The following is a 63,829-nucleotide window of genomic DNA, read 5'->3' on the forward strand; positions in this document are numbered from 1 at the left end:
ATATATATAGAGAGAGAGAGAGATTAATGGGTATCCTTGTCATAGGAGGGGATTTCCTCCTTGACGCCTCTAAAATCACATAATTGAGCGACATTGTGGATGATCCGCTCCGTTGAACTTGATCTACATATTCTAAAACCCCAACACACCAAGTTTGGGGTGAATCCGTCGTCGTTTTGACCCTCCATCGAGTCATGTGAAAAGTTCTATTCATTCAAAACCGTTAAAAATTGATACGAGTGGATGAAGGGTCAAACAACGATGGGTTCACCCCAAACTTGGTGTGTTGGGGTTTTAGAATATGTAAATCAAGTTCAACGGAGCGGATCATCCATAATGTCGCTCAATTATGTGATTTTAGAGGCGCCAAGGAGGAAATCCCCTCTTATGACAAGGATACCCATTAATCTCATATGAGATTAATGGGTATCCTTGTCATAGGAGGGGATTTCCTCCTTGACGCCTCTAAAATCACATGATTGAGCGACATTATGGATGATCCGTTCCGTTGAACTTGATCTACATATTCTAAAACCCCAACACACCAAGTTTGGGGTGAACCCGTCGTCGTTTGACCCTCCATCGAGCCATGTGAAAAGCTCTATTCATTCAAAACCGTTAAAATTGATAATATATATATATATATATATATATATATATATATATATATATATATATATGTGTGTGTGCGTGCGCGTGCGTGCGTGTCCGTATATATATATATTCTATGTTCATTTTCTTTCCCGTCAAAACTTTCTACATTATTATAATTATTTTGCGATCTTACCCCCTATGTGGTCGTGCACGCCTGAGATCTGGTATAGAAGGGACCATACTGCTGAGGAGCATCTAGCCTTGTTTGATTGCTCGAGATCAGTGGATATCTCTTTAAGAAAGTCGTTCTCACATTTTCGCTGAGTCCTACAAAAGTTTTTCTTTAATTTTTTATTCAATAGAATTGCAATAATTCGTGAATTCTAGTCCTACATCTCTCTCAAGGATCAAGTCACTTTCTCAACATGATATATTATGTTATCATAGCCAAAATCCTAGCTCTGTTTCCCAACGAATAAGCACTCTCCATTGAACTCTGGACCTCTTCTTCGAATGCTTGCTAATTTCTATGCTTCACAGCCTTGATCTACCTTTAAATTGAGAATTTATTGTCACCCTTGTGACATAGTATTCTAATAATAATGTATAATCTCTACTGGTTTATATTATGGAAAGGGGATATTATTCGCCAAAGAGCAAGCAAATCCCTTTTGTATGTGAAAGATACTCTTCACTAGATCCCTGGACGAGGTTTGGTTACACCATTGTATATGCCATAAATATGTAAACCTATATTAACCAGAGGAAATATGTCCCAAACCTAACCTGATTCAAGTTGAACACGTCTTTTAACTATGAAAACCTTAACATCTTTTGGTTGTCAGATTTCCAAGTTGTCTGAGGTGTTGATCCTTTCTTATTTGAGAGTATGAGAGCAGTTAGTATTGTAGAGAAATTAGAGAACTTTATATAGTTCCACATTGGAAGATCATATAACTGTATTTTTTTTCTTTTTTTTTTCCGTATCAATAAAATCTAACTACATATCTGTAGGATCAAGTCACCTTTGTCAGCATAGCATGATATGTTATGTTTCCACATCCAAGATCCTAAACCCAACTCAGGTCCCTCTTTTAGATTGCTGGCTATTTCTATGCTTTATAGCCTTGATCGGACTTTAGATTGAGAATTTATCGAAACATTTCTAATTTAGTCTTCAAATTATTGTGTTTGAGATTTATTATTTTGTATGGTGGGCCGGCAAGTGTGATATATTCACCAAGGAGAAATCAAATCCCTCGTGTATGCGAGAAGTTCTTTTTGCTTGATAACATATGAGTTTCAGATAACTATCATATACGTCATACATATATGAACCAATGACAATTCATCTCAAAATTAACCATAATTGAGTTGGAACTCATCATTAATTTTGTAAAACTTAAGCAAATATGGAGCATGGCATTTTTAATCGGCACATGTTTTATTTGTATGAGATATACTTTAAGTGATTGTTTAGCCACATGTAGCTCGGTTTTTTCTATTTGATCTTAGTTCTTATTCTTTGCCTCTCATGTTTTGTTATTTTCAGGAAGATAAATGGATTTATGGGCTAATCTTAATAGAGATCTCTTACAGCTAATTGCTGAAAAGATAACTCGTCACACAGATGTTCTTCGCTTTGGTGCCACATGTAAACAATGGCGTTCTATTGTTACAAACAGCCTTCACTTTCTTCCTCCAAAACTCCCCATATCCTTATGTCTCCCAATTCAAAAACCCCTTCCATTGCTAATGCAGTGTCCTATTGAGGATAAATTGGGAAGCATCAATTTCCTTTCAGTTTCTGATATGAAAAGTTATGGTAAATTCCTTGTGCCAGAACTAAATAACAAGGTGATTGCTGGATCCTCTAATGGTTGGTTGCTCACAGTTGAGCTGAATAGTCAAGAAATTAAGCTCTTAAATCCTTTAACAAGGAATCAAATTCCCCTTCCATCCCTATCCACGCTTGAAAACCCTGAAGGTGAAGATTTTGGATTCATACTGAAAGCCATAATATCGTCCAATGCAAACAAGAGAAACTTGGGTGATGACTGCATTGTTATGGCAATCATCTCAGAATTGTCGATCCTATCTTTCTGTAGGCCAGGAGATGACAAGTGGACTTATGTGAATCAATATACGTTCAATCTCTATGATGTCATACCATACAAGGGTCAGTTCTATGCTATTAATGAAACTGGGACGACAGTTGCTTATGATGTCTCAAATGATGATGTTAAAATGAAACTCATTGCAAAGGGAGATTACAGTCCTAGGAGGAGATATTTAGTCGAATCAACATCAGGAGAGTTGCTTCATGTTGAAAGAGTTTTAGATGAACAGACTGAAACTTTTACTACGAACTTTATTGTATACAAGCTTGAATCTAGAGAAGGATTACTTGAATGTGAGCTCTGTTGGGTTGAGTCGGAGAGCTTAGGAGATCAAGCATTGTTCTTGGGACTCAATTGCTCGCTTTCATTGCCCGCACAATCTTTTCGAGGATGCAAAAGCAATTGCATTTACTTTACGGATGATATTGAGTATTTAGATTCTTCGTACGACATGGGTGTGTATGATTTAGAAGATAGAAAGATTCAAATGTTCGGGGACATGGACAAGTGTTTCTCTTTTCCACCGATTTGGATTTCTCCAAATCCTTGGTAGGGGCTCAATAATTCATTTTTGTATTACAGAACGTCTTTCCTTCGCTTGATTGATATTGCTTGATGTTTTCTGTCTCTGTTGAATAATATTAGCTGGAAAAAGTGTGAAATAATTCAGTGTGAATCTCCAAGTTTGTTTTTGTTTTTAAGTATATTGTTAATATTTGGAGGGTACTAGCACACGAGAAGTGTCATATTGAACAATTGTTTCGTATACATTCTCTTAAGTACTTTATATCATGACAGAGATTACATGCAAAGGCCACTATTTTAAATTACTGGATATGGATTTTATGCAAATAATAATAACATTAATAAATTATGATGCCATTTGTTGAACATTACCCTTTTTGAGCAGATGTAGAAGAGCAGACTCAGTTGTAAAATGCTGAGAATTATTTGGAGGCATGAGTAACGTTTTATGTTAGGTTAACAGCTTCTCGTTCTTACAGTACTGAGAAACGAGGAGGCGAAAATGCCCGGAAGGATGAAAGCAATTAATTCTCTTTCAAAAAACTCTGAGCAGAAGGGAAACATATATGCTTAGAAATTAGGATTTTTGACGTGAAATCGATAAATTTAAGAAAAATATTTTGGGTTTTATCAATATTGGTCCCTTACATCTTTCATATTCTTCCAAAATATTGAAATTGCTATTTGGTCTGCCATTTCGTAGGTTTCTTTGAAATTAACCCATCACATCATTGAAATTGCTATAAGATACCTCTATTCTCATAAAAATTAATCTTTCTAACTGTTATTCCTACTCTTAGTTAGAAAAGAGTGTAGTAATCAATATTTAGCTTGGATCACATGTGGACAAGGATTGAGCACTTTTCTAGCCAAAGAATCTTTTTGAGTACAAAGGAAAAAAATATTCCGTTTAAAATTAGGATTTTTTTGGTCTTATTGTCACCGTTCTATGTTAAAAAATACCGTATCATCGTCGGAATGAACAAAATGTATTAATTTTCTACTTTTGCCAAATAAAAAGTAATAGGTAAATTGCTTGTTTTTTGAGTTTTAATAGTTATCGTCAAGATAGTACTTTTTAAAATTAATAGGGTCTAGCCAAGTTGGTAAGCTGCATTTGAGTAGTACTCTAATGTCTCATGTTCCATTCTCCTAAAGATCTCCTAAAGAGCCCCCATATGAATTTAATTTTCTAAATTTTTTTAGAAATATATAGCCTTAATTATGGATATTTATAAAAATATCTTTTAAATCTTAATATTTGCAAAACTATACCTCAAATCATCAACTTTGTGAAAATGCCCCAAAAATCAACAAATCAACTTGGTTCTGAAAAATTAACTATTTTGTTATTACATTACAATTATAAATTAGTTTATCAAAGTTAATGATTAATTGATGCGAGGGTAATTATTTACAAAATTGATGATTTGAGGGTATATTTGCAAACACCAAGATGTAGAGGGTGTTTTTGTAAATAACTATACGTAAGGGGCATATATGCAAATAACCAAAAGTAAGGGGGCCGAGCTCTGATTCCTGTTCACTATAAGTTGACCGGAATCTTTCCCAAAACACGAAAGGCGAGCTCCACCCGATTGCACTTCAAAAGAATTAAGCTCATTCATGGCCTCATATGCTTCTGCTGCTTCTCTCACTTGCTCTCTCTCCCCTCCTCTCTTTAAAACCAAGATCTTTTTGTTCAACTCTCTTCCATTGAGAAGACCCAGATCCCAAATTGTTTCTCTGAGTGTTGGGTTTGATGATTTCCTTGACCTTACTCACAACAAGGTATTAATGAAATGAAATTAAATAAAAAAAAAACCTCAATTTTGGGTTTTAATGGAGAAAAAGTGAAGAATTTGACTTTTTTTTTTCCTCTATAGGTTTTAGCCGCAGCTGCAGTATCAGCTACAATTGGTCAGCTCTCAAAATTTTTTACATCTGCTATTAGAGGAGACGGGTTCAATCTCAAGTCATTCGTTCAGTCTGGGGGGATGCCCTCTACTCACTCCTCTGTATGATTTTTTTAGTGGGTCATTAACATTTTCCCTATTTCTTGTGATTCTAGGGTTCTTATGAATTAAAAATTGTATTTTGTTGTTTACTTTTGAGGTTTGCAGAGTGTTACGGCTGCTGCAACTTCCCTTGGTCTAGAAAGGTATATCGTTGTCTACTTTTGAGGTTTGCAGAGTGTTACGGCTGCTGCAACTTCCCTTGGTCTAGAAAGGTATATCGTTGTCCCTTTTCGTTGCGTTATTTGTTAGCTAATGTGAATCAGATTAATGTGGCGAGGGTTGTTTTTGGTATGCAGGGGTTTCTCAGATCCAATTTTTGGCATGTCTGTTGTTTTTGCTGTTCTTGTTATGTATGATGCACAGGTATGTTCGCCGAGATCAGATATTGGAGAACGTCTCTTTTGGTAACGTTGTCACAAACTTGTTCTGTTTTTCAATCTCTATTTTGCTCCTGTGTGATGTTCCTGTGTTGATAGAAAAATACGTAGAGAAGAGGCGATATCTCATGGGTAGTCATTGATTCTTGTAGATGCTTATTGCCATTTTTCTGGGTTTTACATGCTTTCTTTGAACTAGTTTTTGCGAGAATCATCGTGTCTGTCATGACTAAGGCATTGTTGTGGCTTGAAATTGGTGCGATTAAGACATGCAGTTCTACCTCACAACTTAAGGAAGCCCATTATTGCACCTTGTATGGTACTTTAGAATTTATTTTTAACCGGCAAGTTCCATAGTAAAAGGGAGTGCAATTATGTGTTTGTGTAGGTCAATTTGCATACTAAACTCAACCAAAATTTATGCAATTCTTGATTTTGAAGCTCATAGCGGCTTCTTATGGTATTTTGTATTAGAGAACAGCTATTATGCTTTCCTTATTTTTCTTCTCTAGTATCAGATGCTTTTGTATATTGTATTTCAGCATTTGATTTGGGTCAATGATAACCCTAAATTCAGATCTGCACAAATGAGGAATCCCGAGTGATCTCCTAAACAAGGAATACCATCTTACCCTGTTTTCTGATGGCAAAGAGACTAACGTAGGCATTGGAGAGGCGATGCTATGCAATAACACCTGACGACCTCCCTTTTTGTCTGTGTTTGTGCAGATCTGACGAAGCCCCATTTATTGCCTAGTCTTTCCAAATCAAAGTAATCTTATTTGTGTATGTCTGATGAAACCCGATTAGTTAGTGTGTCATCAATTATTTATATGGGGGCAGGATTCCATGTTTCCAAAATGATGGCAGCCTTGACATCCCTGTAGATTGTCTTAGCTGTACTTGCGTGTAGGTACTCCCTTGTAAATTATTCATCGCAGACTAGTTTAGTACTCATTTACAGGAAATAATTTATTAGATCAATAACCTTATTTATTTACTAAGGAAAACCATTTTTCATAATGTCCTTTATTACAATGCCTTAATGCCACTGATTAAAGTGTTCCGCAAAAGTAACGTACTTGCTTAGTGTGGAAGCTACTTTGCCTTTTAGCTATGAATATGTACACGGAATTGTTCCATTAGAGAGAGTTACTTTTGAGAAAAAATATTTTATCGGTTCATTCTCATTAGAAGCAAGTAGTTTGTATTTTTAATTTCTAGTTTGTTTTTAAATATCATAATGTTATTAGTATTATAATAGTTCAATCATTAACTAAGGTTGATTATTTCTTAATCTCTAACACTCTATTTATCAGAATTTATAAATGTTAGATTTGTTTTTAGGTTGTTATTAAACATAATTATATCTAGGAGTGTTAGGACATGCTATAACATTTGTAATATATGATGAAACCGACAATTAGTACAACTTGGTGCAAGTGTTAAGTAATTGCAATTAACATTCTGGTAGTTCTTTCAATATATACAATATTTTATATCTGCAAATACTAATTTTCCATTATAAACAAGATTTGTCAGATATGAAATAGATTATAAATTTATAGGCATAATGGGGAATGTAAGTTTGTAACTAGTTAATTTGGTCTATTATAATTTATTTTGTTTTTTTCAATACAACAAACATTACCATATTCTTCTGAACGCATTATAGATTTCATATCTCTTTAATATATGCTAATATTAATATATTTGATCTTATTTAATTAAGATTGTGAATATAATAGACTATTCTAAATAGATGGCAATTTTCATACTAGTATACATAAGAGTAGTATTTATCAATTTATTACTAAACAGCCAGTAGAAACATGTTTGAGGGATGACAAAAGCTTCAACTTGGTAAAGTAAGAATATTTATATATTTATTTTAAAAAATTAAATGACAAATACATTTAAAAAGATTGTTTGTTTGCTAGTTGATATAAAGCATTTACATCAAACTAATAAAAGAATTGATAGACAGCTTCTCATGCTATATTAATATTGAGACTTGATTATGACAGAAAAAAAAAACTTGATTACTGGATTTTTCATGAATTTGGGGTAAATTTGCGGAACAATAGTATTGAATATCGATAAAGTGGTTCAAGGTTCTAATCTTTCTCTTATGATTGCATCCTTGTGTAATCCTAATAGAATGCTAGAAACTCAAGTCACTCTACCAAAACTATTGTTTTCCCAGGATTTGCTCCGAGAGTTCATGAAAAGATCCAGCAACTAACTTATTTTTATTTGTCATGGACAAATCCACAATCAATATAACATTATTAAACAGTTTTACTAACTATTTGTTTGTCAGTCGCATGCTAAATATTTTGTTTTAACCATCAAATAAACAACACATATATAAATTTTAAATGTATTTGTCAGTTTCCTTTAAAAAAGTTGAAATTATTTACTTTTGCCAAGTTTATATAGTTTTCGGCGGTCAAGCATGATGCTTTTCCTGAATGTTTTGTCAGAGAAGAAATCATGTATAGTAATATGTTGTCTTAGTTTCGAAAGTCTATTGCCTCAGATAATTAGATAGGATGAAATATATGCATAGTAACATATTGATTAGTGATGACTTGAAATCCACAGCAATTCAAAAAATGGTATGATTTAGTGCACTGGAAAGTAACAAAACAAATTATATATAGCAAAATTATCTCATTTCGAGATTCACATTCACCTACTATGGTTGTTTATTTATAATCTTTTTCATATTCCACGCCTCTTTTCTAATGTAAAAATATTGTTAACTAAGGATTTATAATCATTGTATACATTGAAATCTATCAGGAGCCAGGAGTTGATTATTGCAATCAAGTATTCTTACTCTAGGAGATATATTAATTATTCATTTGATTGCATATTAAGATTGCATATCATTCTTACATGCAACTATTCTCCAACAACAATCTGAAAATAAAATGTTCCTGAATTCCATGAAATTGATATAAATTGGTAAACATTAAATAATAGTCAACCAAAATTTGTGACTAATATAACATAATGCTGATTATTATTGTCGTAATTAAGGTTGCAATGTTAAAACAACTTAGTAGAAATTAAATGATAAAATAATGGATTTGATGAGTATTGACTAATAAATAGTTTTTTCATAAGCAACCCTGACGAAATATGTTACGGCATACCTGTTCATGACTAAAGATAGCATGGTCTATAGGCTTTGGAGATATGTTAGTGCCACTCAACGCCTCTAATCAGTTGTCTAAAGAACACGGGACTAGTGAGCTTTTCTTCATAAATAAATTAGGTTATCCATTTAATAAATTGTTTAAACTAAGCTTCCATTAAACCGATGCATGAGGAATACTGTACTAGGAACAATTCACGATCTGTTGTAACTGCGGAAGAAGTACGATCTAAGGTAATCCACAGTGACCTCAGGGATTCCGCAATTTGGAGCACGACTCTTATGAGGCTGTTGTTAGCAATTTTTGGTTGGCGAAATTTCCAGATCACAAGTTTTATCCTGCCGGTAAATGTCAACGCGGAAATTCTGGCCACGTCAGCTGGAGTGTCTTTGATGGTCGTCTATCAGTTTAGGATGATTTGCTCTGTCTTGAACCCATTTAACATTGGGAGGGAAGATGTTTTGCCCTTTTTTAGCCGAACAATGCTCTCTCAAACCATGTGTCGTGTTGACAGCGCAGAGAGAGTCGAACCATGTGACCTGTTGCACTGCACACTAACTTGGGCAGTACCCAAGTAGCAGACAAGTTGCAATCTTAAGCCATGCACTGCACACTGCTCGAGCCCTGTGCACTTCTCTGCACTGATAGGGAGCTGCTTTAACTGGTTCAGTTGGTCAAACTATGTTCTCAATCCACACATTGTATTCTCTTGGTAACCCACACTTCTTACCAAATGGAGCTGCCTCTTTTCTGTCATCAGACTTTCTACCTTACACCATTGGGTAATGGTGTTTTGATCAATAGCAATTAAGTACAGTTTTATATTGGTCTCATGAGTTCATCCGGGAGTATGTTATTTGTTATTATATCTTTACCCCTTGAGTGGGATACGCAAGTGGTTGCAGTAACCCCATTTGCCATTGCTATTTGGTCACTGTTTTGCTAGCCATCATGATGCCTGTTTTGACTGAGATCCCTTTTTCACGTTTTGCAGCCTCCATCTGTTATCATTCCAGGTACTCCACATCATGAATCTGTTTCCTTTGACGTTCTACCTATGTATTTAGCTGTATGCTCCAGATGGCCCGTGCAACAACATTATTTATATTAAAAGTTGCAAGCCCCTGTTTGTTCTTCGTTTCTGCCATACGTTGCTCTCCAGTAGTTACCTCTCTGGTGAGTTCCTTCTCTGTGTTTGCCTATTGCCATCAGGCATCAAGCATCTCAACTATTTAGAGACCTAATTTTAAGGATTTGGCCGCACTACAAGTTGAATCAATTGAAAACTTGAGGACACAGAAAAGAGAAAATGAAAGAAGGAAAACTGAAAGAAGTGCAATGAAGAAATAATTCAGTTAAGTAAGCTAAACGGTTCGAATCATAGTTTAGAACTTCGCCATATATACCAATTTACATGTAGAAAACCATGATCAATTTGCCAACAGTTAATTTAGCCTTTTAGATAAATTGCATTCCTTTTCATGACAGATTCTTTGATATAGTTTCATCCATTATAGCCTGATCCTGATTTCTTGGGTTGCTTCATCTATCTGGAAGTTACTCATTTTCTCAGTGACTTTTTCCTATATGCTTCTGTTTCATGTCTCACCGCACTTTGCTTCTCATCCCAGAATTTGGTGTTCACTAACCAAGGCTGAATTATTTTAAGGTTTGATATCGATTTCATGTTTGTTGACAAGCTAAGATGAATTATCTGATGTCTGCATGAAGGATAGTCAGCTGTATATGGCTGGGTAATAACATTTTTTTGTAGAAGAAGGGTTTTGGCTATAAGAGGAATACTATATCAAGTAAAATTTTACATTTGGCAGGTACAAGCCCTTGAGCTTGTTCTTCCACATAAATGGAAAATATGTTGAAGTTTGTTCTTTGAAAAATTATCTTAAACAATTGAAGTTTTTCATTACTTGCCTTTTGCAGTAATTTTGATTATATTTTCTCATATTCCTTATATTTTCTCATTGTCTTCATAGATCTGCTCGATATTAAACATCTTCAATTCTTAGGTCTTATGCTATTGTTTATTTATTAGGGTGTTCGGAGAGAGGTAGGAATCCACGCGAAACTTCTGAACAAGATGCTAGAGGCTCAAGAGAAGGAGACTCTTTGTTTGAAAGAAGAAGCATTTGGTGATCCAAGCCCCAAAAAATCCTCCGTAAATTCTAAAGAAAACACTCCCGTCCTCTCTTATTCCGAGAAAAGGGATTCGTGTTCATCACAGTCAGAATCGTACTTGGTTTATGGTTCGAGGACAACATCCAGCAAGTTGGGAGATATATCAAGCTCTAAAATTGGTAGTAGAACGTTGAAAAAGGTGAGCAATTACTACAAGCCATTGAATGAATCAGTGGGTCATACGGAGGTTCAGGTTCTGGTTGGTGCAGTTCTGGGTTTCATTGTAAGTTTAGCCATTGATACAATTCTGTAATTTTATATGCAGTTTATACGCGATATATGTATAGCTTATCCCAAAAATTTAGGGTAGATGCTTTGTTGTTGTAATCTATTTGTATACATTTATTTATATTCAACATAAATACATTCAGCGTTCACAAAGTAATAGAATAGATTATACTAGTGTTATACCCATGCGATGTTGCGGGGATTTTTATTTTCATGTTATATTATAAAACAAAATCTAAAAAATAACTATTACTATCCAGAAAACTTGCAACAGTTGCTTTTTGCTGTGATTTTCTTTCACTAAATATGTTTTATTTAATTTTGTTAAACATATTATTATATACATAATAAGAACAACTTAAAAAGAACAAAAAGTTATCCAGATAACTTGCATTTAAAAAGTCCTAGAAAAATAGCTCCGTTCAACAATAATGATACAAAATACCCTAGAAATAACATCATTCAACAAATATCCCAACTACAATTAGTAAAGGATACACTTGTAAAAGAGCATAAATAAATCTGTGTCATGATTTCTCTACCAACCATATTTTTTCGTATATAAATAAATTAACAAATTATATTACAAAAAAACAAACAATAGATGCAGTCCCAGTTTTTTTCACTATCATCATACTTGCATCTCACAAATGCAAAATCCCCGACTCTTCCGTCCTTTTCTCAATGCATCATCAACATAAAAGTAATAAAAACCAATTAAATCTTTTTATCTGAAAAGAAAAGCAGCCATCCTTCTTGTTGTGCCTTCATAGGCAAAAGCAGCCATCTTTGAGAACAATCAATAAGCACTCATTTCAACAAATAAATATAATACAATTTTCACATAAGATATATCGCCACTTAGTCTCCCTATGATTACAAAATTAAAGTTAAGGAATATGAAATTATTATACCTAAACGGAAACCAAAGAAAATCTCTGTAGGAGATAAAATAAAAAGAAAAAGATCATAATTAAAAGTTAGAATGAAAAGAAGAAAAGGCTTGTACAATGGTACAAGAGGAAGGCTAAATCCCCCCACCCCACCCCACCCCAACCACCCACCCTGACCTTGGCAGCTCAAGGGAAGTTGCAATTAGATGTGAAAATGGGAATTATAAGAAGGTATTGTAAGAAGGGGATAAAAAATTAGCTTGATTTAGAAAAAAAGTGGAATTTTGAAGGATGGAATGAAAGCAAAATGTGGTAAGTCAATGAAAACATAGGAATGGAATGTGAAGAGGGATAACAAATCAATTAATGAGGTAGGGAGAGAGATTATGGTCATGGTTAATATATGGAGAGCTTTGCTACAGGGATCCAAAATATGAGACCAATAAGGGGGACAAGTGAGGTGTCCCCCTCCTATTGGATAATGAGTTGGTCATCATTAATGATGGCCAACTCATTATCCAATAAGAGGGAGACACCTCACTTGTCACCCCTATTGGTCCCATATTTTGGGTCCTTGAGGAATTTTTCATATATGGAAGGTTAGGATCCAATTGTTTAAAATTATACCACGTAGGAAGGTTAAGAGTCAATTGTTTAAAATTATACCACGTAGGAAGGTTAAGAGTCAATTGTCTAAAATTATGCCACGTGTCATCTAGGGGTTTTGTTCTAGTATATAGATAGTTGCAATTTGTTTACGTAAGGGTCATCTTGATGAGAACATAGTTACTATAGACAGTTTGATTCTAGGGAAAATTGTGTCGAGGCCGCAAAAGTAGGGACTCAATATGATCATGCCCCTTGTATTTTGGCTCATATGATTCAGCTCTAAAAAGTATCATTTAATATTTCAAGGTCCCTCCACGTCAGCAGTACAAAAAATAGATTATAGTTTGGAAAAAACCCGAAATTACCCCTCCACTTATTTTCCCCAGACGCTTGGTCCCTAAAAACATGGAAAGTCATGTCCATTAATGCGATCTAATGAAAAAATATAGGGAAATTTTCCGCCTTTTTTTAAACTCTATCATGAGCAATAACTCATGTTAGTTCTAACTTATTTTATATTAGTTCTAACTTATTTCATGTTAGTTCTAATTCATGTTAAAGCTAACTTTAAGTAGAACTAACATAAATACTTTAGGGTACTTGGTCTAGTGGTAAAACTTGAGAATTTGGAGAGGTGGTCAGGAGTTCTAACCCTTGCAGCTACAAATATATATTTGAAGGTCTTTGATTGGGCATTGGATCTTGGGCTCTTATGTTAGTTCTAACTCACTGCACGTTAGTTCTAAGCTCTTATGTTAGTTCTAACCCACGACATGTTAGTTCTAACTCACCTCACGTTAGTTCTAGTTTTACTTCATGTTAGTTCTAAGTTCTTATGTTAGTTCTAACCCACGACATGTTAGTTCTAACTCACCGCACATTAGTTCTAGTTCTAATTAATGTTAGTTCTAGGCTCTTATGTTAGTTCTAATCCACAACATGTTAGTTCTAAGCTCTTGGGCTCTTATGTTAGTTCTAACCCATGACATGTTAGTTCTAACCCACGGCATGTTAGTTCTAACTCACCGCTTGTTAGTTCTAGTTCTAATTCATGTTAGTTCTACGCTCTTGGGCTCTTATGTTAGTTCTAACCCACGACATGGTAGAACTAACATGATATCCATTACAACTAACACGAAATCCACTAGAACTAACACATATATTAAAACTAACATGATATCCATTAGAACTAACACGAAAATAATTTCTTCTTTTTTAAAGATAATAATATTATACATAGCATAAATTTTGACCGAGGAATTTACGCACCTAGGAATAATTGTTAGAACCAACGTCAATTTAACACCTCCTAAATTTTCCACATTTTCCATCCAAACATCTCCCATAATTTTTACATACAGACCAATAAACTAAAACCAAAAACATCCAAAACCCCCAAACCCCCAACTACTATCAGCCCTTGCTGTTCTTCTTTTTCAGTCTCGCCATTCTACTGCTTGCCTTTGTATTTCTATAAGGGTTTGAGTGGATTTCTCTGTGCTGCCAACCCCAGATGAACCATATTTGTCCTTCAGCTCACCGTGATGAACGACTTCGTAGTCGTTAACGGATTCTGCTTCCCTGAACGATATTTTTCCGACGAAAAACCTAGCACTGTTGAAATCCGACGAGAAAATTTAAAATTCGAGAGTTTCGGTGGCTCCTAAGTGGTGGAAGAGAGAGAGAGAGAGAGAGAGAGAGAGAGAGAGAGAGAGAGAGAGAGAGAGTACTTGAATAGGGAGGGGGCATAGTAACCGAGTTCAGTCCCATCTAAATGGTAAGTTCGTAACTTCCACTAGGCTTTTTTTGAAAACCAATACTTTGGGGTCTCGTCACAAATATTATGTGTATTTGGGGCTTATCCACATGGGGCAGAATACAAGGGGCCTCGTCACATGAAGTTTCCGCTTTTGGGGCCTGGACACATTTTTTCCTTGATTCTAAAGTGATTTCATAAATCATAAATCAAATAGATTATATGCAATTGACAATTAACGCTACATATTACTTTTCAGATTCAAATTCAATAAATTAAAAACAACAACAACAACATTAATTGATCAATAAATTAAAAACAACAACAACAACAATATTAATTGATGCTACGTACGTATCAAGTATGAGAATATGATGCATGTAAATGCATCACGAGATGCAGTATGAGAAATAATTTCATGTCAACGGCATCACGAGATGCATTAGAGAAATAGTTTCATGTCAACTAATAGAAAGTGGGGGTAAGTATCACGACAAGCCCCTTGAACTTTGGGAGGATTTGCACGAACCTTCTTGAACTTTTCTAAATGTTGAGGTTAAGTGATCACACAGTTGATTGTATCCGTGTTTGGATGAGGGTGAAATTGATGAGGGGCCGCTTCATTTCCTGACTTTATATATGATTCTGAGTGGTTGAAAAGTCTGCACAAGTAGAAACACATGAGAGGACGGGGATTGGTTCTCCCGTGGTTCCTCCTACGATCAAGTCAGCTGGTGAGCTTGAGTGGGGAAAGTGAAGAAATGTGAGAGTTCTTGTGTATATGTGTGCAGTAATTTGCAGATTAGAGAGTTTGGATCAGAATCCAATCTCTCCTATGTTAGAATAGTACATCTATTTATACTGATAGTATAAGAGTAGATTGGTCACTTTGGGATAGTTTGATATATAGGCAAGATGCCCGAGTTTTCCGACTACGTGTAGAATAAAATGTTGGCTGTAAGTTGTCTAATAGTCTTGGTTTAAGTATTTCTTTACAGGTTGACTGAATGAAATTAATATGCCTCATCGATCGTTCTTTATTGACTCTAGTATCTTATTTTTCTTGTAGGTGGCTGGAGAGGTAGCAAGGTGATATTCATCGAGAAAGTTAAGAGAAGCTTGCCAAACTAAATGCTCTTCAGATTGAATAGAACGGTAGTCCTCTAACCTCTTATGTAAAAAAGAGTTACCGTACTGGATAGTAACTCTGGGGATGAAAAAAAAGACCTTTATTTAGATGCTATATATTATGAATGCTTTAGTCAAAGATGTTTCATCATGTTATAACTGGTTTTATGTAATTGGGATTTACGAAGTTATGTGACTTTAACTACAATTATTTGTTATTAAGGTATGTAAGTGGATCTATGAAGTTACATTGAGCTTTCTATAATGTTGCATGGTATCTTCAGCTTTATTGATGAGCTTCTGATTATAGTGTGGTTGTAGGCATCGAAAATTGCCTATAGGTCTCCACGAACAGCTCAGTGTTAAGAAATGACGACGAACGTCACCATCTGGTTCACAGAAGCTTGATTTATGTCGGTGAACGCTTGAAGTAAACCGACGAACTACGTGAAACAACGGAACTTCGGAATGATGAAGATATGAACCGATCGGGAACCTCGTATCGTTCACAAACGGTGAAATACCCTTCGTGTCTTATTTATTCCGCAGATGATTTAATCATTGGAACTTGTAGAACTCCTCGTCAGCTTTCTAACGCACTTGGAATCACTCAAATCCGAGTTCGGACGAAGAATTTACGGCGGAAACAATCAAACAGGCATAACGAGCGTCTCAAGCTAAACTGAGACACCCGAGGTGTCTCGGCCAAGGCCGAGCGAGACAGCCAAGGGTGTCTCGGCCCTAGTTGAGACACCAGAGGGTGTCTCCAGCACAGATTCGTCCCGTGCCTATAAATACAAGCCCCGGAGCCTCGTTCTTTCAGATCTGGAATTTTGGAGATTAGCGAAGCCCTGCCGGATTGAAGACTGAAGGTGCACGAATTTTAGAGAGGAGGAGGAGAAATCGGATCGAGTTCTTCAAACGCAAGAGAGAGAGATTCTTCAGATCTGCAGTTCCTCGGGTTCGTTCCTTAAGATTATCCCGTTGCGATAATATTAAGAAGAGCAATTATCTCGCCGTTGCTGAGATAAGCGCTACGGTTTCTTGATTCCTTCGCGAATCAACGAAGCTCTGCCCGATTTTTCAGTAATCAGATTTGATCGACGGTGGTCCACGGATAAACCCCGGCACAGGCAAAGACACCCACGCAAGCAGAAGACCGATAAACGATCTCTGTGTTTATTTGATAAAGTTGTAAATTTTTATTTTTATTTTTATTGTGTAAGGAGATCTTATAAAAAGATCAACTTTTTATTTCATTCGAGTTTATTGTAACGACTAAAGTTATAATAGATTCGATAGCAATGAAAACATTAACTTTCACCACAAACAAACTGGCGACCACAGTGGGAGCCAACAGCTTCGCTGCCGAAGCTGTCGTGCCGCAGCCGACGATCAAGATCCCGGTGGCTGAAGAGGTCGAATACGAGTTCGACCAGCAGAAGTTCGAGGAGTATGTCTCCTCCTCCTCCTCCAGATCTGCCTCTCCTTCCAGGTGCAGGAAGGCCTCCTCCTCCCAGAAGATCTGCCAGTCTCCAGATCTAAAGACCCGAGAAGTCGATCTCCCCGTAGTCGATGCTACAGTTGCACCTTGCAACGATCCGCCGGCATCCAATGAGACCAGATCTGTAGATCTGAACTCCTTCGCGATCAAGGAGCCGACTGCTGAAGGCGCGCCAATTCTATCAAAGAGAGCACGTCAAAGGAAACGCCAACGCCTCGCGCGCCAATTCGCCAAGGCTTTGGATCAGGTGGATGGACTCCATTACCAAGCAGATCTGGAGTTCAGAAAGCGCCAAGTGGCTAATCTGTCGCCACGACCAGCATCGGAATCCTCTTCTCGACCTCCAATTAACGAATGGGTTCATGTCAAACGAACCCGCTCTACTCTTGAGGAGCGAATCCAGAAGCGCCGCGCCTTGCTTGCGTATGCCCAGACCCTTGTGCGAAAAGCACATGAAATGCAAAAGAACGAGACAGTTAAGAGATCGTCGAGATCCAAACAAGTTTGGATGCCAAAAGCCAAATCGGCGCCTAAGGCAAAAGCAGGCGACGTTGCTCTCCGGCCTTCGTCAACTCCAGATCCTGCTCCCGCACTTCCGGTGAAGTCCTATGACAGCATGGGTCTCTCCAAATCTAGAATCCTATTGAAGGGTCGCATTGGCTCTCTACCCGAGGATCGAGGCAAAGCACCTATAAAGGAACACTTGGGACCATTGAAGGAACCCCAAGCAAACATCCGGACTGGGGGTCATACGCGACATCCTAACAAATTAATTTCTATAACGGCCCGCTTGGCGGTGCGTGCAGAAAACCAGGAGCCCGTTAAGGTTTCACCTTTACAAAGGTGCGATTCCAAGCGTGTGACTCCTGTAGACGCCAACAAGGCGATGTTTACTCAGAGGAAAACGCGTCAGACAGAAGAATGCGTTATACCTGAGAATTTATGTAAACAGCCGATAGGTTGCTCTGACCGTAATGTCGATGAGTTGTACTATCGGGCTGGGGGTACGAATAAATCTCGAAAGAGAAGTACCCGGGAAGCGGACTCTCACTGTCCGTGTACCAAAATTATCAGGGCAGTATTATCAGCATGTAGCTGCCCCAAGATCGCTCCACGGAGGGTCTCGATATTCGAAAGCATCTCCGCAGAAGCATTGAAACCCAAATCAAGGCATTTTAGCAAGAGGCGATCAGCCAATCGAGATGACGAACTCCCAGCATTCACCATCAATATGGTCGATAAGGGGAAGTCTCCGATTACTTCTAACCCCGATTTCTCCCCAGGAAAGAGAGTCAATTCGGGGATAGCCCAACTAATGTCTCGGCTTCAATTAGAAGCCGTCGGGCCTGAACAATCCGTAGTCATCGCTAACGTGACTGATAAGAGGAAATCTACCCGACCTTCTGATTCGGACCCCCTCATATCACATCGTTTAACTTGGCTAAGTGCAGGGACTACTAGACGTAGAGATTATTTGAGGATGACCAGAGGACTATCCTCGGACGATGAAGCGTCAGACGCTTGCTCGGCAGTCGCTTCAGAAGCCACCGTATCCAGTCCCGGACAATCTCGTGAGGTGTTTATGATCAACACCGAGGAAGTAGCCAAAATGGTTGAGGATGCTTTAGCTAAGCAGAAAGAAGCATTCAAGATCGAAGTGGAAATGGCTATGCAGGAGATGAGACACGCTTGCTCGGCAGTCGCTTCAGAAGCCACCGTATCCAGTCCCGGACAATCTTGTGAGGTGTTTATGATCAACACCGAGGAAGTAGCCAAAATGGTTAAGGATGTTTTAGCTAAGCAGAAAGAAGCATTCAAGATCGAAGTGGAAATGGCTATGCAGGAGATGAGACAAATGCACGACCAACAAATCCGAGCTTTATCGAATCAGCTAGGTGAGTCCATCCGTCGCAGCACTGCTAACCAAGCAGGTAGTGATTCAGATGTGGATGAACACAACGCTGGGGGTGGTCCCACTAAAAATAACGACGCTGGGGGTGGTCCCACTAAAAAAACGACGCTGGGGGTGGACCCACCTATGATGATAACACTGGGGGTGGCCACATTATTTCTCTTGAAAATTGTCCAAAACAGGATATAGATGAGGACGAAAAGATGAAGGATCTCGAGAGCAAAATTGATGCCCTGATGTCTGCTCAAGAGGTGAAGAAGACCGGGATTCCGTATCCTTACCCAAGAGAATGGGAATCGATCCCGTATCCGGCGAAGTTCAACCTGATCAACTTCACGCCGTTCGACGGGAAGGGTTCCCCCACTCAGCACCTGATCTATTTCAAGTCCCATTTGGGAGTGATCTCTGGCAACGAGCCTCTGATGGTCCGGTCATTTGTTGGCACCCTTCATGGGCCCGCCTTCGATTGGTACCGCCGTCTCAAGCCCAGAAACATTAACAACTGGGAGGACCTGGAGAGCATGTTCCTCGTTCATTTCTTCGATGATGACGCCGAAGTGTCGATCAGAACACTCTTCGATGAGAAACAAAAAGACGGAGAGTCGGTGGATACCTTCATCAAACGCTTCCGCAATCACGCAATGAACTGCAAGGATCCCGTCACGAAGGAATACGTCTTGCAGACTTGTCATAACAACTTATCCATTAACATCTTGGACGTTATGGGAGTAGAGCCGCTTAATACCTGGAAAGAGTTGAAGGTGCGTGGAGAGCAGGCCGAACGCTTCCTCAGAAGGAGGAAGGTCGAAAGAAGCCAACCGATGGCTAACCCTCTGAATCCGAGTCTCATTTCCCATGAGGAAGGGAAGGCACCTACAACGGTTATTGATGTTAATCAGATGTCGCAACAGCATCCCCGAAGACAGCAGAAGACTTCGGATTCGAGGCTCCAAAAAGAGTACTCATTCAAGGACGAGGACGTTCCAGCCATCTTCGAGACCCTTCTTGAAAACAACAAGATCAAGCTACCACCCATCACAAATCAGGAGGAAGCTGACGGTACTGCGGATCCGAAGTACTTCGCGTACCATAGGAGGATTCTTCATCCCACTAAGGTTTGCTTTACTTTAAAAAATATCATCCAAACATTGGTTAAAGCCGACGTCATAACGCTAGGATAAACCAAATGAGAACGGCAACACTCCGATAAGTATAAGAGTATAAACTGCTCCTTCCTCCACTCCGAAGAGTATACGAGTATAAACTGCTTCTCAATCCTCCGACCGGTATAAGAGATTAAACTGCTCCCTGACACTCCAATAGGTATATGAGTCTAAACTGTTTCCTAGCATTGACGGGAAGTTCCTGGAGAATTTTTATACGTAATATTCTTAAGGATAACCCGATCATGCAACCGAATGCAATGATAAACCCTTCGCGAAGAAGCTGGGGATGGGTGATTCATGTAACGGGAAGTTCCCGAAAGAATACTATATGTAATTTTCTTAGGGATAACCCGATCATTATAAACAAAGTGATAAACACTAAACCCCCGCTGTGATTTCCGAACACTCTTTTGCTGAGACGAGATTCGATCACTTTATTTGATCAATCTTTCCTCACAAAATTCTCATTGGTGTTTGAAAACTCACAGTCTTCTACCACAAAGTCCCCCACCGATCAGACTAATTGATGGTGGGACCACCAAAATTCCTTTCGGTTGAATCCACTCAAACTCCTATGTGTTTGTACACTCAACATTCCCATTGTTAAATTCCGGACATAATGCTTGGAATTTTGATCTGTCAATCTTTGACGAATTGTCAAACCCCTTCGTGTTAAGTCCTTATCACTTGACACTAAGAACCCCATCTGAGTGATTTGTATAAGTCAACACCCCCATTATAATTTGTACTCCCACTCCCATTTGGTCAAACCTTCTTACAGTTAGGACCACAACCAAAATCTCCTCTCGATTCCTCTAATTAACGAGAGATCCACAAATCGAGCAATCAAACCTTCCTATAGTTAGGATCGTCTCAAACATCCCACTCGGTCAAACCTTCCTACAGTTAGGGCCAAAACCAAAATCCCATCTTGATTCCTCCAATGAACGAGAGGTCCACTTTCAAATCGAGTGACCAAACCTTCCTACAGTTAGGGTCATCTCAAACTCCTGTTTGGTCAAACTTTCCTACAGTTAGGACCAAAACCACAATTCACTCTCGATAAACGAGAAATTCATCTTTAGTTCGGTAATCAAACCTTCTGACAGTTAGGGTTATCTGAATCTTTTCGATTCTCGGAGTGGAGATATTGAAGAAGACACCAGAATTCTAGTCTGGGGAATTTTATCCCGAATCCTAAGAAGGGATAAGTCAACGCCTAATACGCGTTGCCGGTTAGTGCTTAACCGTAAAAAGGACAAAATCCCACATATTCAATATTGTGGCAGGTTGTTATTAATAACACCAAAATCCGTGCTTCACACGCACAGGGAATTTTATCCTGAGTCCTAAGTAGGGATAAGTCAACGCCTAACACGCGTTACCGGTTTAGTCTTTCTCCGATTGAAGAAGACACCAGAATTCTAGTCTGGGGAATTTTATCCTGAAGCCTAAGTAGGGATACGTCAGCGTCTAACATACGTTGCCGGGTAGCCTATTCCTGTAACAATGGCGAAGTCTACGTATTCGAAGTCGTAGCATCAAGTCTAAGGGAGTTCATTCCTTTAGCACAACGTCACATGCGGAATGGGCTTAAAACAATCCGCATGTAAGCCCGATTCAAACGGTAATCGGTAAGAGCACATCAAATCCATTGAGGGCTGAGGATTTGCCAAAAATCCTAAGTCAACATCTGATACACGTCGTTGTTTAGTCTTTTCACAGGAGAAAGACGAAGTCTATGTATTCATAATCGTAGCACTAAAAGGGTTAACTCTTTTAGCTTAACGTCACATGTGGAATGGACTTAAACAATCTGCATGTTAGCCCGACTCAAACGGTAGTCGGTAAAGGCCCATCAAACCCGTTGATGGCTGAGGATTTGCCAAAAATTCTATAAATGCGAGTCATTGACGCACCAGCTTCATTAGTTGGTCTCGTGTCTTGAGCATCCAACAACTTCATGATAAGATCTATACATGCAGATGAATCAGCTTTAACAGTTGGTCCTGTAGCTCCGACATTTGGGATCACCGTGCTCCAATACCTTAAGAGCTTAAACTGTGTATGCTCCAGCAAACGTACGAGTATAAACTGTGTCAACGTTAAGCGATCCGAAACCCTAGGTCAACGCCGGGCAACGCGTAACCCTAGGTCAACGCCAATCAACGCGTTGCGATCAAAAAGTCAACGTACGACGTTCAAAACCCTAAGGTCAACGTCTGTCAACGCGTAACCCTAGGTTAACGCCAGTCAACGCGTTGCGAGCAAAAAGTCAACGCGAGTCAATATATCATGACGGGGATAGTCAGTTCAAAGTCAACTCGATGACACGAGCCAAACTCAACTCATCAGTTGTAGATTTGAGACTTCGACGACGGCCAGACGATAAACGCAGCGCCGGAAGGATTTCAGCTATTCATCAAAGCATCGAGTAGACTAAAAATCGAAGGAGTCAAGAATAAAATCTAACTACAGGTCCTTTATGCCGACTGAAGGCTGGACCAATCACATCCAAACTATTTCAGCCTCTTCTACAAAAGAAACGAGTCTGGAACGCTTTGGAGGGGGTATCTGTAGGCATCGAAAATTGCCTATAGGTCTCCACGAACAGCTCAGTGTTAAGAAATGACGATGAACGTCACCATCTGGTTCACAGAAGCTTGATTGATGTCGGTGAACGCTTAAAGTAAACCGACGAACTACGTGAAACAACGGAACTTCGGAATGATGAAGATATGAACCGATCGGGAACCTCGTATCGTTCACAAACGGTGAAATACTCTTCGTGTCTCATTTATTCCGCGGATGATTTAATCATTGGAACTTGTAGAACTCCTCGTCATCTTTCCAACGCACTTGGAATCACTCAAATCCGAGTTCGGACGAAGAATTTACGGCGGAAACAATCAAACAGGCATAACGAGCGTCTCAGGCTAAACTGAGACACCCGAGGTGTCTCGGCCCAAGCCGAGACACCCAAGGGTGTCTCGGCCCTAGTTGAGACACCAGAGGGTGTCTCCAGCACAGACTCGTCCCGTACCTATAAATACAAGCCCCGGAGCCTCTTTCTTTCAGATCTGTAATTTTGGAGATTAGGCGAAACCCTGCCGGATTGAAGACTGAAGGTGCACGAATTTCAGAGAGGAGGAGGAGAGATCGGATCGAGTTCTTCAAACGCAAGAGAGAGAGAGATTCTTCAGATCTGCAGTTCCCCGGGTTCGTTCCTTAAGATTATCCCGTTGCGATAATCTTAAGAAGAGCAATTATCTCGCCGTTGCCGAGATAAGCGCTACGGTTTCTTGATTCCTTCGCGAATCAACGAAGCTCTGCCCGATTTTTCGGTAATCAGATCTGATCGACGGTGGTCCACGGATAAACCCCGGCACAGGCAAAGATCCCACGCAAGCAGAAGACCGATAAACGATCTCTGCGTTTGTTTGATAAAGTTGTAAATTTTTTTTTATTTTCATTGTGTAAGGAGATCTTATAAAAAGATCAACTTTTTATTTCATTCGAGTTTATTGTAACGACTAAAGTTGTAATAGATTCGATAGCAATGAAAACATCAACTTTCACCGCAAACAGTGGTTACTACCTATCGTTTGTTTCTGCCATCCCAAACATTTCTCGGAGCAGCTATCAGTTGCTTCTGCTTTAATTAGTTTGAACGATGTTTAGAATTCTCGAATTGAGTGGAGTTAATTTGAACTTTGATCAATTTTTTATTCAAAGAGAATCAACGTTTTATAATTAATGTTGGGATGGATGCTTATGTTCTGTATAACGGTAGTTGGTGCAATTTTTAGGTTTTGTTCTAAGTTTAGCCATTAATACAATTTGTAATTTATATGCAGTATATTATCCACTGTTCAATATAAATGCAAATTTCCTAAGTTGGGCCATCCATACGATTATAAATGTAGTTCATAACGCTCAAACAAATTACAAATTTCTTTTGTGCAATGAATATCACCTTTCTGTTTAGGAATTGGTTGAATTGACCTGCATATTTGAAATCAACAGAAGAATTTCTAGTGTAATTGCTCCTTATTTTTTCCACTTCATTTACAAAGTTTTTCCATCTGTGAATAAATAACATCATAGATAATTGTTGAGTGTGATAATAGTGAGACTGATAAATGGTTAATTCTTCCAACACACTTCAAAAATGATAAAATCTCAGAGAAGGAAGAAGATATACCTTTTATTCAACCTCTGAATTCTTTGCCTCCCACAGATTTTGAAGCTGTTCCAAATGTTACTTTTGTCAGGAGATGTTCAAGATTTGTGGACATGGAACCCATGTCTGCATTGGATAGGGCTACTTCAAGAGCTGCAATGAAAAATATTATAAAAAACACTCCAGGTGCTTCTTCTAGTGGATCAGGTGACAATTCCTCTTCTTTGGGTTCTAATTTTGTTCCAATTTTATTTGATGCTTGCTCTAATAAGCAGTTACAAAATTATGCTTCTAAATGTGCTATCATTCTTGAGCCTCAAAGGAGTTTTGATCCCCTCAAAAAAGTAAGGCAGGTAGAACAAGAGAGAGCTACTTTTGAGTAGGCTCCAGTTTTTTATTTTGAGGAGATTTTTCTGTTTCCTATGTTAGTTACATGGAATGTTAGAGGTTTGGGTTTGAGCTCAAAAAGATTTGGAGTTAAAGATTTTTGTCAATTGAATAAATTTGAAATAATATGTTTGCAAGAGACAAAATTGAGCTGCTGTTCTGACAATATTTTTAAAAGTCTGGGAGGTAACATGTATGATTGGGCTTTTATACCCTCTATTGGGGCTTCTGGTGGAATTATGATTGGTTGGAATAACAATATTTGAAAGAAGATGCAGGAAGTTTCTAGTAAATATGTCATGTCTGTTTTGTTAAAAAATAAGAAAAATGGTTTTATATGGACCATTTCATCTGTATATGGTCTTCATTGTAATAAGGAGAGAGTTCTTTTTTGGCAAGAACTCAGAGATGTTAAGAATTCTTTTTCAGGACCTTGGGTTGTGGTGGGTGATTTTAATGTTACTATTAATTCTGCAGAAAGAAAAGGGAAAACTAATCACAGAAAATATATGGAAAAATTTAAAGAAGTGATTAATGAATTGGAATTAATAGATAGTCCTCTTCATGGAAGAAAATTTACATGGACAAATAAAGAAGATCATCTTCTATGGCTAGACTTGACAGAGTTTTCTTTAACTCTGAATGGGAAGATAATTTTCCTTTTTCCAGACAACAAGGTCTTAGTAGCCAATTATCAGACCATGCTCCCATTAGTTTTGAATGTGGGGAAAATCAGCAGCAAGCTAAAATTTTTAGATTTGAAAAAATTTGGTTACAGTCTGATGATTTTATAAATAGTATGCTTATATGGTGGAATTGTGCTCCTAAGAGTGAATCTGCTGCTAAAAACATTGTTGGTAAACTGAGATTTATGAGAAAGTGTATTAAGCAATGGGTGCATTCAAATTTTTATATATAGTGTCAAACAAAAAAAGAAAGATCTTTTGGACAGTCTGTTAGAACGGGAAGTTATAGAGGAGAATAGAGATTTAGAGGATGATGAGGTGATTAAAAAAATGATATTATTATTCAGTTAAATGAGATTCTTTTTCAAGAGGAGCAAATGTGGAAGCAAAGATCAAAAGCTCATTGGCTTAAAGAAGGAGATAATAATACTGCATATTTTTATAAAATTGCCAATGGTAGAAAAAGGAGTAATTTGATTTCCTCCATCACTCATAATGATGTTGAAGTGAGTTCTGAGATTGGTATAGCCTATATTTTTTCAGATCATTACAATCATATTTTTGGTCAAAATGTGCCTCATAGATGTCAGCTAGATTAGAATGGTTTATTCCCTTCTATTGACTGGGGTCCTAGTGATATTGAAATTCCTTTTTCTGAAGAGGAAATTCATAAAGCCATTTTTGATATGAATGGTGATAAATCCCCTGGTCCTGGTGGTTTTCCTACCTTGTTTTTTCAAGTTTTTTGGGAGACTGTGAAATTGGATATTATGAGACTTTTTGAGGAATTTTATGAAGGCAAATTGGAGATCAATAGAATTAACTATGCTCATATTGTTCTTATTCCAAAGAAAAATGAGGCTATTACTGTTAATGATTACAGACCTATCAGCCTTCTTAATGTGATTTACAAAATTATTACCAAAGTTTTGACAAACAGATTAAATTCCAAGATTGAGTGGCTTATTGATTCAGTTCAATCTGGTTTCATTAAGAACAGATTTTTACTGGATGGAGTAGCTGCAGCTCAAGAAATTATTGATGACTGTTTTCAGAATAATAAAAAAGGAGGAATTCTTTTAAAACTAGACTTGTCAAAAGCATCTGATATGTTAGACTGGGACTTTATTTTGGAGGTGTTAAAGGCTAAAAACTTTGGGGAGAAATGGATTAATTGGGTGAATATGTGCTTAAAAGGAGGTATGTCTGCCATTAATATCAATGGTAAACCTGAAAGTTGGATTATGTCTAAAAGAGGTGTTCGTCAAGGAGACCCTTTATCACCACTTCTGTTTGTGTTGGCGGCTGATTCTTTTACCATAATGCTATCATTAGCAGTTAATTCTCATCTCATTGAAGGCTTAGGTCCTGTTAATATGATTCATAAAATTGTCTGTTTACAATATGCAGATGATACCTTGATTTTTTGTAAAAATAAAAGAGAACAATTAACAATTTTGAAACTGATTTTATATTGTTTTGAGTTGGCATCTTGTTTAAAGATTAATTTCAATAAGAGTATTCTTATTACTCTTGAGTTTAATGAATCTTTACAACAGAATTTGGATGTTATGTTGAATTGTAAAAGTGGAAATTTCCCTATTACCTATCTTGGAGTGCCTTTAAGGCCTGGTAAGTTGAAAAAAAAATGACTGGTTCCCTTTGATTGAGAAGATTGAAAGGAGACTATCTTTGTGGAAAGGCAGATCTTTATCAAGAGGTGGTAGACTAGTCTTAGTTAACTCAGTTCTATCCTCTATGCCAATTTTTTGGTTATCTTTCTTTCTTTTTCCTTCATGGATTATTGATAAAATTGATAAAATGAGGAGAAGATTTTTGTGGATTGGGTCCTTGGATAACAAAAAATGCTCTAATTTGGTAAAATAGGAGGAGGTATGTAGGCCTAAACATTGTGGTGGTTTAGGCATCATAAATTTGAGGATCATGAATAAAGCTTTATTAGGAAAATGGCTTTGGAAATGGTTTGATGGAAAGCCTGGTCTTTGGAAACAAATTAGCTTTTGTAAATATTTTGAAAAGAAAAGCTGGACGGAATACATACATTCTGGGAGAGCTCTTTTATCATACTTTTGGAGGAACTTTTTTGTTAATATTGAAAGTTTTTTATGCAGCTCTCAGGAGAGCTCTTTTATCATACTTTTGGAGGAACTTTTTTGTTAATATTGAAAGTTTTTTATGCAGCTCTCAAGTGGAGGTTGGAAAAGGAAATCATACTTTTTTGTTAATATTGAAAGTTTTTTATGCAGCTCTCAAGTGGAGGTTGGAAAAGGAAATCATACTTTTTTTTGGCTGGACAAATGGTTAGGCTCATCTACTCTTGCATCTTTATTTCCATTCTTATTTGCTATAACATTGTATCCTTTTGCTGCTGTTAATAGCATGAGAAAGAAAGAGAATAATATGTGGAGATGGAATTTTCAGTTTAAGAAACGTTAGTTGGGGTTCTTGTTTCCCAATACTGTTCTATGATGAGTTTAATAAATTCCATCTGTTTAGAGCAAAGGGAGGATAAAAAGAAAATGATTGTGGGGCTGCGAGAATGACCTTGTAATTCACCAACACTCTTCAACCAACGCTGAGGTCACCTCCTTGTAACTAACAGTAGTTCTTCCATTAATCATAGTTAGGACAAAAGTACCATAGGATTACCTTTGTGGTAGTCCATCCTTTTTCTAAAAAAAAAACATCATAGATATTCTCTCAGTGTAGTGAAGTGCAAATAGTAGAAACAAGACTCGAGATATATTGTTTTCTTAATCTATTTCGTCAGAGGAAAAAATATAAGAGTTCTATTAACTTGGCTTGGTTTTGGACTGAAGTTAGCCTCTATTGCATCAGAGAAGCCAAACAGACCAATATATCTCGAGTTAATCTAAATTATATAGGAACGTTAAATAAACTCACGTAATCTAAATTAATCTAAACTTATATGTGCATCATTGGCTTCATCTGAAAGAAGAGGAAAATAAACTCGCGTAATCTTATATTCTTCTTGATTGGGTAGATGCCTATTTGGTTGAATGAGGACGTTTAGTACAACCAGCGACGTATAGGGCTGCGAGAATGACCTTAAATAAACAAATTCTACCACAAAAACTAATTTAATGAGCCCTTATTTTGTCAGCATGGCATCAAATTGTGACGTGTTCCCGATACAATAATTTGAGAAGCTCGATAGAAATACTAGCTAGATATTTCAATATAAGCTTTACTTACGCATATATTTCTATCTTTGTTGTACTCAACATTGAAATAGGTTCATATAACTCAAAGTCCTCTACCAAATCGAAATTGGTCTAGTGAGCTAAACTAATCTTGTCCATGTATAAGGACATCAAACAATAAACATCAAAATTCCTATCCGTCTTAGTTCATACCATTTATGCTAAAAGAGTTGAAATCACAGAAAATTGACGTATCTCCTTATTGAATCTTATATGTCACAATTTATTATGATAATGATCTTTGAAGTACAACCTGATTTATTTAACACAGAATCCGTATAACCCAAAATTTCTATAAGAGTCATGATTTTAAATGCAGTTAATAATTTTCTCCCACTTACCTTTATTAGAGGAGAAAAATGAAATCACATAATCCAAAAGCGGGTACCCGAATTTGTTCTCAATTATAAGATTCCTCCTTGTATATATGGAGCCTTGCTAGTTTTATATCACATTGTCCAGCAATTCTCTTTACACACACACACACGTGTGTGTGCGTGTGTATCACAATATGTTATGAAAATGATGTATTAAATTAAGTACAATCTGACTGACATGCATAGAATCCATATTACTTGAAAATAAAACTCATCTGATTATTTTTTGTCATCACTTTTCCCTGTAATATTCAATATCTCTTCTTAAACCCCTATTTGTGTACGCAGATTGGAAACCTCTTAACCTTGACCTATATTGCCACCCATTTGTATTATGCTAAGTTATGGTACAGTTGTGAGATGCCTCCTTGTATGTAGTGATCCAACTTAACAATTTTCAATTATATTATCTCCCCCCCCTCCTCTGTTCTGGTCTTCTATAAATTCCCCACCTTCTTTCTCCTATTGCATGCTCTCCTAACAATATTATCATAGATATGGCTCCCTTGTTATTCTTAATTATTACCTTCCTTGTGGTGAGAAAATTTAAATTAAACAAATTAAATCAATTATCTGTTTAACTTCAATTCCTTTCTTGTTCCTTTAGTCAGTCTTATGTATTTATTTAACAAAACAAAATGATATTATCTTTGCAGGTTGCAGATGCAACAACTCATGAAGTGTCACTTGCTGAGGTGTACTGGAACAAAGCCTTGCCGAAGACACCCATGCCTGCAGCCATCAGGGATCTCCTACACCCTGGTCTCTGATATCCTAAACTCAAATTTGAATTTTCAGTACAGACTAGTATCATATTTATGTTTTTAGACCATTACAGACCATTTATTTTTAAGCCATTAGATGCATAAACTAGAAATAGTTAATCTACGTGATTTTTTTTTTCTATAAAGTTTTGAATGTGTAGATCATAATGAATGGTATGGATCGTTAATATGATCTATGGTCAAATATGTATTTTTCTTATGATGAAGCCACCGTGAATTGACTTCAAGACCATGGGAGATACATTGAAACCTCTTAAAACTTTACCCTGATTTACTTTTAAACCCAAGTTCTTTTATCTGTGTCTATAAACCCAAACAATTTAGTGTATTTATCTTTAAACCCAACCTCCCAAATACACTACATAACTATGTGGTCGCCCTCTATAAAACAAACCTATTTTACCCCTTTCTCTCCCTCCATTCTCTATCCCTCCCTCTAATTTTTTTGGAGTTTATAAAAAACACCATTAACCTTGTAAAAAACACCCTAAAAATTTAAAATGTATAAAAAATTCCTAAAAATTTAGAATACCAAAAATACACTTTAAATCTAGGAACTATAAATAGCCTCCTAAAATTTAGAGTTTGCAAAAAAGCCCTACAATATCCAAATTTTCAAAAAACACCCTAAAAAATAAAAATTAATAAAAAGCACCAAAAATGTCAAAATTTAGAAAAAACCCCTAAAGTTTTCAAATTTACAAAGAGTATATACCAAAAATCTATGTGAGTATCCCCTTAAAATTTTATACTTTGCAAAAAACCCTAAAAATTTTAGCAATTACGAAAAAATCCCTAAATTTTTAGAAAACCCTAAGAGGATCGAAATATAAAAAAAAGTCATGGTTGAAAGTTTTAATTTTAAGAGTGTTTTCGTAATTTTTGACTTTGAGGGTGTTATTTGTAATTTTTGAAATCTTAGGATATTTTCTATAAATTCTGAATTTTCAATCCCAAAGCTTTACCCATATTTACTTTTAAACCCAAGTTGTTTTACCTCTGTCTATAAACCCAAGCAACTTTGTGCATTTATCTTTAAACCCGACCTCCCAAATACGTCCCCTCTAAATTTTTTAAAGCCTATTTTACCCTTTTGTCTCCCTCCATTCTCTATCCCTTCCCCCTAATTTTTTTGAGTTTATAAAAAAAAACCCTTTATTTTTTAATTAAAAAATATCCTAAAATTTAAAATTTACAAAAACATGGCTAAAAAATTAGAATACCAAAAATACAACGTAAATCTAGGAGCTATAAACAGCCTCCAGGATTCACAAAAATCACCCTAATATTTTAATTTTTTTTTGAAAAATCCCCATAAATTAAAAAAATAATAATAAGCAACCTAAAAATGTCAAAATTTAGGGGGGAAACACCTAAATATTTCAAACCTACGAAGAGTATATACCAAAAATCTATTGTGAGTAGCCCCTTAAAAATTTATAATCTGTAGAAAGCACCCTAAATTTTTTAGCAATTGCAAAAAAACTCCCTAAATTTTTAAAAAAAACCCCTAAGAAGATCGAAATGTAAAAAGCACATGGTTATAGTTTTGATCTTTTTATAATGTTTTTGTAAATCCCCTAAGAAGATCGAAATGTAAAAAGCACATGGTTATAGTTTTGATCTTTTTATAATGTTTTTGTAAATTTTAACTTTTGAGGGTGTTATTTGTGATACATGGTTATAGTTTTGATCTTTTTATAATGTTTTTGTAAATTTTAACTTTTGAGGGTGTTATTTGTGATATTTAAAATTTTAGAGTGTTTTCTATAAATTCTAAAATTTTAGGGGACGTTCATAATTCGTGGATTTATGGTTTGTTTTTTGTATTTTAAATTTATAGAATGTATTTGTTAGGGTGTTTTTTTACTAACTCAAAATTTTTTTGAGGGAAGAGAGAGAAAGGGGCGAAATATTCTTTTCAAAAAAAATTTAGAAGGGGTTAACAAATTATGTAGCGCATTGGGAGATTGGTTTTAAAGATAAATACACATAGTGGTTTGGTTTTATAGATACAAATAAAACAACTTGGGTTTAAAGATGACTCAGGGTAAATCTTTGGATTGAAAGACGAAAATCTCATGCTGTAAACAACATTTTAACTTTATACCCAGGGTTATATATAAGAACATAAAGTTAGTCGCACTTTTCTGTTAAAATAAGAGAGGGGAAATATCTTTTATTGACGGCTATATATCGTTGTCACCTACAGTGCAGAAGAAAACCGGTGATCCCAAGAGTGGACCGTACAGCCCCGTGCTCGAGGAGGACATGCTCTCGGGGACGGAGCTGACTGTGGACTTCGTCCGCAGCCTCCACGGCGGCTTCCTCTCCCGTGAATCCGCCGACTCCATCCCCTTCTCCTCCGCCCATCTCCCCTCAATCCTCGCTCGCTACTCCAACACCAACCCCACATACATCAAGAAAACCCTCGGCGAGTGCGAAGCGCCTCCCGCACCAGGAGAGCGCAAGCACTGCGCCACGTCGCTCGAGTCCATGGTCGAGTATGTCACAGCTATGCTCGGTACCAGCGATGTTCTCACCCTGTCCACTGTTATGTCGAACGAAGACGTGCCTAGGCAAAGGTACAGGATAACGCCGTCCGGAGTTCAGAAGCTGGATGGGGATGGTTTCGTAGCGTGTCATGCTAGGAAGTACCCGTACGCTGTATTTTACTGCCACTCGACGGAGGGGATTAGGGTTTATCGGGTGTCGGCGGTGGGAGAGGACGGGACGGCGGTGGAGGCGGCAGCGGTTTGCCACAATGTGATTGTTGGGCCGGATGCATATGGGACTAAGTTGGAGGCCGGGAAGTCGTTTTGTCACCTTTTGCCACCGGATCACGTTGTCTGGAGCCCAAAGAATTAAGTGTTATCACTGGACTCAGGCTAGCTCTTCAGTAGAGCTGTGATCAATTGTTGCGTGCACTAATGTGTGGCGTTTCCTACTATATTATGTGCTAGAGTGCTTTGTTATGGTTAACAAAACTATATGTAATGTATAATAATATGGTAATGATGCTAGAGTAATTTCTTAATTTGAATCTGAATTAATGATGTTTTAAATGGTGAACTTTAAGGTGGTAATTAAATGTGTTTAACTAAACCTAAAAGATCCGTGCACATATGAATCTTGATTCTACTTATCAACATAACATGAAACGTCTTCACATCATAATTTTCACCAAATTTGGCCTTGAAGCTAATGAAAATATTTAGGATGAATTTCAGGAAAAAAACACCCTTTAGTGTCACTTAATCTCCTTAAGTATTTCCAGATCATAATTGAGTAACTAACATTGTTAGCTAACTATGCACGTGAAATTTTTTTTGTGTTCAAACGACCAATATGTTCCAAGTGGAAAACCCCTTACATGTGTTTTTATTTTTTTTTAAAATATGATTTTCATAAAAGCCCCTTAAATTTGGTGAAATTAACCCCTTCAATTTGCTCAAAGTTTGGTCCAATTTTGACCAAAATGCCCCCGATTAATTTAATTTAATAACTAGCTAGGGTGTTAACTTCAAAAAACTATTTTAGTCTTCTTACCAATTCATCTAATTAACGCCGTTGGTAGTAGTTCGAAAACTCAAAACTGTTTGGGGTTTTCCGTAACAGTCTAAAGTTAAGGGTTCTAGATTCAAGCCGACATTTTTAAAGTTTAGAAGCTATCCGAAAATTGGCTAAACTTCATGATTCTTTTGAAATTTACCGAAATAACTAAACAGATCGACAGGTCCCCATGCATATCAAATAGAACTGTAATAAGAATACAATTCTCAATGCTAGAGCCTGAGATCTCTAGTTGTCTCTTTAAACATCTTATCTCCAGCCAATAGGAGCTAATAATGCTATTAGAAATAGCATTTAAATAAAACTCAAATTGTTTACGGTTAATTTCGGACATCAAACAAAGATTCCGGAGTTAATACGGGCTCGGATATTTGAGTCATCCATATATAACACTAAAGTTACCGTACACCGACTATTACTCTCTAAAGGTTGTTAACATCGTTTTAGATAAGGATAAAATTAAAGTACATGACCATAATTCTTTCTATTTTTGTAGAGAATCTAGTTTTAAGTTTTATATCACACGGATAATATTAGGACCGCAACAGAATAACGACCTAAGCTATATATGTTGAGGTTACTTGAATTGTTTTTTCTTTTTAATATATGCGCCACTAGAATTCGAAGGAGCGAATAAGAGAGAACAGAAAGAATTGCTGCAGGTATCGATCTTAACTCAGAAGTCAATGGAATCCATGCTCTTTTGATTGCTTAATATGTTTAAATGTGTTGTTTAATTGATTAATTGTTATGTATCTTAATTATAAGACCAAGAAACTTTAGGAACTTAGTTTATGCTTAATATTGTTTATTCATTGGCTATTGATTTGTTTACGCATGCACCTTCTTGATTATGTTATTAACTTAAGATAGAAGATGATAGTTCTTCGGGAACCCTGAATTAATTCTTGATGTGTATGTACTGATACTCTCTCTCTCTCTCTCTCTCTCTCTCTCTCTCTAGTTGTATATGTTCAGTAATCCTATATACATTGATTGCGTTGAGAACAAGTAATTATGACTTGCTAATTCTCTTGATTGCTTTGAAAACAAATAATTGATTATGACTTGCTAATTTTTTATCTCAGGACTCTCAAAAAATTGGAATGAGGTTTTTCTTAATTGTTGTTTGTTGTAATCCTCAAAGAATAATGGAAGACCGTCAAGTTGATAAATTCACAAAAGGAATCAATAATGTTGCTGTAATTTTGAATTTTTTTTGTATACTAATATTGGAAAGTGATGCTTCCTATAAGGTTATATATTTTGATCATCAGTTAAATTAATTGGGTTTATTTTTCTGTCCTAAAGGATCACATTAATGTTAAGTTATGTTGACTAATTATCTTACTAATTAATCTCTTCCTTAACTAATAACTCCGTAAATAATACAAAGTAAATAAGAAGGCGATGGTCGAATTGTCCAATCTTATTGTTTCTTCATGAATAAACTAATAATTATCTATTTTGGGGTTTTTAAAAAAAAGATTCTTTAACCGTTAATTAGAGTTTATTTGTTGTGTCTCCGTCGATTATGCTTGAAGTCTAAAACCTTTCATATTAACTAAATTTGGTTATCAGCACACGTCAAATATCTAAGAATTACGTAAACTCTCAAGTGATGGACGTTGTTATGTAACGGTTGCATGATATGATATGCTTCAAAAGAATATATATAGCAGATCAATATCACGCACAAATATCTTTCATTTTGATGTGTAACACATTTGGATTGTTTTTACTCATAACAACATGCATATTTGATCAATTAAACATCACCTTGAAAATCTCTAACATAACTTCAAAGTCTTCAATTTCAACTTTTAAGTGCAACAAAAAAAAAAAAATCAAACTATGGCCTTTTTCAATATGTTGATTTTTCAGACAGCTTAATAACTATCCCTTTTACACATAGCTAAAATAATAATTATAACTTTTAAAATAATATAATTTTTTTACATATAGATCATGATGAGTGCAAATCACAATGGGCGGTGTCGATTATAGTTTTGGGTAACCTATTGGACCATGGACCATATTACGATAAGAATCCCACCTCATCATCTCATTTTATCATATATATATATATATATATACACACACGCACACGCGCACACACATATATTGGAAACTAGGATATGCAGTTAAGTATATTAAAATTTGATTTATTAATTTTATTGCCTTTTTTCTTCGCTGAGAAAATATTATTACTGTTGTTCTAGAGTGGGAATTAGAATGGTGATTAGTAAATAGGTCAGCACACATAAGAAGGTTTAGGAAAAGTAATATCTAACTGTAACCATATATAGCTGTTTTTTTCCTTTTTATTTATTTATTTTGTTTGGTAAGAAACTAGAATGATGGAAATCAAATATGTTACGATAAACCTAGTAAAAGTTAAAATAATCCACATGTCCACTTAATTAACTAGAAAAACAACTTTATTATAGTAGATGTAGATCAACTTGTTTGTAGCTGCAATATCCAAATTTAGCTGTAGTTTTAAGGTTCTTATGGTGTATATGAAATCAGGAATCTGGAAAAGGTCTTTGGATTAAGTCTATCTAATATATATAAACTCATCATCTAAACTCTATATTTTCAATTAAAAAAAACTTAACCTTTTATATAACCTCTATATCATTTTATTTTTGTACAGTTATTGGTGCAAAAGATATGGAGGAGATTGAGAACGAAGGGAAAGGCTTACAGTATGTCAAAAAGATACCCCCTGGATGGAAATTTTTACCCACCGACGAAGAAATCATCTTTGAATATCTCCACAAGCGAATTCTCAATGAAAAGCTTCCATGCGAAGATGTCATCAAAGAAGTCCACCTATACGAACTAGACATCCCTGATCTCGCAAGTCAGTCCCTATGCGAACTGCCTCTTTATTTTATGATATAATTAAATGTTTATGATTGTGTAAATGGAGAATCTGAAGTGGTTGTGTGCTCATAATTAATGCACTCAAGTAAAATTTTTATTTTGAGTGTGAGTAATGTCCCCGTGTTCCATTGCTAAGAGTTCAATGAAACAACCCAAATAAGTATAAGAAGATGGTAACGATGGATATGAGGTGGCGGCTCATTTTGCTAAATGAGCTACCAATCGGCAGAATCATGATGTCCACATCTCTGGATGTAACTAGAATGCGGACCTCGCTATGTGGATATCCTTTTTGTTAGTTTATTTACCAAAATAAGTTGTCACCTGATCATCCTCATTATCTCTCCTAAGAAGAAAACCCACAAACAGAAGGAGCCGAAGCTATAAACAATGGCGAAATAAAAGAAAAAACAAACACCCCGCTATCTCAAAATCGGAGTTTTCCTGATTTACAAACGTGTCAAGGACTACAGTAGATCTATTGTTCAGTAGCTGGCGATCCGATCCCCAGTTAACTCTTGAAACTCAGCGCTTTGGAAAACAAACTTACAACACGCCATGCCCGCGTCGTTTGGCTTTGTTTTCACTTCTTATCAGGGCATTCTCCCTACATCGACTTGTAGTGATCGCATGACGGTGAAAGAAGTCCATGAACTCTCAACGACCTAGAATTTCTACAACGACAATATTTAGAACTGTCTAGTATCGAAATTTGATCTTCTTGAATGTTAATTGTTGTTTATTGCTGTAATGCAGAGAGATATGAGTCGAGTCAGCAAGAAGGACGTTGGTACTTTTTCACCGACAGGACCCGAAAGTACCGTGGAGGGAACAGGCCAGCACGTTCCACGCCATCTGGCTTCTGGAAGCTCACTGGGTTAAAAACAGAGATCGAACACAATGGAAAAAAGATGGGAGTGAGGAACACTCTCAATTTCTACTGGGGGCTTCAACAGGGGGAGAATTCAAGGACAGAGTGGATGATGCGTGAGTACAGTATAAAGGAGTTTCAGATACCTAAGGAACCTGCAGGTTTAGAGGTAATGAACCCAGCTCCATGTTTTTAGACGTAATATGACCTCACACGCAATATATGGACCCTCTAGTATGAACAAACCATTCGCTTCAGTGCTACATGTATATATCTAATTTCTATAGTTGGAAATCCTTGCATATATTTACACATCGAAGAATCTTCATCTGTAACATTTTCCATAAAATTTCAGCCCCAATGTGAAAAAACTCTTGACATTTTAACTTCAATGGTACGACCAAAATTGTTATCAATGTTAAGATAAGTTTAAACTTCTGGTGTCATCCTCCCTTGGTGCTTAAGAAGAAAGAATATATTTAAATCGACTTATGCTCAACTTCCTTTAATGTTTGACATATTGGGGATTCTTTTGAGTAATCTAGACATATTAGAAATTAGAGGTTAAAAAAGCCACCTAATTTTTCCCCTCTTCTCTATCAAGTATGGATTCCTTCTATACTTCCGCTAATATTGTTGTATTATTATGCTGGACATCATCATGTTTAGGGGTAATTTACTTCTACTAGCTTTGAATGTCAATCATAAATCTTAAGTTACTGGTTTACTAAGCAGAAACTGGGATTTTATTTTGTGATGCAGCCGCACATGAAGTTGGACGATGCAGTTCTATGCATGGTTTACAGGAACCTGAATGAAAATGCAGGAAGAAAAAGGCAAAATCCGTCAGTTCATCCACAGCAATCGATCCAATCCCCAGAACAGATTGAGAATTTGTCTAGTGGTACTTTACAGTCCTTGTTTTGTTAAGAAATTAGAATGTAGTTAGAAGATGTTGTCGATTAGCCTAGTTGACATGAATGTCAGGTAGTTAAGAGTTTGAACTGAAGTACACCCAAAATAAGTGGCTACAAGCCAAACACATAATCATCAAAGCAACAATAAAAGGAACAAAATAACAGGCTTCAAAACTGGAATTTTTTTTTTTTTTGTGTGTAATAAGAAATCAAGAATTTTGTAAAGATCTTAACATTAAATCTAGCTAACATTTATAAAATCGCAATCTAACCTCTATGTCTTGAATTAAACAACTTAACTTCTGTATTACTTATCTCTCATTTCAACTGTCTACAGGTTTTCGTGCTGAAGATAACAAAGGGAAAGTGTGTGAACAAATACCTGAAAATAACATGATGGTTAGAAATTTTAACATGGATGCAATGGAGACCAAAAGGGAAGACAATGCTGGAAAGATGCCCCCCGGATGGATATTCTGCCCCAACGACGAACAAATCATCTGTAAATACCTCTACAAAAGAATTCACAACCAAACGCTTCCATGCAAAAATGTCATCAACGAAGTTCACCTATACGAATTTGATGCTCCTGCTCTCATTGGTCAGTCCCTATGTGAACTCCCTCTTTATTTTTGGATGAATCTGATGTATATGTTTATGATTGTGTATATTAAGGATCTGAAGTCAGTGTGCAGCCCGTAATGCACTCAAAGATCACGGTCTCACTGCAACTATCAACTTCGTAAAAAAAACTCACAACCCAGCCTTTGTTACAACCCATACTCTCTACTAATAAGTTATTCCTTTTTCATCTTTTTTCACTTCATAAGAAAGCACCAATAGAACAACACGCATAGTAAGTTCAAATTGGCGATAGTACAGGGTATATTCGCAACCTGAAAGCACCAATAGAACAACACGCATAGTAAGTTCAAATTGGCGATAGTACAGGGTATATTCGCAACCTTATCTAGCATGGTTAGTTACGATTGAATATTCAAATTTGATCTGTTCAGATATAACTTGTTAATTTCTATTACGCAGAGGAATACCAATCAAGCGAGCAGCATAGAAGTTGGTACTTTTTCACGGATAGGACCCGGAAGTACCTTGGAGGGAAGAGGCCAGCGCGTTCCACGCCAAACGGTATCTGGAGGGAAAACATTGGGATTCAGGGTGGATGATGCGCGAGTACAGGATCGAGGAGTTTCAAATACCTTGCTCCCAGAAAAGGAGGGGGAAGACACCTAAAAACCCTGCAGGTTCAGAGGTGAGTGATTCCTTTAATGTTTGCATTCTTTGCTTAATAAATTGAAGTCTATCCTTTTAGGCATAATAAACATTACCCATAAAATTTCAAACCCCGGTATACAGAGACGCTGCATGCATAGTAAATTCAATGGTAAAGTCATAATTGTACAAAAAAAAAACTTAGGATGAATTTGAACTTGCGCAATTTTTCCTGTATTCCTTTCACATTTAAGTAGAGCTATCCTACTCAAATCCATGCGCAGATTCAGATTTTTTTTCCCACATATTAATCTTGTTTTTATCACTATTACTGTTTTGTTATATGTCAATGTTTAATGTTTTGTTATATGTCAATGTTTCATTGTATTATGTTGGACATCATAAATTCTAGGGGTACTTTTTCTCCTTCTGATATCATGGATCTTAATTTGCTTTTATTTTGTTATGCAGTGCAACATGAAGTTAGACGAAGCAGTTCTATGCAAAGTTTACAAAGTACAGAATAAAAATGCAGGCAGAAAAAGCCACGAAGCATCACGGAATTCATCAAGTGATTCATTATTAGACGTGGTTTATCAAACCCAATCGCTGAACCAGCTAGCTCCAATTCAAGGCCAGGGTACAATTCAACCATCGGGTCTATTTTTTCCTGTTCCGTGTCCAGGTTATGATCCTAATCATAACACAAATGGTTTGATATTCTCTCGACCCAACGAAAGAGGGAGATTACCGAACCGAGTGAACCCAAACTATTTCAGTACAATGAACCAGACTCGCTCATTCCCAACCAAATCTGTTGTCTACCCAAGTCTACCAAACTGGTGCCCCTCCGGATCCGAACCATGCTTATACGAAGGAGAATCGAACTTGTCCAATTTTCTCAATGTCAATGGAATGGGTGTACAATTGGCTCTATCTCAAGACATCCATCAACGGCAATTGAGCATATGCCCAGAACAAAGTGAAAAATTATCATCTGGTGCGGTATTTGATGTGGCTCGTCGGACCCAATCACTGAGCCAATACTCAACTGAAGGCCTACCATCAAGTCATCCTTCTCCCGTTCCATGCTCGGCTACTGATTCAATGTACAATAATGGATGGAGACTGTTCAACCAAGCGAACTCTAGCTATTCAAGTACAGTGAGCCAGGATCAATCATATGAAACAAATTCTGTTGTCAACCCAAATCTACCCACCTGGTGCATTGGCTCGACAAATTTGAACAGCTTCTATGTCGATCCATCACAGTCTGGATTTCTCGATGAAAATGGACTTTTTGCAGTTTCAGACACGCAACGATTACATCCAAACTATCTATGATATATTATTCCCTAGTAACAACAATATTCCCTAGTGACTTTTAGAGTTTCAAATACTATCTATCTATTATTTGATCTGAAGACATTCAATCTCTAAGCCTTTTAGAAAGAGTAAATTAAAGAAACCAAACGGAAAGCAGAAACGTACTTTTGATCTCATTCCTTTTTATTTTATAATTCAAAAATAATAATGTCACGCTATGCTTCAAATATTTTAGAGTGTGTTTGGTAACCAAAGTGTTTCTTTTTGTAGTGTTTTTTTAAAAAACACCATACCCTGGTGTTTATTTTTCAAACGTGTTTTCAAAACACCATTTATAGTTATTATTTATATAGCGGCGGCGGCGACCGGAACAACGACGGCGGCTCCAGCAGACGGCAGGACAGGCGGCCGACACAGGCGGGCGGGATGGCCGCGCGCGACCTCTGAACCCCCCCGAATGACTCCGGGTCGAACAGGTGGTGGACGAACGACCACCCGAGTCGGCTTGCGGTCGGACCGGTAGGTGCGGCGGTTGGGTCGCTCGGCGGCGGGCCCGGTGGTGTGCCGATTCTGGCGATATCGGCGGTGGGGCTAGCGGCGGTAGCGTCAGGCGGGCGGCGACGTGGCGGGGCTAACGGCAGCAACAGGGCGACGAGCTATCGCGGTGGCGGCGGGCGGTGGCGACAGGCAACGATAGCAGTGGGTGGTGGCGACGTGAGCGGCGCAGAGCAGCCGGCGGCGGCGGCGGTGGACGCCTGACCCGGGCAGCCGGCCGCACCCGCTAGCGCGGCAAGTGGCGCAGCGGTGGCAGCGGGCGCGCGGACGGTCGACAGAGACAGCGGCGGCCAAGAACAGAGCCGAACGGACAGCAAGCAATAGATGAAACGGGCAGCGAGCGACGACAGGGACAGCCGACGCGATGGGACAGCAGACGGGCGGCGACAGAGACGACGGGATAGGCGCGGCAGCAGACGGCAGCGTCGGGGTTCGGATTGCCGCCAGCGTGAATCGGCCAACTGTAACAAAACGACGGAGAGCGAACGGAAAGGGGAGCCCAACCGAACGGGAACAAGCGACAGAGCGAACGACAGACAGGCGACGAGCGACGGCAGGAACTAGCGATGAACGACGGGGACGGTGGCGAACAGGAACGGTTGCAGGCAACTGAAGGGACCCAAAATCCCGGGTTGTGCGTGGGCGAGAATGACCTTTACGAGGCAGGCGTGGCGAGGCGGCGGCGGGAACGGTCATCGGGCAGCGACGGCGGGCGGGTGGTGGAGACGGCGGCAGCCCTGACGGTGGTGGCCACGGCCGGGCTCAACGGGGATCGAGCAGCGCCATGCGAACATGGGAACTTCCGGACGAGCAGGGCGCTTAGATAAAAAAACGGCAGGCGGCGTACGGAGGTCCGATCCAACGATCGGGACGGGCTAGCTGACGGCGGCGGCCTTTGGACGGCGGCGGGAAGGCGCGGCGGCAGAGACCGAGTGGTGGCGGCAGGGCCGACGAGCGGCCGACGAGCAACGGCGGGCGAGCGGATGCGACGGACGGAGCCGTCAGCTTAGATGAAAAAACGAAATCTCAAAACACATTTTTGGTGTTTTAAGAAAAACGTTTATTTTTTAGATTTTGTAAAGGGTCAAGTCAAAAAATCGTCCCGGTTGCCAAACAGGTTTCATTGTTTTTTTGAAAAAAAAAACAAAAACGACGAAAACGTCATGGTTGCCAAACGCTCCCTAAAATATTTGAATCATAGTGTGACATTATTATTTTTGAATTATAAAATAAAAAGGAATGAGATCAAAAGTACATTTATGCTTTCCGTTTGGTTTCTTTAATTTACTCAAAAGGAATGAGATTGAATGTCTTCAGATCAAATAATAGATAGATAGTATTTGCATCTACAATTTCATCATCCAATGTGAAAAGTGTAACATTATATAGGTGATGTAAAATTTTGAAGTAATTTCATCATCCAAGGTTGTATTCTTATTAGAGTTGCCTAATATACTAAAATTTGTATTTCTATGCTGATTACTGTGATGCAAAGTCGTCCTTAAAATTTCTGAAAAATCGAGCATAGAAAAGATTGACGGAAGGCTTCCAACATAAGCATGGAAAACCCCATCATGGGCAGGGGAAAAAAAGTGAGCTGTAAATTATTTTTAATCTCTTATAAAGGGTTAGCTAAGTTCTTATTTTAACCCTTTATGGCCAAATATCATCTTAAAGTATAAACTAATTCAATTTCTAAGCATAATAAATAAATAAATGAATATAAGGGTATTTGTTGGGGTGGGGGGATCATTGCACTGGAAAGAAGAACTCTTTTTCACCTATCTCCCCAATTTTCTGGAATATTCTGGAATGGACGTTGGTGTAAACGGAAGAGGCTATGAATTTGGAGATAATGATGTTATTTATTAGCATGTATATATTCAATATTCAATAATAGAACTGGAGATTGTTGGCAGAAATAAAAACTCACAGTGTAACGAACTTGCATCAATTGTCGTTATCCACGTAATCATACTAATGCCGTAAAAACAAAATAAAAAAGTATAGTTCTCAAGAACCCTCCCGCGAAAAGTAACAACCTCTCGACTCTAACAGTACATGTGTACCCGCTTCTACACGTTAAGATAACTGTTCTTGCAGCACAATCTTGGCTATTGCGCCCAGATGGTGATCGTCTATAAAACCCTCCCCTTTCTTCTTCTTCTCGCTCGCTCTCTCTCTCTCATATCCTAAAACCAAACTCTCCTCTTTCTTTCCCAAAATCCATCGTCTTGTCAACTCAAAGCTCAAATCATGGCTCCCGTTGCTATGAACGAGGAAGACTACTTCTACTGTATAAGCTGCAACAATAGGAGTTTCACCAGCAGAAAGGACATGGAGGAGCATAACCATCGAGTCCACCGCCATTTCAAGGAGAAGTGCCGGAAATGCCTCAATACGCTTCGCCATGTTGGAGATCTCGCGGACCACGATGCTTAGGGACACCAAAAACATTAGCAACTTGGTGGTAAGAGCTATGTTCCCCGCCCTGCTCAATGCATCCCCTGGTTCAACCTTAACCCGTCATTACTGATCAGATCCGATGACTTCTATTCTGTGACTAGTCTTTTTCTTCATGCTTTTAGATCTGTTCTTTTCTTTGGAGCTGGATCTTGATGTTGATAGTCTTTTCTACGCTTTCTGCTACCTGAACTGAAACTGTGCAGGGATGTGCCTTTTTCTTGTTCAAGAATATTAGGATAATGAACCTGAAGCCTTGTAGCTGCGATCTTGTTCTTTTTTATTGTCAAGCATTCTTGATGTAATGTTTGATCAAGATACTTGTTGCAATAAGATCTTGTCGTGGTTGGATGCCTGCTGATAACGTGATCTCTAACAGCATCTAGATCAGAACTGAGTTTCTGGATCCGTTGCCATTTTTAACTTCTAGCTTTTAGTGCCTTTTCTTGAGTTTTTGCTTCCAGTTTTTGCATAGAACACTGTGAATTCTGTGATTTATTCTTCTGTACATTCGTTGTTTCAATTTTATTTTAGTTTTGGTGTTCTAGATCTACTATGCTCTGGATATTTGATTCTTTATGATACGTGACCAGTGAAACGAGTCACAGATATTTGAATTTGTTTTTATTAAAATAGAATTCTAACTCACAAATTCAATTGAAAATCTAAATTTGTGAGTTAGAATTCTATTTTAATAAAAACAAATTCAAATCTCTATGGCTCGTTTCACTGGTCACGTATCATAAAGAATCAAATATCGAAAGCATAGTAAATCTAGAACACCAAAACTAAAACAAAATTGAAACAACGAATGTACAGAAGAATAAATCATAGAATTCACAGTATCCTATGCAAAAACTAGAAGCAAAAACTCAAGAAAAGGCAGTAAAAGCTAGAAATTAAAAATGGCAACGGATCCAGAAACTCAATTCTGATCTAGATGCTATTAGAGATCACGTTATCAGGCATCCAACCACGACAAGATCTTATTGCAACAAGTTTCTTGATCAAACATTACATCAAGAATGGTTGACAAGAAAAAAAGAACAAGATCGCAGCTACAAGACTCTAGGTTCATTATCCTAAGATTCTTGAACAAGAAAAAGGCACATCCGTGCACAGTTTCAGTTCAGGTAGCAGAAAGCGTAGAAAAGACTATCAACATCAAGATCCAGCTCCAAAGAATTCAGTTCAGGTAGCAGAAAGCGTAGAAAAGACTATCAACATCAAGATCCAGCTCCAAAGAAAAGAACAGATCTAAAAGCATGAAGAAAAAGACTAGTCACAGAATAGAAGTCATCGGATCTGATCAGTAACGGCAGGTTAAGGTTGAACCAGGGGATGCATTGAGCAGGGCGGGGAACAGAGCTCTTACCACCAAGTTGCTAATGTTTTTGGTGTGTCCCTGAGCATCGTGGTCCGCGAGATCTCCAACATGGCGAAGCGTATTGAGGCATTTCCGGCACTTCTCCTTGAAATGGCGGTGGACTTGATGGTTGTGCTCCTCCATGTCCTTTCTGCTGGTGAAACTCCTATTGTTGCAGCCCTCCATGTCCTTTCTGCTGGTGAAACTCCTATTGTTGCAGCTTATACAGTAGAAGTAGTCTTCTTCGTTCATAGCAACGGGAGCCATGATTTGAACTCTGAGTTGACAAGACGATGGATTTTGGGAAAGAAAGAGGAGAGTTTGGTTTTAGGATATGAGAGAGAGCGAGCGAGCGAGAAGAAGAAGAAAGGGGAGGGTTTTATAGACGATCACCATCTGGGCGCAATAGCCAAGATTGTGCTGCAAGAATAGTTATCTTAACGTGTAGAAGCGGGTACACGTGTATTGTTGGCGTCGAGAGGTTGTTACTTTTGGCAGGAGGGTTCTTAAGATTTGGAGTCAACTATACTTTTTTATTTTGTTTTTACGGCAGTAATATGATTACTTGGATAATGGCAATTGATGCAAGTTCGTTACACTGTGAGTTTTTATTTCTGCCAACAACCTCCAGTTCTATTATTGAATATTGAATATATACACGCCGATAAATAACATCATTATCTCCAAATTCACAGCATCTTCCATTACACCAACGTCCATTCCAGAAGATTCCAGAAAATTGGAGAGATAGGTGAAAAAGAGTTCTTTTCCAGTGCAATGACCCCCCAACCCTAACAAATACCCTTATATTCATTTATTTATTTATTATGCTTAGAAATTGAATTAGGTTATACTTTAAGATGATATTTGGCCAGAAAGGGTTAAAATAAGAACTTAGCTAACCCTTTATAAGAGATTAAAAATAATTTAATTTCGTTTGGATTTGATAGTTAAGACGAATGATTAAGTTTTTTGTATTTAGTAAATAAAAAAGAGTTTCAGAGGTTGTTGTCATAAATATCCAAAAATATTTTTTTTTTTAGATTAAGTTCTTATTTCCAAGAGAATAATTCTTAACTCTTTTCTTTAAGTAAATTTGTTAGCCCTTCTAAATGAATGGTTAGCTGAATTTAACTCTTATAAAAAGTTTTGTTAACTCTTTAATCAAATTAACTTGTTTCAATGGTGAAGAAAAGATTGAACCCTTTTAACTCTCCTCTTAACTCATTACCAAACAGAACCTACTCCATAATTCCATATCACTAGTATTTGAATGCTTTTCATTTTTTGGTCCAAAATTATGTGGCTTTAGTTTACTTTTTTTAAAGTTATGTGGCTTTTGTTTTTATTTTTTATTGTTGACCTTTCTTCTAACACCTTTCGTGTCAATATGAATGTGAACAGTTCCGAAAACATAATTTCAATGTTAAAGCCCAATTCACTTCAAACGATGTCAATCACTTCAAATAATTTCACTAGATACCCTATAGTTTCACCTTGTTTGTACTTATATGCCCTCACCTATTTTTGGTAACATTTATATACCTTAAAATTTTTAAAGATTGTATTTGTATAATGTAAATTTTTCAAAACTTGCACGTATATATCTTACTTATTTTTTAAAGCACTTCTATTCCCTAGAGAGCACTTAAATGCCCTAATATTTTTAAAACTTGCACTTAAGTATCCTAAAAATTTTAACTTGTACTTAAATACCCTCATCTTAGCTGAGGGTATATATGTACAAGTTGTAACAATTTTAGGGTATTACAATGTAACGTTTACATACTATAGTGTATTTAAGTGATACTGAAAACAAGTGAAGGTATATAACTGTAAGTTTAAAAGCTTTAAGGTATATAAACATGCAACGGTAAATAAGTAAGCGCAATGAAGGCCTTTAAACAATGCCAAACACAGTAAGAGAGCCTCATTGAACTCACACTTTCAAAACCTCGCCACAATGCTTTCAGAACCTCGCCACAATGGCTTTTGCTGCAATTACCTCTTAATTTATTTGGAATTCTAAATGTGATGCTATGTTTAGAGACAAGTTTCTGTCACTGCTTAGCAGTTTTACTCTTATTGAGAATATTATTTGATTAAACTGATGATCTCAGGTCCCCTGTTTAATATTTGCTCACCCTTTACTCGGACACTATCACGTATGACCGTGTCCGCGCAATTGACTTGGTTTGATGAATATAAACTTTTATATTGATCTAATATATGTTTGGCATGTTGTACACATGTTACAAGAAGTTCACTAGTAGAAAAACGAACAACCTAGACGAAAATTTCCGTCTAGGTTGCTCCATTTCTCGTCTAGATTGGTACATCTAGACGAAATTTCGTCTAGTTTGCTCTGTCTAGTCTGATTCCGTCTAAGTTGGGACAAACTAGACGGAATTCTGTATAGGTTGACCAACCTAAACGGACATCAACCTAGACGGAAGTAAGAAATCTGTCTAGATTGGCTTCTAGACGAAAATCCGTCTAGTTTGACAACCTAGACGGATTTCCGTCTAGGTTGGCAACATAGACGAAATTCTGTCTAGGCTGCTATTGTTGCTATAATAACAACCTGATACAGGTGTATCTTCTCTTCGGGAGCTTAGCGATCCTCATGGGAGCTTGAGGATAGATGATTCTCATGATATCTTGAGAATAGAGTAGAGGAGTCGTGGACAAAGTCGTTGGAGATGGCGAAGTCGAAGAGTTTAGAAAAAGACAGGAAAAACAATTTTATTGATGTCCGATCGACCGCGCATGGCTCTGCGGTCGACCGCGAACATGCACAGCTCAACTTCTGGCCTCTGGACTTTTCGCGGTCGACCGCAATAGGTTCTGCAATCAACCGCAAAAACCCTGTAACGTGTTTTCAGTCTCGGGTGTTGGTCGTGGTCGACCGCGATGGGTTCTGCAGTTGATCGCGAAACGGGTTTGGGCATGGGCTTGTTTTCCTGCACTGTTTAGGATTTCTATTTGATATAAATAGAAACACGACTTTTCTAATGTAGATTACTCAGATTGTAATCAGAAAAGAGATCAGGGGGGTTATTCTTTGATCTAGAGATATTCTAATCAAGAGAGGTTAGGGTTTAGAGAGAATTGAGAGTTTGTTCTCGATTCTAGTGAGATTGTGAGAGAGGGATTGTAATCTTTTCATACTCATAATTTAGAGAATGTATTTTCCTTCGTCATATATTGAATTGTGCTTGTGTTTCTGTCATCCTCTTCTCAACCCACCTTTGATAATTCCGCGATCAAAGGTGCTCGCACGGCGACTCGTATCAAATTGGTATCAGAGCAATCAGATCCTGTGAAGGGGGAACCTGTGTATGGTCCTTACTTGATCACAATACAAGAAGCTTGGCAAAATCCTTATTTTATTGGAAAGAGTCCAGGTTTTAAGAAAGAAGAAGATGGCTGAAGGAGACAATTCAGCAAGGATTGATGCATTAGAGAAGCAAATCGAGACAATAGGTTCGACTCTCACACAACTCGTCAGTCTTATCCATGGAGGTGATAAACAAGGCGAATCTTCTTCGAAGAAAATTGTTGAGTTCGATGTGGAGAGAGTGGATTCAGATTCCGACGAGAAGGAGGAGATCGTTAAGGCTGTGTTGCATCAAGGGGGTAAGAATTCTTACCAGAACCTGAAGATTGACTTCAAGGTGGAGATTCCTGTTGATGATGGGAGTGTTGACGTCGAGAGGCTTGATGACTGGATCGAGCGGATGGAGACGTATTTTACTCTTTATGGCTACTCGTCAAAAGAGAAGATTGTGTTCGCGACTTTGAAGCATTCAGGGCACGCGTTGACGTGGTGAAAATCCTATTGCAAGTAGGAGAAAAAGACGGTATCGTAAAACAAGTTCAAGAATCTACTGAGGAAGCAATTCTACCCGGTGGGATTCATTGAGGAGCGTTGGTACAAGTGGTACGGCTTGCGCCAAAGGGTCAATCAAACCGTTTAAAAATACACCACGGAGTTCCAGCAGCAGGCGATGGTCCTCAACATTACGACAGAGGAATATTCCGTGTTTATGAAGTATATGACGGGATTGAGCGATTACATCCGAAAGGAGATGAAGCTATTCACGGTGGAATTAATTGCAAAGGCGAGCGTGAAGGCTATTGCCCTCGAGGGCAAGCAAAAGAAGGGCAACAATGCTAAGGGAGACTCTAGACAGACGAAAGGCGAGTCTAGTGGTTCCAAGCACAAGGAGGAGAAGAAGGGTGATCCGGAAAAGACATAATTGATTTATAGTCACTGCGAAAAGACAGGACATGAAGCTGACCGGTGTTGGGAGAAGTATCCTCATCTCAAGCTAAAAGAGTTGAAGAAGGAGGAGAAGAAGGCATACGTGATAGCTCAAGGTCCGAAAGAAGTCCCGAGGATAACAGAGCCCAATAGCAATCCCAACCTTATGACGGGGAAACAGACCACGAAAGAGGACGACGACCCGAAAGAATAGTTCTTTGTTCTTAAGTTGCAAGTGAAGACCAGTTTGGTTGATGTCATAGTTGATCCGGGTAGCGAGAAGAATTTGATATCCGAGGCCTTAGTTCAGAAGTTGGGTCTGAAGACGGTCAAGCATCCGAAACCTTATCCATTAGGGTGGGTTCAGAAGGAGGAGAAACTGAGTGTAGTTGATCAATGCACTGTCAGATTTACGCTCCATGAGTCGTATATTGACGAGGTCATGTGCGACGTAGTTCATTGGATGTTTGTCAGATTATACTGAGCAATCTGTAATTATGGGATAGATATGCGATCTACGAGAGACGGGCTCAGAAGTATACATTCACCAAAGGTGGTGAAAAGTTCATATTTCGTTCGGCATCTCTTCCGAGGGAGACAAGCTTGGGGATGGTGACGCGAGCGAATAGGCTAGTGAATGCAAGCAAGAAGTTTGTCTCGCTGTGCATTAGACTTCCAGAAAAGCCATCGATAAAGGATTACAACTTGGAGCGAAATGTGACCACGACGAGACGCGGGATGGGTGAGTTGTTTTCGATCAGACATCAAGACCAGATTCCTAGCAAGGCCATGTGGTTCAGCAAAGATGGAGAGGCTCGCGAGTTCCCTCAGCTGAAGTTCTAACTTAAACGGGTGTTCAAGTTCCTAAAGAGGGGACCCATGATACGGGTATATCTTCTCTTCGAGAGCTTAGCGATCCTCATGGGAGCTTGAGGATAGATGATTCTCATGATATCTTGAGAATATAATAGAGGAGTCGTGGACAAAGTCATTGGAGGCGGCGAAGTCGAAGAGTTTAGAAAAAGACAGAAAAAACAATTTTATTGATGTCCGGTCGACCGCGCATGGCTCTGCGGTCGACCGCGAACATGCACAGCTCAGCCTTTAGCCTCTGGACATCCCCCCGCCAAAACCCTGTAACGTATTTTCAGTCGCGGGTGTTAGTCTACGATCGACCGCGATGGGTTCTGCGGTCGACCGCAATGGGTTCTGCGGTCGACCGCGAGACGGGTTTAGACCTGGGCTTGTTTTCCTATACTGTTTAGGATTTCTATTTGATATAAATAGAAACACGACTTTTTTAGGGTAGATTACTCAGATTGTAATAAAAAAAGAAATCAGGGAGGTTGTTTTTTGATCTAGAGAGATTCTAATCAAGAGAGGTTAGGGTTTAGAGAGAATTGAGAATTTATTCTCGATTCTAGTGAGATTGTGAGAAAGGGATTGTAATCTTTTCATACTCATAATCAAAAGAATGTATTTTTCTTCGCCATATACTGAATTATGCTTGTGTTTCTGCCATCCTCTTCTCAACCCACTTTTGATAATTACGCGATCAAAGATGCTCGCACGGCGACTCGCTAAGCTCCCGAAGAGAAGATACACCCGTATCAGGTTGTTACTGTAGCAACAATAGCAGCCTAGACGGATTTTCGTCTATGTTGCCAACCTAGACGGAAATCCGTCTAGGTTGTCAAACTAGACGGATTTCAGTCTAGGTAGCCAATTTAGACAGATTTCTTACTTCCGTCTAGGTTGATGTCCATTTAGGTTGGTCAACCTATACAGAATTCCGTCTAGTTTGCCCCAACCTAGACGAAATCAGACTAGACGGAGCAAACTAGACGAAATTCCATCTAGATGTACCAACCTAGACGGGAAATGGAGCAACCTAGACGAAAATTTCCGTCTAGGTTGCTTGTTTTTCTACTAGTGAACTTCTTGTAACATGTGTACAACATGCCAAATATATATTAGATCAATATAAAAGTTTATATTCATCAAACCAAGTCAATTGCGCGGACACGATCATACGTGATAGTGTCTGAGTAAAGGGTGAGCAAATATTAAACAAGGGACCTGAGATCATCAGTGTAATCAAATAAAATTCTCAATAAGAGTAAAACTGCTAAGCAGTGAGAGAAACTTGTCTCTAAACATAGCATCACGTTTAGAATTCCAAATAAATTAATAGGTACTTGTAGCAAAAGCCATTGTGGCGAGGTTCTGAAAGTGTGAGTTCAATGGGGCTCTCTTACTGTGTTTGGCATTGTTTAAAGGCCTTCATTGCGCTTACTTATTTACCGTTGCATGTTTATATACCTTGAAGCTTTTAAACTTACAATTATATACCTTCACTTGTTTTCAATATCACTTAAATACACTATAGTATGTAAATGTTACATTGTAATACCCTAAAAATGTTACAACTTGCACATATATACCCTCAGCTAAGATGAGGGTATTTAAGTACAGGTTAAAATCTTTAGGATACTTAAGTGCAAGTTTTAAAAATATTAGGGAATTTAAGTAAGTACAAGTTAAAATTTTTAGGATACTTAAGTGCAAGTTTTAAAAATATTACGGCATTTAAGTGCTCTCAAGGGAATAGAAGTGCTTTAAAAAATAAGTAAGATATATACGTGCAAGTTTTGAAAAATTTACATTATACAAATACAATCTTTAAAAATTTTAAGGTATATAAATGTTACCAAAAATAGGTGAGGGCATATAAGTACAAACAAGGTGAAACTATAGGGTATCTAGTGAAATTATTTGAAGTGATTGACATCGTTTGAAGTGAATTGGGCTTTAACATTGAAATTATGTTTTCGGAACTGTTCACATTCATATTGACACGAAAGGTGTTAGAAGAAAGGTCAACAATAAAAAATAAAAACAAAAGCCACATAACTTTAAAAAAAGTAAACGAAAACCACATAATTTTGGACCAAAAAATGAAGAGCATTCAAATACTGGTGATATGGAATTATGGAGTAGGTTCTGTTTGGTAATGAGTTAAGAGAAGAGTTAAAAGGGTTTAATCTTTTCTTCACCATTGAAACAAGTTAATTTGATTAAAGAGTTAACAAAACTTTTTATAAGAGTTAAAATCAGCTAACCATTCATTTAGAAGGGCTAACAAATTTACTTAAAGAAAAGAGTTAAGAATTATTCTCTTGGAAATAAGAACTTAAAACTAAAAACATTTTTTTTTGGATATTTATGACAACAACCTCTGAAACTCTATTTTATTTGCTAAATACAAAAAACTTATCATTCATCTTAACTATCAAATCCAAACGAAATTAAATTATTTTTAATCTCTTATAAAGGGTTAGCTAAGTTCTTATTTTAACCCTTTATGGCCAAATATCATCTTAAAGTATAACCTAATTCAATTTCTAAGCATAATAAATAAATAAATGAATATAAGGGTATTTGTTAGGGTTGGGGGGTCATTGCACTGGAAAAGAACTCTTTTTCACCTATCTCTCCAATTTTCTGGAATCTTCTGGAATGGACGTTGGTGTAATGGAAGATGCTGTGAATTTGGAGATAATGATGTTATTTATCGGCGTGTATATATTCAATATTCAATAATAGAACTGGAGGTTGTTGGCAGAAATAAAAACTCACAGTGTAACGAACTTGCATCAATCGGCGTTATCCAAGTAATCATACTACTGCCGTAAAAACAAAATAAAAAAGTATAGTTGGCTCCAAATCTCATGAACCCTCCCGCCAAAAGTAACAACCTCTCGACGCCAACAGTACACGTGTACCCGCTTCTACACGTTAAGATAACTGTTCTTGCAGCACAATCTTGGTTATTGCACCCAGATGGTGATCGTCTATAAAACCCTCCCCTTTCTTCTTCTTCTCGCTCACTCTCTCTCTCTCAGATCCTAAAACCAAACTCTCCTCTTTCTTTCCCAAAATCCATCGTCTTGTCAACTCAGAGCTCAAATCATGGCTTTCGTTGTCATGAACGAGGAAGACTACTTCTACTGTGAATGGTTCATCTACTATCAATACTGGTCCAATTTGAAACGAACAATCTATCGTCCTGCAGTAAGAAGAGAGCATTGGGTAAGATGCTAGGGGTGGTTTTAGTTGAAAACTTACAAGCTAATGATCCTCAAAATTATCCAGGAGGATATGTTGATACTCAATCACAAAAGTAGAAATCTGAAATTATGAGAAACTTATAAGGAACATATATATAACATCGTCATAGTGCAGTTCAAGTCAAGAATATTAGTTGAAATTATGAGCAATTAAACAAAATACATAAAGAAGCATCTTTACCATCTTCTTAATTCATCATACAACAGATTCAATATCTTCTCTTTACTGAGCTCAGCAGCATCACCATTCAGAATTGACAACTTTTTTGCCAAGGCTACAACTTCATCCTGGGTTGGCAAAATTATAGCACCAAGACGACGTTGATCCTATAAAATTATGCACAGTTAAACGTGGATATTTGCACATTTACATAATACGTGAAATCATTACAAAGGAGGAAAGCTCAAGTTTATGGGATATCTTAGAACCCATGTGGCAATAATAAAAGAAGTGAAAAACAATCCTTTTATCATATATTTATTCAAAACGTGTCAAACGTTGAAGAAAAGAAGGGAAAAAATTCAAAGAGTATATTCTTTAGCCACAAAATATAAGGAAATCAACTATTAGATATTTATCATTAAAATGATAAGGCCGTAAATATGTGTTGGTAATTTGGTATTGGTTGTCAATTGTGTGTTTTCCTTCAGGATTTAATGCTGACGGCTGACAGGACCTTTGTGTGTGCGTTCTTGTGTAAAATCTAGGTTCTTTTAAGATTTGCCTAATCCAAGTATTCATTATGATGCTCCATATCCATGTCCAAAGCTCAATGTTACTGTTAAATGAATCTCATGAAAGGAATTGATAGAATGCAACCATAAAAATAGGTAGTAGTGATATTACCTTTATATAAAGTTCATGAACCTCTTGAAAGAAGCTTTTTATTCCATCCTCATTACGCAGATCATGAAGAAGCATCAATCTAGTGTGTATGGCATGGTAGGTCAAAGAAAATAAAAGATTGCTGAAACTATATATTGCATTTTAGATAGTACAATTACACCTTTTAGAACTACAAAATACTCTTAATGTGGAGACTATCAAAAGAATATGAGTCATCTACGAAGTATAGTATAAAGAGACAATTTCGACAGAACTCTCTATTTGTTTAGTGTCTGTGTAAACATCAATACTTTCTTGTATTTGTGTGAGTGCATGCATTTGTTCATTTGGAGGATCTTTTACACAGTATGTATCATAATTAGCAACATCACTTCAGAACAAACTTGAATTCGACTGTCACTCTCATACATTCTGCAAGGATATAAGAATAAACATATACATAACCTAGACTCTTCATAAACTTCAGGAAATAATCTACAGGAACTATCAAGTGGGAAAATATAGATTTATTAGGATATGACCAGCAGTGACATAAACGGACACCACCAGATCATTGAACCTGTCAATTGCCTTCAAAACTATTTGAGGTCCACCAATATTCAGAAACTCTTTGGACATTAGAAGTATATCAAGCTTTATTTATTCTAGAGACATTTAATACTTATAGAAGAATGAGCACATTTCTAGTTATGTCCTGTCAATATTACAAGGCAAATAAACATTTTTATGTCAACAAAATCCAAGGAAAAAAAGTGAAACACTACAAGCAGAGAAGAATTGTCCAAGTAGTCAAAATAATAAATACATAAGGGAAAACAAAATGTGGACCCAACAGAAATGATAGTCTTAGGGAATCGGCTTTAATGAACAAGGTAATGAGGAAAATGATCATTAGTGTGAGCAGGCTCTTCAACTCCTCATAACAACAGATAACATCAGTACAATATTGATAAGCACAAAACAGGTTCCTAGTTGCAACAGCAAGGCCATAAATGGCTTATGAAAATCAAAGGGATGAAGTTGCAAAATCTGTTAGCTCATTCAAAGCGCACTTAAGCACCACTGTAAGGAAAATAAGCAAAAATATACATTTGAATTTTTCATAACAAAATGACTAATTAAAATAATAGGAGTAAATGAAAAAAAATCTCAGACACTTGAGTGTAAACAGATTTTTTTCCACATAATCAAAGTAAATATAAAAGAAATTCCATGCAGACGATCAGTCAAGGAACAGAAAGTATACTTTAAATGCAGACCCCAGTTCAGCTTCATAAATAGGAGTATCATTCTTACTGACAATGACAAAGCATGCAGTACTCGCCATTAATTTTCTGAAAATAAATTGAAATATGGAGTTATAAGCAGTGGAATGCACAAAGGACATATACAAAAGATAGAGCAAGCATTTTCACATAGCTCTTCTGTTACAGTTATAAAGTTAAAGACTCATGAAGAAACATCATATGAGTCGCATCTTTGCGTTCAAGTATCACATAACATATTCTAGTATTAAATGAACTAATGGTAAGAAGCTTTAAAAGATATTTATAAATACTACACCAAAATGTAGCAAGAGTGCAGATTAATCATTTTTCTTTTTTTGTTTTTTAAGTTTTCTTTCTTTCGTGACAATTTTGGATGTGGTGCCGATGTAAGAGCAAGAATTAGGCAGGACAAATCATATTACCAACTCGGTAAGTTTTATAATCAAACAGAAGCCATTGTGAATTTCAAACTCTCACTGAAATCATATTACCAACTCGGTAAGTTTTATAATCAAACAGAAGCCATTGTGAATTTCAAACTCTCACTGAGATTCCAATTCAGAATTCAAAATAAAATTGTATACAGTTAGCCAAAAACGACTTTTCAAACTCTCACTGAGATTCCAATTCAGAATTCAAAATAAAATTGTATACAGTTAGCCAAAAACGACGTATCCTTTGGTTTGGTATTTAAGTCAATGGATGGCCATTTATTGGTTTGAATTTCAAACCATCATGCATTTCCCAAATTTGTCTTAGTTTCATGTCCTGTGATTTTGTATCTCAAATGGATTATTATTAGATTTAGAATACCATTGCTAACAAAATATACTGCAAACCAAAACTCAACATTAAACATCGTGTGCAACATAAATATAAATGATACTAAATACTTGAAGAACAACACATTCCGTTAAGTCTCCTAACATACTAATACAAAGCTAATGCAAGTTTTTGAAGCAGTTACAAAAGTTAAGGATTTGGTTTCAGAGCAGTTACAAAGTTAAGGATTTGGTTTCAGAACTCGAAGATGCAACAACAAAGAAATTGACACTATTTTGTTTGCAATAAAAAGGCTATAAGTTCGCTACAAAAGTTGCCATATAACCATTGTGTGCAATTTGCCTCGCGGTAACGGTAGCAATTGTGATACCAGGAGATAATCACTGCACGAATCAGAAACCAAGTGAGAAGTATATGTTATTTAAGGGGCATCCCACTGGATAGCTCATTCATCCACTGACAATAGACTCTGTTCACGTTATTGAAGAATTTTCCATGTGATATATGACCTCTATTATCTAAGTTTATTGACCTATTTCCAAATTTATATACACAAATCACTAATTAAGGAATTAGTGAAAGAGACTAGTACTATAGGGTAACCAGTTGATGAAAGTGAAATAACTCAAGATCAAATAACTCAGAGAAGAAAGATTATATCTTTTGCTTCTTGAAATGCAAGAGACTTGTGCTATTGGGCTAGTTGGTGTCAAGTTACAGAAAAATCGGAAAATAGTTATTTCACCTATAAATCTAATTTCCACAAGATGGGTTCAGAAATTAGGAATAAATCATGACATGGAAATGACAATGTAATTCACCAAAACTTATATCCACTTCCTTTGCCTATGTTGAACTGAGGTGAGTTCATGTCAGCCCCGATACTTTCCCGATACTTTAATTTGATCAACAATCTTTAATTTGATCATAAATTACATAAATTTTGTTAATTAGGAGCCTGCTACTCTGGAGGAATATTTGCACATTTACGTATATCTATGAACTTATTTGTAACTAGTTCCATTTTTTCCATGATAAATTAGATGGCAATGTCATTTAACAAACTTGTATAAAAATTAATGTCTACCTCGTTGACTCAATCAAACTATGTAAGAAACTGGCTGATAATCTTCTTTATTGTTTATACTTAAAATCAGACTTGGTTCTCTAGGTGAGCTGTTAAAAGTCTAAATGTGCATGAATACCCAATTACAGTGTCATATTCTCAACCGCGAACTTTAAACTTGCAGTAGGCATGGTTTTCATCAAGATATTATTCCTGCTAGGGGATACTCTCAATCTCTTTCATAAAAAAAAAGTAATCGAATTTAACATAAAGTTGGTTATCGGATACAAATTATTAAGATGCTTTAGCTTCTCATAACATTTTGCTCTAAATTAAACTATAGGTTAATTAGCATGCTTTTCAAGCTCGCAATCTTTGAGTCCGATTTTTCTTTGGTTAACTAAGTTTAACCTGGAAAAACCACCCAAGACCACCCGAAATCACGCAAAATCGCGGAGGAAGAGGAGGGTGTCGACAGCGTCATCGTAGGCGGCGGGGAGGCGGTGCTCGTGGGCGAGGCGGTAGGCGACGGAGGCGACGAGGGCTGGGATGCGAGCGGAGCGGGCGGCAGAGGAGAGGTGGACGAGGCCGGAGGCGGGCGAGAATATAACGATGCCGCCGCCGTGGAAGTAAACTAGACGGATTTTTCTGTCTAGTTTGCCTCAAACTAGATGAAAAAAAATCTGTCTAGTTTGTTCCATCTAGTTTGTTCATTTTTCTACTAGTGGTTAGAATCAAGTTCGATACTGAAAAGAGCAAGACAATAAGTTAATAATATCCGATTCTGGAAAAATATCAAGAATGAAATCATGTTTGAGCAAAGGGGAGTGTCTGTATCATTCTAAAAAATCCACAAGAATAAATGAAACTCAATTTGGAGACTTATAGTTGTAGATATTAATGTTTTAGTTAAATAACGTTGAAACAGTTAACAACAAGTTTGAGACATATACCGAGACAAAAACTTACAAGCCATAACTTCTAAATCGGTTGTCAAAATCGCTATTATAGTAACTTTTCAAAAATCTCTCAATTTGATCTGTAGATCATTGATCGTACTATCAATTATAGATGGCGCAAGCGTCCATAAACATTCAAATCATTGATTGGTGATGAACTAACCATCGATGGTTAAATTCAACCATCGATGTTAAATGGCTGATTTTAGATTTCTGATTTATTTTTAGAAGTAACCGTTCATTGTTAGTAGTATGTGGGCTCTTTCCTCACGTTTTTCAGCAGAGGTTCCTAACCTAATTGAGAGAGAAAAAGAAAGAGGGGGGAGAGAGAAAAGGAAAGAGGGGAGGGGGGGTTCAACTTAGAAGAAAGGATCTTGCTCAGGCTTTTGAAAAAGTATCCTAGACGTTGTTTTCATCATTCGACTGTCAACCTTCAAGGAGTGTTGCCCTTGAACTTCATCACTGTTCTTCATTGAACTTTGCTTATATCCTTCGAAGAATGGTTTGCACAATCAAAGGGCTATAAGATCTTTATGTATTGCATCTAGTTAATATTTAATATTTTGTATTAAAATTATTTTTTATGAATACGTGGGCATTCCTAGACTCTATTTTCTGTTTTTTCCCCTCCCCATGGTGATAGGTGACAGATTTTCTTCTAGAACGCATTCTCATTACACATGTCAACACAGTGACGATGGCAGACATAGTAGCATTACTCGATATCCTCATTAACGCTTCGTCATCAAGATCTTCCATCTACAATACCAGCAAAATTTCATTCTTATACATAGACAAATAATGGGATCGAATTTATAATTCTAATACTTTCAGCGGATATTGAGTATAGTAAAATTATATAACTACACACAGTAAAATTATATATAGTAAAATTAAATCAACCACGAACTCATATTCTAAACGATATTTAAACTGTGCAAATATTTTCATCTAGCCTTCATATACACGTAGGACATCAGCAAGCAAAGATAAACATCTAAATTATGTAAGTATAGAAAACTACAGTTTGACATTTCGAAAATTTCTGGGGAGTAAACTATGCAACAAATATATTCAGTTTTTCCTCACAATATTGGAACTCAGACTCTTCTATAATTGCCTACCTATATTAAGTAAATAGTGACAATTTAATAAAATCATATAAAATTAAAAAATTAGGGAAATGAAGGCTATACCTTATCGTCGGTGTGGAGTAGATCCTGATGATCAGAGAAGGAACTTGAACCCCTAAATCAGAGAACAAGACGGCAGATCTGGAGTTCAGATCAGGGTGGAGTTTCGATTTCTATTGAATCAGAGAAGATCACCTCCATCAACGAAGGCAACATGCACTATGCAAAGCCCCATCATCAGAAAATCGCAGACTTGTAAAACCCCAACATCATAAAAATCAGTTTGAAATCAAGGGCTACGTGCGGTCGAGGTGTCCCAGCAGGGATCTAATCAACCATTATAGATCGATTTGTCGCCGATGGATGCCTCGGCTACCGGATTTTTCTCTTGATTCGGCGCGAAATGGAGGAGGGAAACAGAGGAGGGAAAGGTAGAAGAGAAGAGGCAACTGAAGACGAGGCGGTGAGGTTATCAACCACGGGTCAAGTTCATCGAGTGAAGAGAAAAGGAAACACAGCGTCACGTGGTGTGTCAGATTTCCAACCCATTTCCTCTCAAAAAAAGGGGAAATGGGAGATCCATAAAAAGCTACTGTTTGTCAGGTTTTTGGCAAACCTTTTCCTAAAAAAAATGGGAAACAAACGTGTTTTTTGGAATCCAAAAAAGCCTAAAATGTTACTTTTTGTTCCATAACTGCAGTTTTCCAAAAAAACAACCCCAACCAAATAGCCCCAAAGAGGCGGAGAAATGAAAAAATAAGCGGGGAAATAAAAAAAAATGAGGGGAGGCTCCGTTAATTTTTTTTAGACAATCTAGCCTGAAATTCCGTTAAGTTGCATCAAACTAAATGGAAATTCAGTCTAGTTTGAGTGTTCATTTTAAAAAAATAAAAAATGGTCTAGTTTATCAATCTAGACTGAAATTTCCGTCTAGATTGATTCAAACTAGACGGAACAAACTAGACGGATTTTTCTGTCTAGTTTGCCTCAAACTAGATGAAAAAAAATCTGTCTAGTTTGTTCCATCTAGTTTGTTCATTTTTCTACTAGTGGTTAGAATCAAGTTCGATACTGAAAAGAGCAAGACAATAAGTTAATAATAGCTGATTATGGAAAAATATCAAGAATGAAATCATGTTTGAGCAAAGGGGAGTGTCTGTATCATTCTAAAAAAATCCACAAGAATAAATGAAACTCAATTTGGAGACTTATAGCTCTAGATATTAATGTTTTAGTTAAATAACGTTGAAACAGTTAGCAACAAGTTTGAGACATACCGAGACAGAAACTTACAAGCCATAACTTCTAAATCGGTTGTCAAAATCGCTATTATAGTAACTTTTCAAAAATCTCTCAATTTGATCTGTAGATCATTGATCGTACTATCAATTATAGATGGCGCAAGCGTCCATAAACATTCAAATCATTGATTGGTGATGAACTAACCATCGATGGTTAAATTCAACCATCGATGTTAAATGGCTGATTTTAGATTTCTGATTTATTTTTAGAAGTAACCGTTCATTGTTAGTAGTATGTGGGCTCTTTCCTCACGTTTTTCAGCAGAGGTTCCTAACCTAATTGAGAGAGAGAAAGAAAGAGGGGGGAGAGAGAAAAAGAAAGAGGAGGGGGGTTCAACTTAAAAGAAAGGATCTTGCTCAGGCTTTTGAAAAAGCATCCTAGACGTTTTTTTTCATCATTCGAATGTCAACCTTCAAGGAGTGTTGCCCTTGAACTTCATCGTTGTTCTTCATTGAACTTTTCTTATATCCTTCGAAGAATGGTTTGCACAATCAAATGGCTATAAGATCTTTATGTATTGCATCTAGTTAATATTTAATATTTTGTATTAAAATTATTTTTTATGACATACTCAAGACAGGGTGAATTGAGGGTTTAAGGCTCACTCAAACCATATTTGAATTGAAGACTTATTCACTAGCTGGGCCTAGAGTTACTCCTGTATGAAAAGCTTAGGTTAGATGACTAGTTTGGGAGAAACTAGGTTTCGGTCTTGTAAGCCACCTGAACCGAGTGTGTGATTCAAAGAACTTTCACATAGTGAGGAAGCCCCATTTCGAGAAGAAAGAGCGAATATAGAACTGTTTATCCAAACCAGTAAAAAATCTTGTATATTCGGATTGTGATTATTTTTGTAATTAGAATATAGAACTGTTTATCCAAACCAGTAAAAAATCTTGTATATTCGGATTGTGATTATTTTTGTAATTATTGCATTGCATATTATTTTATTTACAGTAAAAAATCTTGTATATTCGGATTGTGATTATTTTTGTAATTATTGCATTGCATATTATTTTATTTCCAATGCATATTCTATTATATCTTGAAAAATAGTAGGCAATCCTCTTCACTCCCATCTATACTTGCATCTCAAATCCAACACACCGCACCTTAATGTTGTCAAAATTAATGTGGATGTTAGATGTATGCTTGATTGCTTTGCCATGGTGGTCATTGCTCATGATCATTTGGGACATAATATTCTTGTTAAATATTGTATGTACATAGACCTATATAGTCCCATGTCGGGTAGGATAGTACGACATAATATTCTTGTTAAATATTGTATGTACATAGACCTATATAGTCCCATGTCGGGTAGGATAGTACAACAAACTCTATTTATATTGTATATATGGATTACCATATCAATGAAGAAAGATATCTTTTTTCTCTAATTACTCTACATTTATCACGGTATCAAAGCCATCCAACTAACTCTACCCTCAAAATATAAGCCCTATAATCCCAAAACCCTAATAGTGTGGCCCCACGTAAATCACGCACCCTTCTCGTGATCACAAAATCTAGCAATCATGATATTTTTGTGACCGATTCTTGTGAATCGATCACCATTTCTTTTGCATAGTAAACTCTAGTCGTCGCCATAGGTTGCCACCTCCGAAGTCTCGACCAATCTTTCTCACCATCACTTGATGCTTCGGTCGACCATGCCCAGTAGATCTGTACCAAGGCTCGACCCCACTCGAGCTAGATCTACATCGGCTTGGCCATGGCGACGACTCGTCCACATGATCGCACCACCGCTCATCCACAATGTGATGCTGCTAGCCTAAGTTGACATCGCTTGAACATCAACGCAGAATTGTACCACCGCTCAATGTTCTACTCAACATCGCTCAACCACACTTGCCAGATCCTCACCACCGCTTGACCACATTTGCGCTAGAATCACATCTGCTAGACCATAATATGCCCATCATCAACCCCAGTCGATGACTCATCCACACGACTGCACCACCACTCGACGACATGCACCAATCCTACACCAATGTTCAACCACCTTAGCCAAAACCACACCATCACTTAACAACTTGAGCCAAATCATCTCAGATTTAATTTGGCTTGACTACTTCATCCAAACTCAGGTATGTTGGGTGTAAAAATTGATTTCCCGTTTGAGGGGTCGTTTGTATTTATAAGAATGGCTTATTACAAACTAATGATCAATGTTTACAACAGAGGAGAAGGGAATGATCATTCTTTTTTAACGTGGATTCTTCGGTAGCAGTAGGACGCCTCCCTTGGTGCTCGTGCCGAGTTTGCTTCCCTTGGACGATCCGATCGAAGTTGCGGTTGGAGTTCGAATGCCCGAGCTTGATGAGTATCAAGGCCGAATGCACCAAGAAGGCTATAATGCAAGAGTTTGAATGCCCGAGCTTGATGAGTATCAAGGCCGAATGCACCAAGAAGGCTATAATGCAAGAGTTTGCAGAGCCAATGAGCCAAGAGTCTCCAAATCTGAGAGTTCAGATTGAGACTTTAAAAATGCCAAGGGGGCTGTCCCAAGGAAGGTCCAGTCAGCCACTTAAAATCTTAAGTTCTAAAGAAGGTCAAGACCAAGCCAGCCCCTCAAAAGGTCCAAGTTCTCAAGAAGACCCAAGACCTCTTCTTATGTAGCCACAAGACCAAGCCAGCCCCTCAAAAGGTCCAAGTTCTCAAGAAGACCCAAGACCTCTTCTTATGTAGCCAAGTATGGCTATTTATAGAAAAGGAGAGCCATGGTTAATCCCTTGATTTGTGGGATATGGCCATGTCTGGGTAAGGAGCACCATGTTTCCCCCCTTAATTTGTGGGATGCGACCACTGATGGGATAAGGAGTACCATATTCTCTCCCTTGAAACATGTGATGTGACCACTGATGTGTCCATTCCCATACCTCAAGTGGACGGCTGACAAGCTAGGTGAGCTGGCGATCCATGTGGGCGAGCTAGCGACCTTGCAGGCGGGCTAGCGACCCTGTAAGCAGGCTGGAGACCCTACAGGCGGGCTCGCGACCCT

General features: G+C 37.5%; 4 protein-coding genes across 16 annotated transcripts; 3 read left to right on the plus strand and 1 right to left on the minus strand.

The window, feature by feature from the left end:
• LOC109845539 (F-box protein SKIP23-like) lies at positions 2,114-3,400 on the plus strand. The gene has a single exon (XM_020414799.1). The coding sequence runs from the start codon at positions 2,155-2,157 to the stop codon at positions 3,265-3,267; it is 1,113 nt and encodes a 370-aa protein (XP_020270388.1). The 5' UTR covers positions 2,114-2,154; the 3' UTR covers positions 3,268-3,400.
• Positions 4,808-11,374, plus strand: LOC109845225. 2 transcript variants are annotated; one of them, XM_020414447.1, is made up of 5 exons: positions 4,808-5,030; positions 5,126-5,257; positions 5,363-5,400; positions 5,554-5,620; positions 10,855-11,374. In XM_020414447.1, the coding sequence occupies exons 1-5, from the start codon at positions 4,866-4,868 to the stop codon at positions 11,248-11,250; spliced, it is 798 nt and encodes a 265-aa protein (XP_020270036.1). In that variant the 5' UTR covers positions 4,808-4,865; the 3' UTR covers positions 11,251-11,374. The 2 variants fall into 2 exon arrangements, with proteins under 2 accessions (XP_020270036.1, XP_020270037.1); XM_020414448.1 differs by lacking the exon at positions 5,363-5,400 and adding an exon at positions 5,432-5,469.
• On the plus strand, positions 36,745-38,122 carry LOC109845873 (NAC domain-containing protein 67-like). The gene is made up of 2 exons (XM_020415125.1): positions 36,745-37,361; positions 37,955-38,122. The coding sequence occupies exons 1-2, from the start codon at positions 37,047-37,049 to the stop codon at positions 38,120-38,122; spliced, it is 483 nt and encodes a 160-aa protein (XP_020270714.1). The 5' UTR covers positions 36,745-37,046.
• LOC109845347 (long-chain-fatty-acid--[acyl-carrier-protein] ligase AEE15, chloroplastic-like) lies at positions 38,391-58,008 on the minus strand. Of its 12 annotated transcripts, none has more exons than XM_020414594.1 (6): positions 57,822-58,008; positions 55,540-55,627; positions 54,294-54,372; positions 53,628-53,773; positions 52,956-53,385; positions 39,017-39,365 (listed from the first exon to the last, which is right to left on the minus strand). In XM_020414594.1, the coding sequence occupies exons 2-5, from the start codon at positions 55,581-55,583 to the stop codon at positions 53,115-53,117; spliced, it is 540 nt and encodes a 179-aa protein (XP_020270183.1). In that variant the 5' UTR covers positions 55,584-55,627; positions 57,822-58,008; the 3' UTR covers positions 39,017-39,365; positions 52,956-53,114. The 12 variants fall into 12 exon arrangements, 8 of the variants coding, with proteins under 8 accessions (XP_020270183.1, XP_020270179.1, XP_020270180.1 ...); XM_020414590.1 differs by having other exon boundaries at positions 54,294-54,379; positions 54,812-55,627; XM_020414591.1 differs by lacking the exon at positions 57,822-58,008 and having other exon boundaries at positions 39,017-39,259; positions 39,327-39,365; positions 54,294-54,379; positions 54,812-56,030.

The sequence above is a fragment of the Asparagus officinalis genome, chromosome 6 (genome assembly GCF_001876935.1).
Source record: "Asparagus officinalis chromosome 6, Aspof.V1, whole genome shotgun sequence".
Lineage (NCBI taxonomy): Eukaryota > Viridiplantae > Streptophyta > Magnoliopsida > Asparagales > Asparagaceae > Asparagus > Asparagus officinalis.

What these genes read in the sequence shown, in the direction of transcription:
- LOC109845539 (XM_020414799.1), top strand. Translation starts at nt 2,155, where the DNA reads ATGGATTTATGGGCTAATCTTAATAGAGATCTCTTACAGCTAATTGCT.
- LOC109845225 (XM_020414447.1), top strand. Translation starts at nt 4,866, where the DNA reads ATGGCCTCATATGCTTCTGCTGCTTCTCTCACTTGCTCTCTCTCCCCT. An exon ending in ACTTCCCTTGGTCTAGAAAG is followed by an intron (nt 5,401 to 5,553) that starts GTATATCGTTGT and finishes TTTGGTATGCAG; the next exon opens with GGGTTTCTCAGATCCAATTT. An exon ending in TTGTTATGTATGATGCACAG is followed by an intron (nt 5,621 to 10,854) that starts GTATGTTCGCCG and finishes TTTATTTATTAG; the next exon opens with GGTGTTCGGAGAGAGGTAGG.
- LOC109845873 (XM_020415125.1), top strand. Translation starts at nt 37,047, where the DNA reads ATGTTAATTGTTGTTTATTGCTGTAATGCAGAGAGATATGAGTCGAGT. An exon ending in AGGAACCTGCAGGTTTAGAG is followed by an intron (nt 37,362 to 37,954) that starts GTAATGAACCCA and finishes TTTGTGATGCAG; the next exon opens with CCGCACATGAAGTTGGACGA.
- LOC109845347 (XM_020414590.1), bottom strand. Translation starts at nt 54,911, where the DNA reads ATGTCCAAAGAGTTTCTGAATATTGGTGGACCTCAAATAGTTTTGAAG. An exon ending in CGTTTATGTCACTGCTGGTC is followed by an intron (nt 54,380 to 54,811) that starts ATATCCTAATAA and finishes ACCATGCCATAC; the next exon opens with ACACTAGATTGATGCTTCTT. An exon ending in TTCATGAACTTTATATAAAG is followed by an intron (nt 53,774 to 54,293) that starts GTAATATCACTA and finishes ATAATTTTATAG; the next exon opens with GATCAACGTCGTCTTGGTGC.